This window comes from Zingiber officinale, chromosome 10A, assembly GCF_018446385.1.
Source record: "Zingiber officinale cultivar Zhangliang chromosome 10A, Zo_v1.1, whole genome shotgun sequence".
In the NCBI taxonomy this organism is placed as follows: Eukaryota; Viridiplantae; Streptophyta; class Magnoliopsida; order Zingiberales; family Zingiberaceae; genus Zingiber; species Zingiber officinale.
Genome location: NC_056004.1, coordinates 40,074,609 through 40,146,697, shown reverse-complemented (window position 1 = coordinate 40,146,697; position 72,089 = coordinate 40,074,609). Strand labels below are relative to the sequence as shown.

At 36.2% G+C, this 72,089-nt stretch overlaps 2 protein-coding genes across 2 annotated transcripts; one reads left to right on the top strand and one right to left on the bottom strand.

Annotated features, from left to right (window-relative positions):
- Positions 1 to 32,568: 32,568 nt before the first annotated feature.
- Positions 32,569 to 35,911, bottom strand: LOC122026912 (ankyrin repeat-containing protein At5g02620-like). Its single transcript, XM_042585647.1, has 3 exons — positions 34,953 to 35,911; positions 34,040 to 34,449; positions 32,569 to 33,788 (listed from the first exon to the last, which is right to left on the bottom strand). Exons 1-3 carry the CDS (start codon positions 35,359 to 35,361, stop codon positions 32,913 to 32,915), a joined length of 1,695 nt encoding a protein of 564 aa, XP_042441581.1. The 5' UTR covers positions 35,362 to 35,911; the 3' UTR covers positions 32,569 to 32,912.
- Positions 35,912 to 64,325: 28,414 nt separating this feature from the next.
- LOC122027409 (polygalacturonase-like) lies at positions 64,326 to 66,033 on the top strand. The gene is made up of 4 exons (XM_042586358.1): positions 64,326 to 64,941; positions 65,027 to 65,316; positions 65,393 to 65,621; positions 65,698 to 66,033. The coding sequence occupies exons 1-4, from the start codon at positions 64,474 to 64,476 to the stop codon at positions 65,914 to 65,916; spliced, it is 1,206 nt and encodes a 401-aa protein (XP_042442292.1). The 5' UTR covers positions 64,326 to 64,473; the 3' UTR covers positions 65,917 to 66,033.
- Positions 66,034 to 72,089: the final 6,056 nt, after the last annotated feature.

The following is a 72,089-nucleotide window of genomic DNA, read 5'->3' as shown; positions in this document are numbered from 1 at the left end:
CCAATCTTTGCGGGGTTTGCACTCCAAAGTTAGAATCTTTTTTGGAGGAGGCTTCTCGCCGTTCGGATGTCGCTCCCATTCCCGCAGCAGCAGCAGCAGTTTCAGCCGCCGCCGCCGCCGCCGCCGCCGCCGCCGCCGGTGGTGTACTCGGTTCCGTACCGATCCCACGGCAGCGGCTCTGTCGGGCCGGTGATCGCGGTCCTTGCGGTGATCGCTGTGCTGGGCGTGATCGCCGGGCTCGTCGGCCGCCTCTGCTCCGGCCGGACCGTGATGGGCTACGGGCACTACGACCTGGAGGGGTGGTTCGAGCGGAAGTGCGCCTCCTGCATCGACGGGAGGCTGGCGGCGTCGGCGCCGCCTCCCAGACCGAGCGCTAACGGAACCGACGCACAGCCACCGCCGGCCGAGGCACCACAGCAAGTGAAACAGACAGAGCGGCGGGCGGACGCGTCGACGGAGGCGACGGAGGCGACGGAGTCGTGAACTGTGCGACATCTACTGGAGCACTCTTTTGCCAGCACCGACCTTTTTTTTTTTTAATTTCTTTTCCTATTGTTGGCTCCTTTTCTCTACTGTTTTTTTTCTTGGCTGCCTTGATATATCACGGTGGAAAATGAAAAAATTAAAGCGATTTAAGGTTAAGGTTTTCGATGGATCTTGAATGGCCATCTATTTCCTGAAATTTGCGGTTAAACCCTTCCACTTACGCTAATTGCCAATGAGGATGAGGATGAGGATGAGGATGAGGAAACTTAAAGGCCTACAACAAAAATGAAAACGCGTGGCAAAGTCGTTGAATTAGATCTCAAAGGTCGGACCCTTGTTTTTGATTTCATGGAAAGGGAGAAGGAATAGAACACTGCCAAGTATGTCATCTACATGAAGAAACTTCCAAACATAATCGCTCAAATTCCAATGTTTATGCGATCTAACAAAGCATCAATATTCCTCATCCTCAATTATCTCCATATTACTCCTCCTCAGCCCAGAGCTACGGTGAGATGTGGGATGAGTTTTTTAAATCTATTTCAGAAGAGCTGAGTATCTATCTGTATTATATAAAAAAAAAATCTTCAGATGTGACGAATGAATTTCTTTAGTATCTTAAGATTTTGTCTGTTTTTGGTTCTTTCGTTTTGTTTTTTTTGTTTTTCTTTTCCATTTTACCACCGTTTATAAGAGGCGCAACGAATGTGATTGAAAACTAGCTAATATATCCTAAGGAGTAAGGACTTTACCAGGTACTCTCTGTGTAAACTTTAAATATTTTTTTATTTGAAACTCTCTCTATATATAAATAGTCACTAATTAGCAACTTAGTAATGAAAGAGTTTACTCTCAAATTAGTAATAAATAATATTTTATGGTAAAATTCATTGCCAATTAACAATGAAATTAGATATTTTTGTTACCAATTCTGAATTTCAAAATTCGTTGCCAAATTCTATATCCATTGCAAATTTTACAATGAAAATGATATTCGTTGCAAACTCTTTATGAATTTAGAATTCATCCCAAGCTTGGAACATATATGGAATTGATGCAACCAATTCTGTGAGGAATATGAATTCGCCATAAATTGATAAAAAAATAAAACTAAAAATAAAAATAAATGTGTCCCAATTCTATGGCACATTTATTTAGTTTTTTATTTTACCAATCTTTGATGAATCCATGGATTTATCAATAATTCTGTGCCGAATCTATGAATTCGTTGCCAAATCTACGATGAATCCATAGATTCGTTGCATATTATTTTTTTTTTTAAAAAAAATAAATATGTCTGAAATGACAGATGGACCTAGAGAGCTCAGAATTAAATGAAATTAGTTTCTATATGTTTGTATAAATCTCCTGATTATATTAATGTCCTCAAATATCAATTTAACTCAATATATTGACTGTTGTGATTTTTTGACATCAAAATTACTTTAACATGTTGAATCAATAACTCTTTTTAGTATTTTTACTAAGTCATCAGTCGAATCTACAATGAATCCTATGATTCATTGTAGAATTGGCGATGAATCCACGGATTCAACACAAATTGGAAAAAAAAAAAATTTTAAAAAAAAATTGTCTGAAACCCATAGATGGACTTATAGAGTTGGGAATGATTTGAAGTCAGCTCCTATGTGTTCGTGTAAATCTCCTAATTATATAAATGATCTCAAACATTAATTTGATATAATATATTGAGAGTAGCAATTTTTTGAACACGAATATATTTGAAAAATCTACTTTATATTAAAAAATCACTGATCTCAATATATTGTGTCAAATTGATATTTAAGATCATTTATGTAATCAGGAGAACTAGACAAATACATAAAAACTGGTTTCATATCATTCCAAGTTATCTAGGTCCATCAACAAATTCTAGAAACATTTATTTTTAAATATTGACCAATTTATGACAAATCCATATATTTATCATAGAATTGGCGACAAATCCATAAATTCATCATCAATTTGGAAAAAAAATAAAAATAAAATAAATGTGTCCTATATGTTTGTTTCTACAAATCTCTTGATTATATAAATGCCATCAAACATCAATTTGACCTAATACATTAAAATCAATAATTTTTTTAACACGAATTAGATTTTCATGATACATTCATGTTTAAAAAATCATTTCTCTTAATATATTGTATCAAATTGATATTTAAGGGTATTTATATAATCAGGACAACTAGACGAATACATAGGAACTAGTTTCATATCATTCTGAGCTCTCTAAGTCCATTTTCCATTTTGGACACATTTATTTTTTATTTAAATTTTTTTTCCAATCTACAATGAATTCATGGATTTGTTGTAGATTGGTCAATATTTAAAAAATAAAAACAAATGTCTTTAAAATTGTTTAATAGACGTAGAGAACTTGGAATGATATAAAATTAGTTCTTATATGTTTGTCTAGTTCTCTGGATTGTATACAAGCCATTAAACATCAATCTGCTCAATATATTGAGCGTAGTGATTTTTTGACATCAAGATGACTCTAACATGTTGAGTCAATAACTCTTTTTAGTATTTTTACTAAGTCATTAGTTGATTAAAGTTCATCTAATTGACTTAACTATGAAAAAAATATATTATGTCAAATTAATGTTTAAGGGTATTTATAAAATCAAGAGAATTACACGAATACTTAGGAACTAGTTTTATGCCATTTCAAGCTTTCAAGGCCCATCAATAAGTTTCAGAGACATATTTTTTTAAGACCAATCTGTGATGAATCCATGAATTCGTCGTAGATTGGGAAAAAAATAAAAATAAATAAATGTAATCGAAATCGACAGATGGACCTAAAGAGCTCGGAATGATATAAATCAGTTCATATGTATTCGTATAAATTTCATAATTATATAAATACTCTTAAAAAATCAATTTTACTAAATATATTGAGATCAATGATTTTTTTTAACATGAATATGTCTGAAAAATCTAATTCATGTTCAAAAAATCATTGCTATTAATATATTAAATTAAACTAATATTTGAGGGCATTTATATAATCAGGTGATTTATATGAACACATAGAACTAATTTTATATCATTCCGAGCTTTCTAAGTCCATCTACAAGTTTCAAATATATTTTTTTTTCAAATTTGTGACGAATCTTAAGATTCATTGTAGATTTGGCATCGAATCCATGGATTCGTTGCCAAATCTATAACAAATTTGGCGACAAAAATATTTGCATCACCAAAAATCCTAAAAAAAAAAAAAAATCTAAACTCGCACAATTCCCCTACCCTATCCCTTTTTTTTCTTCGGCGACAGCGATTCCTCTCCTACGATGATAATCTCTGACTAGTAAACTCCCTCTCTCTCCCCTTATCATTTTCTCTCCTCTCTGATGGGCAGTCGACCTTGGATGGCCGCAAGCGGTCACTGTTGGCCCTGGCTGGCTAGCTATGAGCTACCTCGGCTAGCCTTGGCTGGCGATCTCCAATTGGTAAGCTCCCTCACTCTCCCCTTATCCTTTTCTCTCCTCTCCGATGAGCAGTCGACCTTGGTTGGTCGTGGCCAGCCATTGCTAGCCTTGGCTGGCTATGGGTAGCTATGGCCAGCCGGTTGGCCTTGGCTGGCAGTCGGCGACCACAACTGGCCTGGGCTGGCCGCGGGTGGCCATGGCTGGCCTTGGCTAGCTGCTGCTAGCCACGGCTAGCCTTGGTTGTCCTTCCCTAGTCACCATAGGCCTTGGCTATCCTTGGCCAACAGTGGCCAACCTTAGCTGGCCACAGTTGGCCTTGGCTGGCTTTCGCTGGTTGTTGCTGGCCTTGGCCAACCTTGACTGTCTCTATTTGTTATTATAATATTATTTGTGCAGGTATTTGGAGAGACACTCATCTTTGTTGACCTTTGTTAGGTATACCTACTCCCATTACTTTAATAATGATAACATTAATGTACTATCTCATGTTATTAATTTTATTTGTTATATTTTCTCTCCATTTGTATGTGAACTAAGTACATATGAACCATTATTGTAATATCTAGTTTTTATATGTAGTAATTTTTATTAATATTGTATTAAATTGAAAATAGGCAAAATGTATCATAAAAGAAGTTGGATGTATAAAAAGAATTTACCTGACCGTCAGGATTTAACTTATGAGTTTATAACTGGGTTGAACCAATTATTGAATTTTGCATATAGTAATGTTGAGTATTTGGATGACAATAAGATAAGGTGTCTGTGTAGAAAGTGTCACATTGAGAAATTTTTACACTGCGATAAAGTTTCAAAACATCTTTATAGATTTGACTTTACCTTGAATTACTATAATTGGATATGTCATGGTGAATTGTTCATATCTATTAAGGATTATGGATGAAACATATAAGTCTCAATTAGTGGGGATCAAAGTTATTATAATCACTTAAATTCATATCAGAGGATGGTAATTGATGTAGCTAGTTAGAATTTCAATCCCAAAACACATGGTGTAAGTTCTGTTGGGGTTGTAAGGTAGCAAACATAGTCCTACACTGAAAACACATGAGAAAGATTATGGGTTTATAAGAAAAAAATATCTCCATTGGCATGAAACCTTTTGGGTAGAGCCCAAGAGCAAAACCATGAGGGCTTAGGCCTAAAGTGGTTAATATCATGTCATTGTGGAGATATCTAAATTCTTTTCGATCATTTCAATTGGTTTTAGAGCGAGGTTGCTCTTCACCGGACTAATCGTTGGAAGAAGCACAAACCAGAGCCATGATCCAAGATCGAACCATGTGGGTGAAACCTTAAACAAAGTAGGGAGCCCCTAAGCAAGTCAAGGTGACTCGATGCTCAAGGGGAGGCCCTGAGCAAGTCAAGAGTGATCCGATACTTGAGGGGGACCCTATGGTCCTTTTTTAAGAGGGGGATTATTGGGGTTGTAAGGTTACAAATATAGTCCCACATTGAAAACACATGGGAAAGATCATGGGTTTATAAGAAAAAGATATTTCCATTGGCATAAGACATTTTGGATAGAGCCCAAGAGAAAAATTATGAGGGCTTAGACCTAAAGTGGATAATATTATGTCATTATGGAGATATCTAAATTCTTTTCGATTCTTTCAAGTTCTATTTATCCTTCAACAGTTGAACAAATATTTACTACCTATACAACACCGTTGAAGGAGGTAGAAGTACCAGGTGTTGAAACATATATTCAATTTCAAGAATTACTGAGTGCTAAAAATGAACCATTATGGGCTAGTTGTGACAGTCACATTAAATTATCTCTCACCACAAGACTATTGAATGTCAATGTAGAGCATAATGTGTCACAAGATTATTTTAACGATTTTATTCAAGTTATTGGAGAGGCATTATCGCATGATCACATATTACCCAATGATTTTTATAGTATAAAAGAACTTGTGAAAGAATTAGGTCTTCCAGTGGAAAGAATTAATGTTTACAAAGATGGTTGTATAATATATTGGGGAGATGATGAAGATGTAGGTGTTTGTAAATTATGTAATCAAGGTAGGTATAAGAGCACCAAAAGGAATCAACATCGACGTAAATCATACTTTCAGTTGTTTTATTTGCCTTTAACTTCTAGATTATAAAGGCTTTATGCATCAAAAACAACTGCTGAATATATGATTAGACATGCAAATCATCAAACATAATAGGGGATAATGTGTTATCTATCATATGCAGAGGCATGAAAAAATTTTGATAGAACATATTTGGAATTTTCAAAGGAGATTTGAAATATTAGATTAGGTCCCTGTGCTGATGGATTCCATTTGGAAAATCAAGAAGAAATTATTCTTGCTGGCCAGTTATCTTAACTCCTTATAATCTTTCAACTGAAATGTGCATGAAAACACCTTATTCATTGGTTATGCCTAACCCATAAAATTTGAAGAAGTTAATAGATGTTTATATGTAACCACTGATTGCAGAGCTAAAACAATTATGGGATGAAGGTTTTCCTACATACAATGTTCATACTAATCAAATATTTGTAATGAAGGTTACTTTTCTTTATACCATAAATGGCTTTCCGACTTATGATATGCTATCGTATTGGAGTACTGCTGGGATCTTAGGGTACCCAATATGTATGGAGAGATCAAAATCAATCAGATTGAAATATGGGAAGAAGCCAAGTTATTTTGATTGTCATAAATAATTTTTACCATTAAATCATAATTTCAGAAAAATAAAGATGAATCACTAAGAATAGAATCGAAAGAACATCTCTATCATTGAGATTTACAGGAAAATAGATTTGGTTGAAAGTGTTTAACTTTCCAACTATTATGGAAGAGCCACATGGTGTAACATATGAATATGGAAGTACATATAAATGGACTAAATAGAGTATATTTTGGGATTTACCATACTGATTTAATCATTTGATTCATCATAATCTCACTGTAATACATATTGAGAAAAATATTTTTGATAATCTAATAAATACAGTGATGGATATCAACATAAAAACCAAAGACAATTTGAATATAAGAAAATATATGTGACTCCTTTGTAAAAGATCCACTTTTGATGTCGATGAAAGTAGTAGGGGACCAAAGCCAAAGACACTTTATACATTGAATAAGGATTAGAGACGTATTGTTTGTGAATGGTTGAAATCATTAAAGTTTTTAGATGGTTGTGTCTCTAATCTTGGAAGATATATCGATATGAAGGAATACAAATTAATTGGTTTAAAAAGTCATGATTGTCATATAATCATGCAAAGGATCATTCCTATTGCTGAAGGAACTTTTACCAAATTTTATATGAAGTGTCACTACAGACTCAATCTTTTTTCTACATGATATTTGCTCGATAGTTTTGACACATTCAAACATGAAGATGTTAGAGAGAAACATTTCAATCATTTTGTATAATTTGAAAATGATATTTTCACCCTTATTTTTTTATTCCATCAAATATCTTTTGGTTCATTTCCATATGAGGCCAAAGTTGGTGGAACTATCCATTTTTTATAGATGTATCCATTTAAAAGGTAAAATGTTCATCTTCTATACTTTGACAATCTGAATGTATAAAAATTGACTAATTTTATTATATATTAATATCTAATATAATTTATTTTATTACCATCAGATTACTATATCATTTGAAGAAAAAAATATAAAAAATAAAGCACAAGTTGAAGCCTCTATTATTAATGCATACATTATGGAGGAAGTAACAACTTTTACATCATACTATTTTGAGTCTCATGTTCATAGCAAAAGGCAAAGAGTGTGAGGAAATAATGAGGGTCCTATTGATCTCAATTTTTAACTACCTTGGTCGACCAAGTGGACCATGTAAGAAGAGATGTTTAACTAGTCAAGAATGGCGGGTAGCCCAGACATATATTTTACTGAATTGTTCAGAAATATCATCATATTACAAGTTAGTATATATTTTTTATTTTTTATTTTTTATTTTTTATTTCTTATATTGTAAATTATTTGTGTTATAATTTTTTTATGTATGATTTTCTAAGACTTATATTCTAAATTGTCAACATAAGAGTTTGATCACTTATGCGAAAAAGAATTTGAACTATAGTTCAAATCATATGTAAGTACACAATCTAAATTTGGTTTACACATATGTAGACTTTTAAAAATTAGTGTATTTGAACATGATTTGTTAATCCATCTATCATGGGATCCAAAAACATTAGTACACACTTGACCAACATATCTCATAAATAGATATAATTTTCATACTCAAAAATATAGAATGGGAAAGACTATAATGAATAATGGGTTTTGTGTTTAGTCATCTAATGATGAAGGTGCAAGTAATAATTTTAATAGTTTGTTGGATGAAATTATAGAGGTAGAATATGCTGACTAAAAAATGTAAGTTATTCAATTCATGTGTCGCTGGTTTAATCCTATCAGAGGGATGAAGGTGCATCCATGGTATAATTTAGTTGAAATAAATCATAAGAAATTGCATAAGAGATATGAACCATTTGTTGGCACAGCGTCTGTAGAAAAAATAAAACCTTTCTCTATTTTTCCAACTCAGATTAGTAGCACTATCACAATAATAGTAAACTCAAATGAATAACTAAGATAATTAAAAGAGGTTAATAGATTTAACTTGATTACAACCTAGGTGGTTATTAATCTAAAGCAGTTGCAAAGCTCCACTAGAAATTTCTCCTTCGTGTAGGTGGAGAAGCCTCTTAAAATCTATGAAAAGCTCAGAAAAGACTAGGAAATTGATTACAACAGTTGTTGTTCTATTTCCTAGCTCTAGGGATCTTTTTTATATCTCTTAAAAATCCTATCCGTAGCTTGAGGGCACCTCCAAGGTGGATAGAGGGCGCCTTAACTAAGGCAGCAGCGGATAAGGCTTTATCCGTTGCCAACAGTTACTTTAGCTAGGTCGAGGGCACCCTCCATACTCATGGAGGGCGCCTTCCATGCTTATGGAGGGCACCCTCCATGCTTATAGAGGGCGCCCTCTGCCTGAAGGTGGTGGAGGCGCTAGTGCGCCTCAGAGGCACCTTCAACCTCTGTTAAGGGCACCTCCGGTAGGCTTATCGGCTCCTTTCGCTCTCCTGCTGCTCCGATCGCCTGGGTGATTGCGGCCAACCAAAATAGGGCTCACCCAAACCTAATTCCTGGCCTTCTCCTCGAGCAGGCTTCCGCTTCGGCTTCTCATCCCTCGAACGTCATGTATGTTCTTCTCATCCACCGGTGTACTCTTTCGCAGCCCTTTCATGCCTCGAACGCACCAAGCCCGTCGACTCTCTCACATGTCATCCTTCTCGTTAGTCGCATCTTCCGCTCAACTTCCTATGCTCCTAAGATCCTACACACTTAGACACAGGGATCAAAACCAAACAGGACCTAACATAACTTGGTTGATTATATCAAAACAACCACGGGGTCCAACAATCTCCCCCTTCTTTATGTGTATTAAACCAAGTTCAAGTTAGGGTAATAACAAACAAGTAGTGATAAAAGAATTTGCAGCTAAAATATTTTAAGTATAAAGTTTGCAATAAAAGAAATTGCAACACTAAGTATGAAATAAACTGATTTATCAAAATTTAGACTTATAAAATAGAGTTAGCAAAAATTCAGAATTTTAATAAAATCCTAACTCCCCCTACTCCTCCTAAACTTGTACTTATTTCTTCCCCTTTGATCACATTAAAAAGAGGGAAAAAATTGGAAATTTTTGAAATTAAGTTTTAGGAAAAAAAACTTGATTTAATAGAACAAGTAAAAGAAATTTCAAACAATTACTAAGTTTGTGAAGATTTTCAAATAATTGAATTTTTTTTAAAACATTATCTTAATTAATTTTATAAGCTTATCAGTTTGTCAATTAAATATTCAATTTAGTAATTGGCTTCCAAGCTATGGCAAGGCACTAGACCTTCTTGGTTATTAGATCATCAACCACTTCTAGACAAAACTTTTTAAATAATTTAAACATTTAATTTTTCTGAAAGCCTTAAAAATTTTTAATCTAAATAAGATTTTGGAACCCAATATAGGTTCCTTTCTACTGGGTTAATTAAGAATTTGGGGGGGTATATATCTTCTAAGTGTTGGTTAGTCCTAAGAAAAGCGTACCGGTTCCACTGTACAAAAATTTTTATACAAGTGTCGAACCTTTCCTTAAATAACCTATTGTGTTCTTTAGAAGTTAAATTAGGAATTGCAGACGGAACTTAACATCATTGATTCCAAATTTAACTTATCTGTTCTTAATGGTTTAGATTTGAATCGCAAGCGGAACTTAACACTATTGATTCAAATCTACCTAAGTTATTAATTTCATAAATATTAATTTCCAAAATTGGCTTCCAGGACTGCATGGCGAGGCACATGACCTTCTTAGATATGGGAGCAACAACCACCGCCTAGGCAAAGCCTTTTAAGGAAAGCTAATATTTATTTCCTTAAATAACTCTAGGTTAACCAAAAATAACAATCGAATCACAAATTCGAAAAAGAAGAAAACACAAACTCGAAAAAACTATTTCGAAAACTCTAGAATCATATGCCTCTTGTGTTTGGTATTTCCATAAATAACTATACAAAGAAAACTAGGATGATGCGGAAAACAATTACTAGTTATACCTTTCTTTGTAAGCAAAATAACCTCTTGATCTTCTACCGTATTCCTCTTCTTATCTCGGGCGTTGTGTGGGCAACGATCTTCCGAGACAAGAACCACCAAGCTCCTTCTTCTCCAAGCTAGATTCGGCCACCATTAATTCTCCATGAGAAGTAAAGGTCCGGCCACCACCACCAAGCTCCAAGGGATGCTAGAAACGAAGTCTTCTTTCTCTCCTTCTTCTCCTAGCTAGAACCGGCCACCATGGAAAGCTCTTGTGTTGATGCCGCCGGCCACAAAGGAGGAAGAGAAAAGAAGGTCCTACTCAATACACTCTAAGTGTACTAGTGTAATTATATAGTTAAGATAAACTAATACCTAATTACAGTACGACCTTCCAATGGTTTGTTCATTTCCATTTTGGTCATGAGCTACTGTTTATAATTTATAAGGTGTTGATAACATGATCCTCTGTGTGACACCACACACCATATTATTTACAATATAAATTAATTGAACAACTACATTTATCATAAATGTAGATATTTGACCAATGTGATTCTTTTATTTCTAAATAAATGTTTATACAAAAACTAGGCTTTTAGTATACACTCTAACACTAAGAATTCTTTTAAGTTGTCCTTGGTGATGTCTAATATACCAATTTAATCTACTATACTTTTCATACTTTGATTTTTGACAACTGTTCAATTTCAAGCATGCATGGTCATTCAAGATTTTGATTTGAATTTTTAAATTATCATTTTGTGATTTTAAATTATCTAACTGTCTTTTTAAATCAACGTTCTCTTTTTCTAATTTTACTAAATCTTTCGAAAGTGCTTTAATGAACTGAAAAGAATGCTCGGGTGAAAGAGGACACACCTCACTTATCTTAAGTTCTGATGCTCCTCCTTCATCATTGCTTTCTTCCAATGATCCTCCCCCTTCATCTATGCTCATCTCTGAGCTGGTCTCATCTTCTTCTTGATGGATTGTCTTTAGGGCTAGTCCGGCGTATGCTTCGATTTCAGATTTGGAGGATGACGACTCGTCCCACGTGGCTTTGAGATTATGTTTGAGCTGAGCTGGCTTCTTATTCTTTTCCTTGTATTTGTTCTTCAGTTTCGGGCAGTCATCTTTGATGTGCCCTTCTTCGTTGCAATTGTAGTATCGGACAGTCCTTCTATTTCAAAGATGCTTTCTCGTCTACGATTTAAATTTATTAGATTTAATAAATTTATTGAACTTTCTTACCATAAGAGTCACTTCGACTTCATCGATGGATGCTTCGGAGTCTTGATCTTCCGTCTTTACTTTTAGGGCAACATTGAGAATTGTCTTTTCTATTTCTTTAGGAACTGCAATTCGAGATTCATGAAGTTCAAAAGTGGAAAATAAATTTTCTAGCGTACTTACCTCAAGATCCTTAGAGATGTAGTATGCATCTACTAAGGACGTCCATTCTGAAGTTCTCGGGAAGGCGTTGAGTGCATACCAGATTGAATCTCGGTTTGTTACTGATTCTCTAAAATTGTTTAACTGAGTAATTAGCTCCTTGATTCGTGCTTGGAGTTACGCTACCTTTTCTCCAATGTTCATCCTCAAGTTTGTTAGCTGAGTTCGGAGAATGTCTCTCCTTGCTAACTTTGCTTTCGAGGTGCCTTTGTGAAGTTCTAGAAACTTCTCCTAGAGATCTTTGGTGGAGTCATAGCTGTCGATTCGATTGACCTCCTGGGGCGGAAGGACGTTGAGCAGATGGAATTCTGCTTTACCGTTCGCCACAAAGTCGGCTTGTTCCTTCTTCGTCCACTGATATTCTTCTTTGTCTTTTGGAACTATAAATCCATATTTCATTATTAATAGAATTTTAAAATCTGTTTTGAAGAATACCTCCATCCGACATTTCCATTGTGCGAAGTTTCCCTCGAACTTTGGTGGGTGAATGCTTGTACCTACCATCGTCTTGATCTTGATGCTTCAGTCGGCGGTTAATTCTTCTGAGGCGGTTGGGCTCTGACACCACTTATTGACGCAGCGGAGTCACTAAGAGGGTGCGACGTCTGTAGAAAAAATAAAATCTTTCTCTATTTTTCCAACTCAGATTAGTAGCACTATCACAATAATAAAAAACTCAAATGAACGACTAAGACAATTAAAAGAGGCTAACAAATTTAACTTGGTTACAACCTAGGTGGTTGTTAATCTAAGGCGGTTACAAAGCTCCACTAGAAATTTTTCCTTTGTGTAGGCAGAGAAGCCTCTTACAATCTATGAAAAGCTCATAAAAGACTAGGAAATTGATTACAGCAGTTGTTATTCTAATTCCTAGCTCCAGGGATCTTTTTATAACTCCTAAAAATCCTATCCATAACTTGAGAGTGCCTCCAAGGTGGATGGAGGGCGCCTCTAGCAAGGCAGCAGCAGATAAGGCTTTATCCGCTGCCAATGGTCACTTTGGCCAGGTCGAGGGAGCCCTCCATGCTTATGGAGGGCGCCCTCCGCCTCAAGGTGGTGGATGCGCTGGCGCGCCTCGAAGGTGCCTTCAACCTCTGTTGAGGGCGCCTCCAACAAGCTTAATCAGCTCCTTTCACTTTCCTGCTGCTTCGATCGCCTGGATGATTACGGCCAACCGAAATAGGACTCACTCGAACCCAATTTCTAGCCTTTTTCTCGAGCAGGCTTCCTCTCTGGCTTCTCGTCTCTTGAACATTGCGTACATTCTTCTCGTCTATCTGTGTACTCTTTCGCAGCCCTTTAGTCCCTTGGACACACCGAGCCCATTAGCTCTCTTCCGTGTCGTCCTTCTCGTTAGCCATGTCTTCCGCTCGATTTCCTATGCTCCTAAGCTCTTGCACACTTAGACACAGGGATCAAAACCAAACAAGACCTAACCTAACTTGGTTGATCACATCAAAACAACCATGAGGTGCAACATGATTTGTGTTGGCACAATAAGATATTCAAGTATTATATGCTTTATATCCTAGTTTGAAATGTGACAAAATTAATTGGTGGGTTGTTTGTAAAATGAAAGCACGGAAAAAAAAATTTGAGAAACGTTGGGAAGACATTGCATATCAAGAAGATAAAGTTTCGAATACATTTCAGACCAAGGAATATATTATTCAAACGTTATAAGATCCCAACGGAGTAGTGATAAACATGGATGCAAGTCAAATTCATGAGAATGATAATGATGATAAGGAGGAGGAGCAGGCGGAGGAGGAGGAGGAGGATGACGACGAGGATGAGGATGAGAATGATAATGATAATGAGGACTTTGATTTTTGATGATAGGTAAGTTTTGTTATCTTAATATAATAAAAATTATGATGTTTTATTTTCATATATGGTATGCTTTTTTTATAAGTAAACTTAGTTTTAATCTACAAATTTACAAAACTCATAGCTCAATTAGTTGTCTAGATATTATCTCATTCTTAAATTTATATATTTTATTTGTTAATGCTATGTATTTTTTTCTATAGGCCATTTGAGGTGATATCTTGTCCGGTCATAAACTTGATCCAACATAAGGGTATCTGTGTGTGTGATAACCATGATTTTGGCTATATTATATTGATTCATAATGCATGTTTTTAATGATATTTTCATAGCTTAAAGTCATATTTACTCTACATTTCATAATTTCATTTTATCTTGGACCTAATTATAAATTAGCCTAATTTCATGGTATTTGATGCTAATATTTGTTTATTATTTTGTAGGCATCAAAAGGGTCATGGACCCGATCAGATCAGACCTCATTTGGGCTCAAATCAAGGGCTTAACGAGGCGATCAAGCCTTGGAGCATTCTGGACCGTCCATTGAAGATCAAGTAGATCTGAGCCATCCGTTGAAGATCCGGCTCATCCAACCTAATGAGGAGTAGATCTGGACCATAGATGAAGATCGGTACTGTTGGATCAGATTTTAGGCTATTTTCCACCGTTGATCAAGATCCGATGATTCTGAGCCGTCCGATCAGATTGAAGATGATTTAAAACCCCGAGAAGCTACAGTACAGTCGGGCGTGTTCGCGATTTTGCTACAGTGTTCGTCCTTCTTCTTCTTGCGGCGCCGTTGCTCCCATTCCTCGATCCAGATCCGTGAGCTAGATTTCTTCGACGACGACGATCATCAGCTGCCGGCGTTCATCTTCCGGTGATCAGAGAGCTTGAGGGAGGTCTCCCGATTGCGATTTGGGATTTGCTTCATCGCCGCATACCCGATAGAGGAGGTCTCCCGATCGGCGTTATTCGCATCCACCAGAGCTGAAGAGAGGTTTCTCAGATGCTTCTGATCCTGTTCCGATTGCCATGCCGCAGCAAACCTGGGTCAATTTGGCCGGTTGATCTGGTTTGCGACTTCACAAATCCTGAGCTCTGTTCTTCGGCTGATGGGATTACCAGATGAATGTGAGCTCGAATGGAGGTTTCCAAGAGCTATGAGCATCCCCTGGTAATAGATGGTAGCTTGTTTGATTGTTGTTGAATGCTTAAGGGGTTCCGAGAGCATTTCTGTTTGTGTTACAGCAGATTGGAGGAGTTTGAGCTTGGATCCGGATTAAGGAATGTTTAGGGTTTTAGTTTCCTTAACTTTGTCTTTGAATTGTCCATGAATTTGCTCAGATCATCAGATCTGATTTTGTTCCTTTCCATTTCATTTTGTTTGAATCTCAATTGCAATTCTATTACTGTTTTCTTACTTGCAATCCAATTCCTTTAGATTTCTGTAATTTTAAACCCATGTTCAGTTTCAAAATTAGTTTTCAATTAGTTTTGGTTTCGAATTAGAGTTCTGATTTACATTAGTTATTTAATTTTGGTTATTTAGTTAGCTAACATTGTGTTCAAAATTGAATCTATGGTTGATGAGATGAGGATAAACTTGTGAATGCTTAACTCGAGATTTTTGGTTGTGGTCATCTGTTCAATGCATCTGTGATTGAGAATTTGAGCTTAATGATTGAATTTAGTGTGAATGAGGATTGGATGATACTTCGGTTTTACAAGTTTGGTTGAAATCTTGAGTATACTTATTACTTGTTATCTTTGCTCTATGCACCGGAATAGTTATGATTGAGAAGGAATTCAAATGTTGAATGCTAACTTTAGCTTGTTGATTGTTACCTAAATTGTATGTTGAAGATCATGTGAAGTGATTGGATAAATTGTTAATGGAAGAATTCGATTTAATGATACTAAATTGATCCTAATGTTTTGAGATGAAGTGGAAAATGTTTGGATAAGAAACACATTTCTTTGAGTCATTTTAAATTGTTCTAGTGTACTTTTGGGGTTTAGTTGTATTCAAGTTAAATTAGATTTTTTATTGGAACCAATTCTAGAATTTACACACTTTTACTAGTTAGTCCTTGGAAAAATACGACTTGGGACTCCTTACTACACGCATTTTCTTTAGCTTAAATGGGTTCCAATCTTTATTAATTTGGAGCGCCTTGTGACATGCAAAAAGGCCGACACCAAATTTTGGCGCCGTTGCCGGGGAGCAACTAACTAGTAGTGTGTGTTTATTTTAGATTGATGTATTGATTGATTTTATTTGTTAGCATGTTGATTGATTTGATTGCTTATTTCTCTTTTGTATTTTCATGTTGGGTTGTTCTTGAATTATTAATTGCTTTTACTGTTCATGTTTTCATAAGATTGAAACTTTATGCTCTAGAATCTTCTAACATTGATTTGTAGTGTTGTTTTGAAAGAACAGGAGATTTCTTTAGCATGAATCCATATTTTCAGAATTTTGAAGGTGGAATGGAGAGTTATCAGTGTTTTCAGCCTGAGTATCAGTTTTACCCAAATTTGGATCAACAAAATAGGTATGAATCATTTTCTAATGGTTTTAATGCTAATTGGGTGGATAATTCATGTTTCAGGTATGAAAGTGCACAAGGACCATTGGTTGAGCCATATCCTACCTACCAGAGTTCATATGGATTTCAAGAAGTTTCAACAAATTTTATGCCACAATCTTTTCAACAAAATGACCCTCAGATGGATGAGTCAACATGGAAACTCAGGGAGATGATGCAACAAATGATCGAATATCAAGAGCAACAATTTTCAAGGATTCAGAACATACAGATTCAATTAGATCAGATTACATCATCTATTAATCAGCCGCAAGCACAAAACTCCAGTGGAGAGATGGAAAGTAGCGATTCTGTCAGGCCTGACCCTACTTCCATTAATTCACATGATTTTTCTAATATTTTTTGTGATGATTATGTGATTATGCAAATTTCTGATCCTAATGATTTTGTTGTTGAAGATGTTGTTAGTGATTCAGGTTCTGAACATATTTTTGAAAATGATCTAAGTGTAGGGGATTGCTTACTGGAAGCATTACCTCAAGAATCACCAAGAGTTGAAGATGTAAGTGTAGGGACTTGCGCTATGGAGCCAAGCACCCAAGAATCACTACATGAGGATGTACATTCACCAGAATAAGAGCTTGAGCCATATCATGATGAAAAGGAGGTAACAATCACCACTCTAGGTACCTTTCAACATGAAAAGGTGAGTTTTTCTTATGATTTATCAGAAAATTTCATTGAGGTACCAATTGTTGACTTTATTAGATGTGATTCATTTCTTGATACATATTTTACCCACACTAATATTCTCCTATCTTCTTTTTACCTCACATGCGTGTGGGAGACGTTTTCTTTGATTGATGTTGTAGGAGAACATAAGCTTCCGGAGTGGATGCTTGAACTGAACCGCCTCCGTCCTCCAGAAAAAGCTTTGAAAGGAAAAATGAAGAATAAAAAGGAATTGAGTGGAACCAAAAGTACTCCACTACCGGCATGGATTATTCTTCTCAATCTTCTTCGACCACCGGAATGAAGGGGAGTTGGTTTAATTTAGCTTTCTTTTGCATTTTTAAATTCATGCTTTGTGTTTAGTTTTTTCTCTAATAAATTCTTTATACGTTCTTTAGTTCCATACTTTGCATTTTACTTTCATACTTTGCATTTTGTTAGTGCATAGCATTTTCAATTTGAATAAAAGTCTTCATGGGAATTTTCTAAGTAATATTTCTAAGATGGTAAAAGTTTCTTAAATTTGATCATCAACTTTAGGTCATGTGACAAGAGTGGATGCTTTTCTTACATGATATCGGTTAATATGGTGGAGGATTCTATTTTGATCAATTGAGCTTGATTGCAATAAAATACCTAGAGAGGACCACTTTAAGCCTAAATGCTATTTTCTCTTTGTGTGATATGCACTCACAACAATTGAACTCTAGAACTTGCTTAATTTCTTTTCAAAGTCACAATAGCATATGTATGCATGGAAATAAAGGATATTGTCATTCTTGTTCCATCATATTTTCCATTTCTTTCTCCACAATTTTCTTGAAACATTTTCATTTCATCTAGTATTCAAACCCTTGATAATCTTTGCTTGTCATTCTTTTATTGAGAGTTTTGGTTGACTATCTTGATGAGTTAGATTGTTTGATGATGGACAAAGTTGCAAGTGTGGGGGAGGATTGAACATATGTTATGAGTTCATGGAGGTTTCTACTTAATTGATGCCCAAATTCATTGATCCCTGAATTGAAGCTAGTATTATTCTGAATTAGGATGCTATTGAGGCAAAAGAATTGCTAATTTGATAGTTTGACAAATTGAGGATGCTTTGACATGAGCTAGTGTTGATGCTAGATCAGAGAATGGAATGCAAGTGATACAACAAATATGAAATATAGTTTCAGAAATGAAACTGTGCTTACAGATTTGTACAGGACAGATTGGGTGCCAAATGTACATGTTCTGTCTAGTCAGCAACAATATGAATTTCAAATTCTATCCATTCAGTGACAGATATAATTCTCTTTCAAAGTGAGTCCTGGAAGATTCGAGCTGGGATTGCATTAACTTTTGCATCCTGAAATTTAAGTCTAAGAGTCTTTGAAATTTAAAAAAAAATGGTGAAATAGATAAGAGCAATTGGAGTTAAAAATCTAAGCTAAAGTCTTTACACCTGAGCTTAATTACATTGAATTTCAGAGATTATAATTCAAGCATGCAACTATGATGGATGTTAAGTTTGGAAAATTGTTTAGCTCCACTCCAGTGCTGCAATCAGATATCTTATAAGGGAAATTTTTGTTAAGCTGAATTCACCATGATACAAGCTGAAATTTCCTGAATTTGCAGATTTTGGCAATAGTGATCTTTATCTTTGTGTGTAGCTGCTGCTGGATTGCTACAAATTCTGTTTGTAGATTCCTAAGGGAAAACCAAAAAAAAAAAAATTGATACATCAGATGTGTAACAAATTCATCTGCAGTTCTTTGGTGTTTGTGAACTGCATGTGATTTCCAAGGAATATAAGTACTGGATTTGATTTTTGTTGAATTTTGTTACAACGGATTTTTCCAGGTTGAAGACTTGATTAATGAAGCAGAAGTTGCAGAATATGAGAAAGAAGCAGCAGGGATACAGATTTACAGAAATGGAGTGAAAAAGTTGAAGCTGAACAAATTGAGCTTTTAGAATCAAGCAGAAGTAAATGTGAACAATGCTGAATTGAGGAAGCTGTAATTATAGATCTTTGGAGAATTGAAAGGAAGAAGTTTGGAATAAAAAGAAAAAAAACAGTAGCATTCTGGATGCACAGTTGTAGATATTGAAAATTCGCATAGTCTGGAGCTTGAAATTGATTTACAGGAATCAGAAAAAAAAAAAAGGGGGTTGTGAAGAATTGCATAATTTGAGTGGCACACAAAGAGATATAAATTTCAAAAGTGTTCCTGAAATTCAGTCCAAGGAGTTGATATCTGTTGATGCTAAAAATCTGTTGTGCTGCTAGTTACCAGAAAAACCACAGAAAACAGAGAGAAAGAAAAAATCTGCAGAATGAAGACAAGAAAACAGTGGAGACATTGTATCAAGTTTTTGGATACATGATGAGTTTCATATTTGCATTGTTTTGAGTTCCGAAATGTTTCAATGCTAAAGGATATCTTTCTTTAAGCTTCGGAAGAAAACGACATGGGAGCATTTCACAATATACTGTGAACAGAATTTGAAACTGTGAACTGTTTTGAGCAAGGTGAATGCATCTGTTGGTAATTTGATCTATTGGATAAAAATTCAGAATTTGACTCATAAGAACCTTTACACTCATGAAGTACTAGAAGATCGAATCATTTAATCTGAAAAGAAGGAAGGGAAGGATAGTATTTGATACTTCTACATTGTGCTAGCTGGAAATTGAATGAAGCTTTTCTGCATTTTGGAAAATGAGTTATAGCAAGCTTAAGTTGATTAAATTTAGAAATCTTTGGAGGATGGTTTGATAGGGATCTTAAGAAGTCAGATGTAAAGAAATTGGAATTTTTGGAGGGTAAATGATGATTAGTTGTTAAAGTTCAGAACCTGTATAGAAATTTCAGACAATCTGCAGTTGCTGTGCTATTTGGGTTTGTGTGAGCTAATCGCTGTTAAATTGAATTCCATCTATTGTTCTGGTCTTGTTAAATGCTAATCTAGTTTATATAAGTGTTTCCAAGATTTTTAGGCTGAGAATTTGATACATAACAGAAATATATGTTGAACCTGAACACTGGTAATATATTCTGCAGATTGTGTTTAGTTACTGAATTTATAGTTATTGAAGTTTATATTCGAGCAGAATTTCTGTCCATTTTAATAGATTGTGGGAAAGCTTTGCTGCATATCGAATACAAAGAGGAAATATAATCTTCGGGCAAAATAATTTCTGAAGTAAATTCTGAAACACAATCCAAAAATTGTGTGCCAACTAAGAACCTGCAGAATTGGATTCTGACTTCAAGAAGTCAGAATGGGGGCTAAGTTTTCTTGCTTGCTTACTATTGTCCATTCTTTTTATTTCTATCAAGATTCAAAACCTGGAATTCTGGGAATTACAGAATTCTGACCTTGGAATCATGTTTCTGAAACTTATGACTAGAATTCTGGATTTCTGAAAATGCTAGCTGGTGGCTGCAACAATGAGAAATATTATACAGTTTTGCTGTTTTCTGAATTTAATGCTGGATTTTGATTTCTGAATTTGGGAACTAAGGTATCAACAATGACAGTCTTGATACAAGTTTTGTACTAATTATTTGATCAGTTTTGTCTTCTGTTCTGATTTCTGTGCTGTTTGGAATAGAAGGAGTGAATCCTAAGTTGTAATGAATTTTAAGAGAGGTCTTGAATTGAAATAACTGAATTCTGAAACTGCAGCGATGATTCTGTAATTGATGAAGTGATTAAGAAATAGAATTTTCAGAGCTGATCGAAGCTGCAGAATTTGAAGAAAGCAGGATGCTAGGATGTGCATAGCAGAGTTGCAACAGAATTCAGAATTGACTTCTTGAAATCTTATTGTACACAAGTGCTATTATGTGCTGCAATTTCAGAAGTGGTTTCTGAATTTCTGTTCAAATCAAACGAAAGTCTGTTAATCTTAAGTTGGCTCATAGCAGGAAATGTTCAGATTGAACCAGATGATTCATTGTTGCTTCAAGCTGAAATTAGTTTGAAATCTGATTCTGAAATTGAATTCTAGCAATATGAAATTCAGAATTTAGCTTATCTTATAGAGTTCTTTGTTAATAAATTGGATACATGTGGTGTTTCATTGTCCGAGACGGCCAATGCTTTAAGTGTGGGGGAGGGAATTATTCTTCATGATTTAAGATTATTTTGAGCTTCCAAATGCTGGAATGGAAGTGTAAGAGCTGGAAAAAACAGTGAAAACAGGAAAAAAAACAGAGAAGAGGAAATGGCAAGACAAAAGAGTATCAAAGTTGGAGATTGAGTATCAAGATTCTTTGTTAGCCATCAATTTGAAGGAGAAGTTAGCTTGATGCTTTGAATTGATAAAAACAAATGGTATTCATCTCTTTTCACATCAAAATGGTCAACTCATCAAGTATATTCCTCCAATACTCTTATCTTCACATATTTTTCATTAAATTCTTTTCTTTTGCCATTTCATCCACTTAAATTGTTTTTTTTATTCCATTTTTAATTCTTGTTGATAAAAATCCTTTTGATTCATGTATGATATGTTTATAGTGGTGAAGAATTAGAAAATAAGCAAGCTTATGGTAGTGAAATGTTGTGAGTTGCATTGAGTGAGCTCCACTAAAATGTATTTTTGAGTGTGAGTGCTAGAATAGGTGAATACCTTGTGAGATTGCAACTTGCTTAATTTTTCAATTGGATTGAAACTACCATACCTACTGATTATTGTTTGAATTGTATTCATGATTGTTTGTGATCTTTTAGATGACCTTAGTTAAATTCTTTTTATCATCTTCTAGGTTTTGCTAGGGAATTGTGTGGAGATGTTTTTTAGTTTTCTTGACTTGAACGGGACGTCCAAGATTAAGTGTGGGGGATTTGATAACCATGATTTTGGCTATATTATATTGATTCATAATGCATGTTTTTAATGATATTTTCATAGCTTAAAGTCATATTTACTCTACATTTCATAATTTCATTTTATCTTGGACCTAATTATAAATTAGCCTAATTTCATGGTATTTGATGCTAATATTTGTTTATTATTTTGTAGGCATCAAAAGGGTCATGGACCCGATCAGATCAGACCTCATTTGGGCTCAAATCAAGGGCTTAACGAGGCGATCAAGCCTTGGAGCATTCTGGACCGTCCATTGAAGATCAAGTAGATCTGAGCCATCCGTTGAAGATCCGGCTCATCCAACCTAATGAGGAGTAGATCTGGACCATAGATGAAGATCGGTACTGTTGGATCAGATTTTAGGCTATTTTCCACCGTTGATCAAGATCCGATGATTCTGAGCCGTCCGATCAGATTGAAGATGATTTAAAAACCCCGAGAAGCTACAGTACCCAGTGGGCTCGGCGTGTTCGCGATTTTGCTACAGTGTTCGTCCTTCTTCTTCTTGCGGCGCCGTTGCTCCCATTCCTCGATCCAGATCCGTGAGCTAGATTTCTTCGACGACGACGATCATCAGCTGCCGGCGTTCATCTTCCGGTGATCAGAGAGCTTGAGGGAGGTCTCCCGATTGCGATTTGGGATTTGCTTCATCGCCGCATACCCGATAGAGGAGGTCTCCCGATCGGCGTTATTCGCATCCACCAGAGCTGAAGAGAGGTTTCTCAGATGCTTCTGATCCTGTTCCGATTGCCATGCCGCAGCAAACCTGGGTCAATTTGGCCGGTTGATCTGGTTTGCGACTTCACAAATCCTGAGCTCTGTTCTTCGGCTGATGGGATTACCAGATGAATGTGAGCTCGAATGGAGGTTTCCAAGAGCTATGAGCATCCCCTGGTAATAGATGGTAGCTTGTTTGATTGTTGTTGAATGCTTAAGGGGTTCCGAGAGCATTTCTGTTTGTGTTACAGCAGATTGGAGGAGTTTGAGCTTGGATCCGGATTAAGGAATGTTTAGGGTTTTAGTTTCCTTAACTTTGTCTTTGAATTGTCCATGAATTTGCTCAGATCATCAGATCTGATTTTGTTCCTTTCCATTTCATTTTGTTTGAATCTCAATTGCAATTCTATTACTGTTTTCTTACTTGCAATCCAATTCCTTTAGATTTCTGTAATTTTAAACCCATGTTCAGTTTCAAAATTAGTTTTCAATTAGTTTTGGTTTCGAATTAGAGTTCTGATTTACATTAGTTATTTAATTTTGGTTATTTAGTTAGCTAACATTGTGTTCAAAATTGAATCTATGGTTGATGAGATGAGGATAAACTTGTGAATGCTTAACTCGAGATTTTTGGTTGTGGTCATCTGTTCAATGCATCTGTGATTGAGAATTTGAGCTTAATGATTGAATTTAGTGTGAATGAGGATTGGATGATACTTCGGTTTTACAAGTTTGGTTGAAATCTTGAGTATACTTATTACTTGTTATCTTTGCTCTATGCACCGGAATAGTTATGATTGAGAAGGAATTCAAATGTTGAATGCTAACTTTAGCTTGTTGATTGTTACCTAAATTGTATGTTGAAGATCATGTGAAGTGATTGGATAAATTGTTAATGGAAGAATTCGATTTAATGATACTAAATTGATCCTAATGTTTTGAGATGAAGTGGAAAATGTTTGGATAAGAAACACATTTCTTTGAGTCATTTTAAATTGTTCTAGTGTACTTTTGGGGTTTAGTTGTATTCAAGTTAAATTAGATTTTTTATTGGAACCAATTCTAGAATTTACACACTTTTACTAGTTAGTCCTTGGAAAAATACGACTTGGGACTCCTTACTACACGCATTTTCTTTAGCTTAAATGGGTTCCAATCTTTATTAATTTGGAGCGCCTTGTGACATGCAAAAAGGCCGACACCAGTGTGCTCGACCGGGCACAGCCCGATCGAGCTTAATTAAAGGTACTCAGCCTTATAAAGCATTTAGCATACGAATGGTCAAACGAAAGCCGAACGAGTATAAGGGTGCCTGTGTGCACTCGATCGAACAGAGCTCGATCGAGCTTAAGGGTGCTCAGCTTTACAAAGCTTCTAGCATATGATCGGTCGAACGAAGGTCGAACAGGCATATGGGTGTTGTGTGCGCTCGACTAGGCAGAGCTCGATTGAGCTTAAATGTGCTCAACTTTACAAAACTTCTAGCATATGATCGGTTGGGATATATTCTTAACAGAAGGTATGCTGGATATATGACCGGCTTAACGATTGACCAGGATATATTCGACAAAAGGTATTCTTAATGTGCGATCTGTTTAACGACCAGCCAGGATATATTCAACAGAAGATATTTTTAATGTATGACCAACTTAACGACCTGCCAGGATATATTCTTAACAGAAGGTATGCTCAATATGCGACCGGCTTAACGATCGGTCAGGATATATTCAACAAAAGATATTCTTAGTGTGTGACCGGCTTAACGACCGACTGAGATATATTCAACAGAAGATATTCTTAATGTACGACCGATTTAACGGCCAACTAGGATATATTCAACGGAATGTATTCTTAATGTACGATCGGCTTAATGATCGGCCAAGATAAGTTCAACAGAGGGTATTCTCAATATACGATCGGCTTAATGATCAGTCGAAATATATTTAGCAAACAAGTAGTCGACAACCTAATGACAGTCTGGCAAACTTGTCAAGAAATATTCTCTCAAAGCTTCTTCATTAATTAGTTACAATGATACACTCCTTTGCATATGTCATGAGGGGTGCAAGTCATAAATGACAAAGAAGGTATATCTGGGGTAGAAAAAAGATTCCTCAAAAGATTATTGCACAAAATTCAAGTTGTACTTCTCTCATCTTCTAACAAATTCTAACAAACCGGGGACTACTTCACGATCGCGGAGGTTATGTGAAGTAGCATAAAAAGAGGAATCCTCTCAGCTGGCAAGGTACGCAAACACAAGCACTTGCATCTAAAACTCTATTTTCCTGCATTTTCTGTTACTATTCTTCTTCCACTTTTCCAAGAGAGGAGACTGACTTGAGTGTCGGAGGGCCTAGCCAGGAATTCCTATCCCGGACTTAGGCCACTAACGCTTTGTTGGCTCGTCTCACTGTCCGTAGGATTATTGAGGAGTTCTCTTCAGATCTTGGAAAGCTCCTTATTCGTCGAACCATTACCTAACAGAGTCAGTGTGTCATCTCATCGCCTTCAGACAGGATCATGATATATATTTAATTGTAGATGAAATATTTGGGATGAGATGTTGATGACTTTGAAATTTTTGAACGGATGCATAAAAGAAGGCAAGGTACTAGAGAATTTGTAGACAACAAATCGGCTCGAGTTAGTGTGAGTAAATTTAATCAAATTTATATTTATTTGTTCTTATATCTTATTAACAATGCTAAAGTGAGTATATTACACCGTGAAAATGAGTATCCCCTACAATGCTAATGGAAATACTCTATTGGTGGCTGCTTTTTTGTTCAATTTAAAATGTTTATGCATTTGGCCTTCATTTTATTTATTACACAGATTATTCCTTAATGGGATGATACTATTCTTGAACTATTAGCATAAATATTTTGACAATAGAGTTTAACTTGTACAAAAAAGCTGATTACTTTAGTCATGTTGTTAAATTATTGATGTGGGCAGTTAGACAAGAATATTATTGAATTTGGAATTTGATTATACTAATATTAATTGCAAAGTAGTATTGATTTTATTGATTTTATTGATTTATTTTTGTATTTATTAGCCTAACATAATTTATTTTAATATTGATAGGAAAAATACAAAGAGAAATAAAATGATGGTGATCAATCTGCTGAACATTCATTTGATTTCAATTCATGGTGTGATGTGGTGGGTCTCCCCTCGAAGGGGAGGGTGTATGGATATGGATGCAGTCGTCATTTTGGAAGAGTATATAATGAAAATTCACTTATACCAACAAATAATCAGAGGTGTTCAAATGAGGAAAATAAAGAAACTATCAAAAGAAATCAAAGACATGCATGTATCTACCAAGAGAATGGAGCAAGAAATAATTGAGGTTAAGAAGCAATTAGAACTTGCTATCATAGAAAATAGACAGAGAGAAGAGAAGCTTATTGAGGAAAGTAGAAAAAAAGAAGAAAATCTAGAAGAGATGATTCGTAAAATGATTTAAGAGGTAGGATATACGAATCATATGTTTACAGGAGGATCTGGCTTCCGTGAACTTCGTTATAAATGATGTAAAAGTTAGATTAGTTATGGGATTTCACATTTATTTATGTACTTGTAATTTGATACTTTTGAGATTTGAAAATTTATTTAGTTTCTTATGATTTTATTAACTATCAATGATTCAATTTACATGGATGATATAAATGTTTATTTATATAAATGTTAATATTGTGATATCTTTTTTGATTGAGAAATATGTATATGTTATTGTTTTTCACAAAATGATATGTGAATGTAAAATATAAGAATTTGATTATAATATACATTTAGTAATAAAATTAGAAATTATACACAGAATTATATGAATTCATAAATGGAAATTTTTGTATATACGGATTTATAAATGGAATAAAACTATATTTTATATGCTAATTGAGATCGAATAATGACGGATAAAATTAGAGATGAAATTTGTAATTTAAACTAATGGCATTTGATCAAATTAAAAACGAATTCATAAACACGGTTTTATAATCCGTCTCTAAAATTAGAAACAGAAAATTTCTGTTTCACAATCAGAGACGATACTTTCAATAAAAGATTCTTGAGACGGAATTTTCCATCTCAAACTTTCATTTGAGACAGAAGAATGGGATTTGTTTTTTTTCCAGCGTAAAATGTCGATGTTGAGCATGATTATCAGCGTTTCTTCTTTGCTTTTTTTCTAATATAATTATTTTTAACTCTCAATATATATCCCTATCCCTATGATTAAACTTCCCAATTAGTGGTTCGGATTTTCCAATTGAATTATAGTATTCAATTAAATGAAAAATTAAAAATGGAAAAAATTTAGGTAGAATATAGTAATACGTTTAAGAGGTATAGTAATGTCCTCACGGCGTAACACAGATGGTGGGCGCATGACATCTCTATAATTTTTTTTAGCTCTATGTACCTAAGGTGACTTTCTAATTAGGTTATAGTGGTCAAGTTAACAAGTTTTAAGGTTTTATCTCTATGGTGTGGTTTACTTTATCTTGCGTCGTCTGATGCCTATGTACCTACATGCACCTCCCTCCATATATATGGGGTCGGTACTAGGGGACCAATAATATAGCGGATCTACATTTTAAGAGGTATAGTAATATATTTAAAATTTATATTTAAAAAAATATTAATTTTTAAAAATACAAAAAATAAAACACACCGTGTGGTCTTAATTTTTTTATTTTTTTTAATATAATTTTTTTTTAACTTTGTATCCTTGGATGACTTTTTAATTAGATTATAGTAAGTTAACAAGTTTTAAGATTTTATCTATATGATTTAGATTTCATATAGATTTTCTAATTAGATTATAGTATTTAGTTTTAAAAAATTTAAAATAAATTTTTTTTGATATTTATGGGTGTAGTAATGTATTTACTGAATATACTAATATTAATTTTAAAAATTTTAAAAGTTTATATGAGATTTTCTTACTTTGCACGGACGTGCGCCCGTATGAGTGGAGGGGCTCACATTAGGTATATGAGATACGGGGGAAGAAAAGCACATGAGCGATGGGGACGAAACATAGCAGAGAGATGAGGTCACAGTTCCAATGCAAACGAAATCCAAAGCTGGAAGAAGAAGGTGGAAGACAGATGGAATCTTGTTACTTTTTCTCATTTGTCTTTCTTTTGACCAGTTTTATTCTTTTCTTTTTTTTTTGTTTTTAAAGAAATTATTGATTTTATTACCACAATTTAATTCATGCCCTCCGAATGGTACTTGCTGCTGTTTGATATTAATTGATTGGTATGGCCTAAAGTTGTCCTTTGCATCATTATTCTCACCCGGAGATAATCCGTATTTATTTATTTTTTAATATATATAAATTGATCGATCATATCGGAATACCCATGTCATTACCACATTTAAAGCATCAAAATATAATATAAATAATATTTCATATATTTACATTTTAATCATATGTATTTTATAAATATGATATTAACACTTTCAAACATCTTTTTATTTATCATAGATAGGTAATGATCAATAAACTATGTAAGCTAATATCACCTTATTTTATCATGTTATCCCTCATTTTTATTTTCTTACCGTCACTTTACAAAAGGTGAAATTTATCATCCCAACGACTTCACATGATCGATCTTATAATTATCTGTGAGGAAATAAATCAAAAAATTATAATTAATTAATACAAAGAAAGATTTTTTTTAAATTTTATTTAAATTCGAACTCTTACCCTATTATAACAACTCTATCTTGTAATAACCAGCACTATTCAAATGTTTGTAATTTCATCTGTGATTCTAATCTCACTTTTAATGTCCTCTCATCCAAAGATATGGATATCACATTTTAAAAACAAGTGTTTCAAAATTCCATGTTCATTTTCATTTTGTAAACTCCTGGGCTATATTATTTATATTATAATCTAGCTTAATTTTTTATTAATATCTATATAAATTTTATTAAGTATTAATTTTTTAATAAAATAAATAAATAAATGATTTGAATAATACAAATATAAAATGAAAGTACTGATTTAAAATTGAATTATAGTCGAACAAGATAAATACGAAGATAAAGGGTATGTTAATTTAAATCAGAATTGATTTAAATTTGATTTCATACTACTGAACTAAATTTAATTAAATTAAATTAGTTTAATTAATCTAAAATGAGTTAGAAAATTTTTATATAAACATAATCAGTTCTCTTATTGTTTTTCCTCTTTCAGGTAGACAGCCTCACACGTAAGCTTCCAAATGCCGACTTCTTCTTTTTGATCTTTTTCTTCTTTTTTTTTCTTATTTTTATTCAAGAAAATTACATTTTCAATTCTATAATTTGTATCTTTTTAAATTTTAGTCCTGTTATGAATTAATTTACATTCTTAATCCTGTAACTTATAATATTTTCTAATTTCAGTTTTTTTTTTTCTAAAATTAAAATTTTACAACGAAAAATATCTAATTTATGATTGGAATATAAAAAGCACATGGGTCATAAAAAATCAAAATCCCCAAATTCAATTTACAACTCATCATTTTCCCTTGAAAATTTTCAATTTTAGAAAGAAAATGATTGAAATTGGAAAATATTACAAGTTACAGGACTAAAAATATAAATTGACTCATAACAAGACTAAAATTAAAAAAAATATAAATTACAGGACTAAAAACATAATTTTCTCTTTTTATTCCATCCTAACTATAACTTAATTATTTTTCCCTTCACCTTCCTCTATAATAGCTCTTTTTTTTCTTCTCTTCCTCAATAGCAACAACCCTCTTTCTTCCCCTTTATTATTTTTAATGGACTAATAGCATTCCTAATTCTTCTTCCTCTCTAATGACATTCCTAATTCTTCTCCCAGCTGTTCTTAGTTTCTTTTTTCTTTTTCTTTTTTTTTTTATCATCAGAGCTAGCTGAAATAGTAAGCAAGTAAGACTTTCCATCTATATATATAATTGTTTTGTTAAATAGTATAATATAAAATGATATTTTTCATTATATATATAATTTATTATATTTTTATAATAATATAATTCCCGGATCGGATAACAAGCATATGCCTTCACAATATTAAAATCTAAACTATTGATCTACCTTACTAGGAGGTGAGCTTTTGATATATTTGCCCATGCAAGGACGGAGTCACGTTCTTAGCTACCCGGGTTATAGTCCAAGTAGCCAATAACAATGAGAAAGAAAATTATAAGCGAAGAAAAGAGAAAAAAAATGAAGAAAATGGACGGCTAACCCGGGGTGTTGATGTCAACGTCGACCGCTAGCCCGAAACAATGACGTTGACAATTTTTACGTCAACACTTGTGACCCACATCTTAAGATCAGCCCAAGTAATTCACCCAAGCTGGCTCCACAATTGTGCCCTTGCAATGTCAATTATCACGTTTCAAATTGTAACTATTTGCTTGATTCCAAAAAAATCTCCTACATTAACTATCCTCTTAGATATCATACCTAAGTGACATATTTATTATAATAGAATAGTGATAAATTTTTAATAGATATATATATATGCTCGGAGAAAAAACTCCTCCCATCATCTAGTCATTTGATGATTGTTGACTCCGTGATTTATCTTTTTTCACATAATCTGAAGACGAATTGTAAAGAACGTCTGAGATGAATGTAATCATCTTTGGTTACAATATATATATCCATTATATCCATTAAGATGCATTTTAAGGGCATTTGTTCAATTTAATTAATTTAATAATGTCGATTGTCAAGCTCCTTAGTATTTTTCAAATTTATTCTTATGGTCAATAAAAAAAATTTTCATCAAACAAAAATAGATAGATATCCTTCAATACTACTAGTATTTTTTTTTAATCTTTTTTTTTTAATTTAAGAATCACTGCCCTTCTTATTTTTTATTCTCAACCCACATTTTTTTACAAAAAACATCTTTTGAGTTTCTCTTGAAATAACTCATTCTTTTACTAAAATTTAATTAAGCACTAAAAGAATAAAACATTTTTTAATTATTTAAAACTCTTAATAAATTTCTAAAAAATTATATAATATATAATAAAATTTAATAAATAAATATAGCAAATAAACAATTTAAACAATGACTTATAATAGAGTTAAATATTAGATTTATATACCAATAAATGATTATACGATTTAATTTATATTTTTACATTAAAATAAAATTATAATTCTAAGAAGACAATTACTCTTTTTATCCAAACGAGCTGAGGTCCATAGAATCTAAATGTGGGCCCAAATAAGTCGAATATAGGAGCACATAATAATGACCCGATCCGCTATAAATTTAATCCCGGTTCGGCCCAATATAATGTGGCTCATATTTGATATATATTTGAGGAAAACATTATTTTGCCATCTATTTTTATATATTTTTGATAGACATAGAATATAAAATGTGAATCATAACTTTTAGAGCAAAAAGTTACCGCTCAATTCAAGTGATCTCGATTTTATGGTAATATATTGACAACTAAGCTAATATGATATTTTATTCTAATATAGTGACAATCAGTATCATCAACTCTACGGTAAGATACAGAAAGTAAATCACAGAGAATACTTTACCTAATGTAATGGTCTTTGTATGAGAAAGTCAAACATCAAATAAAATATTTTACAATTAACTTTAAGATTTATTAAAATAAATATTTATATAAGTATCAACTACGCTGAGGCATGAAAAATGGGAACCATAGCTAGCTGATCATATATATATATATATATATATATATATATATATATATATATATATATATATATATATATATATATATATATATAATAAGTCAACTGGTCAGCAAAATGAGTTTTCGGTTTTGCAAAGAATTTGGTTTCATATGATTTATCAAACATTATTTCCCTGTTAGATTTAAGTATGTCAATCGGTCTATGAGAATGCAATGTCAGCACTAAGCATTCAACTATATATTTTACCTTTCTGCTCTTTCAAGTTCACACTGTTAGAAGTTTATCATTGTTAGATTGAACTCACATTGATTGTAGGTTTGCTACGGGATCTTACTGTTCTCATGCCATGATAAGATTCGATAAGATGGCAGATACCTATGGAAGTTTTTGTCGATCATCCGAGTAAATTGAAAAATATTAATGGTAAACTCTAAACCCTAATCTATCCAGATGACCCACTATTTATTGGAGGAAAAATCTTCTGCAATTCGCTATAGTTGAATCTTGACTTTGAGATTCTTAGGATCCATAAGTGAAGCTTTGGTAACCCGTTATTGACAATTATAGTAAAAATTAATTATGCTTATTCTAAGTGGTATTTACGGTTCATCCTTAGATTATGTGAAGAGAGATAAATTATAATTTCAACTTATGATCGATCATCAAATAATTAGAGGATTGAAGAATTGTTCTTTTTTGAGGGCATAATCCATTATTGATAATGGGCATAGAAGGTGCTGCATCGAACTCAAAATATTCCTCTATAGTACCACGGCATAGGCCTTTTTCATTGTAAGGCACACCACATGCCCTAAAAAAGCATCTTTTTGTCTTTTGGATGATAGTGTCACATGGTGAGAGGCTTTAAAGTTGGGAGATGGTGTCTAAGTTGATTGAATTGGCCTCGAGTGTTAGAGATGTTCAAGCATCTAATAAAATTAAGGCAAAGAGTTTGGAGGATTGCAATGATCGTTTGGAAGGAAAAAAAAAAAACTCGCAGAACAGATTCTTGCTGCTCATCAGATGTCTGGTGAGGGCATGTGGCGTGTCTTACAGAATGAGCCAAACCTGTCGCACATGTTGGCATTGGCAGTTCCATGGATAGGTGTAGAACGCAAAACACTGAACTTTGAGAGATTCTAGTGTCTTAGACAAGACACACATCTCCAATTTTCATCCTCTTTCAGAAATGGGGAATATCTGCAAGGTAGATACAAGTTACCTGCAAATTATCTATCTTAACAAGTTTGCGATATAGTGTAAATTCGACATGAGGAAGAATATATAAGATGAGCATGCATCAGTTCACAATGGTGACTGCAGGTAACTCTTTCACAATGGTGAAATGCTACTGACAAGTTCCCTTGGAAGAGCTGTGCCTGTGCCGTATATATAAAAGCTTAGTCAGGACTTTTGGTAATTCTTCGAGTGGGGGCATCGAAATATAGGATGATATATATATCCATCCTAAAGAGCATACATCTTCTTGAATTCACTATTCAGTAACTCTGAGTCGGAGCCAACTGACATAGACAAGGAGTGAGATCTACTCGTAGGGTTCCTTCTTATGTTTCTCATGTTCTTCTCTTCGATCCTGTGAATGATTACAAAGTAGATCATTGAGCCCAGGGTGGTTAGCATAATCGTAGCACCAATCGCCATGGTTGACCATGCCAACCACGAATCATGCTTTCCCACAACTACATATGTAAGAGAGATGAAGGCCACTGATATGAAGAGGCAAGCCAGCCACATCAATTTGTTCATCACGAAAACCATCGTCATCTTTGCATTCTGCTCGACGACAATCAAGGAAGTCTGGACAACTACCACAGCCAGTGAGATGAACAAAGCCAAAGAATCGAAGATCAAAAATATGATGAATGCTGCATTGTCCGCTATGTAGGCTTGTCCAGGAGTAAACCCCTCTTCAGCATCTGAAACAAAGGAGCCTGGCAATTGGAATATGGCTGCGAAGGCCACAGTGGCAATGAGGACAGCAACCACAGTGTTGGAATTGATGGCGTTATTGAGGCCTCCCAGGTGGAGCTTCTTAAGCCTCTTTTTGATCTTCTGCACCTTCTTTTCTGTTTGACGTGTTTGTTTGAGTTGAGATTGAACGTCGTGTTTTATGTCACTGACTGTTTGCTTCAGTTGCTTCGCAGCAGTTGCTGTATTTGCTGGTTCTTTTGCGATGACTGCACCAAATTCTCTCAGAATGGCAGCAATATCGGCCGCGATATCTTCATTTGCCAATTTTTCAGCAATGCTGAGGGCAGTTTCACCTGCTTTGTTCACTGCATTTACTTCAATTCCCTCAACTTGTAACAAGGTTCCAACAATCTGCAATTCCAAATAAAAAAAGTAATACGTTCCATTCGCAGTTAGAAATGGGTAAGATCACTGAAATGATTAAAAAAAAAAATCAACAAACATCCAAAAAATGGTGAGATAAAACTTCCACTATAAAGATGCTGAAACAGAAGAATTTGTTTTGAGATTGCATATACAAAAGCATAGACCAACAAGCATGTAAGACAATGCAACTGGTATATCAGAAAGCAGAAATTGAAGTATCACGTACTATCACTTGCCTTTGGGTAGCCCTTCCTTGTAGCAATGTGCAAAGGTCTATTTCCCTTGCTATCTTCCAAATTGACTATTGATTTATCAGGCTCCAGCAACGCCATTAACATTTCAACATTTTGGCCCTTCACAGCCATGTGAAATGCTGTCTGCCCCTTCTTATCAGTCCTCAAACCCATAGTTGGGTCTTTTTCTAGAATGGCCTTCACCACATCGACATGTCCCATTCTTGCTGCTGAATGTAAAGTTGTTTTCCCATTATTCCTCGCTATCTTAGCAAGGCTTGCGTCGGTCTCTAGCAGCAGATTAACAATGTCAACATGTCCTTGAGTTGCAGCAGTGTCCAAGGCTGTGGAATTTAGTGAATTTGTTGTCATAGCAAGAGCAGGGAAAGATTGCAAGAGATCCCTCAAAACTTCTGCAATAAGTTCACAAACAGTCAAAAAAAGGCAACAAACTAAGAAAAAGGTCCAACCAGCATTCAACTTAAAACAAACTGAAGTAAAGGAAAAGATCAACCCTTAAAGAAAATTTCAGGGAATAATGGAGGATCAAACTGAGGTTATAGTCCAACATTGCAACTTATATAGTGATCCTAGCAAACCATACTCTTCCTTTTTGCAAGTAACGCAAACAATTAAAACTTGAGTGCAGTTTTTTAATGCAAAAGTTAAACAAGAAACAAGGAAGAAAGTGAAATGTGTCCATATTATTTATTAAGTTATCAGACTCATAGTTGAGATAATGGTGGATTCTCCATAATTCAGCTTCAATCATCTCTTGCAGAAAGATAGTTTTGCCCAGACACAAAAAGAAAGGAAAAGAGGTTATCCTTACATCTCTTCAAAACTTCAAAAACGAAAAGAGAAAAAAAAAGAAAGACGAAGAAGAGAGAATTCATCAGTGATATCAGTAGCTTACCAAGATGCCCATGCTTAGCAGCAATATGAAATGAATCATAGTGGTTCTTGGCCTTGATGCCAGCTGATTGAATGTCTGAGACCTTCAATATCTCCCTAACAACCTCCACGTGACCCCTTTCTGCCGCGACATATAACGGTATCTCTCCATCCTGGTTCTGCTTGTTGATCAACTTCTTCAACTGCTCCTCACCGCACTCAGCCAGTATCTTTTGCACATGCAATGCGTTGCCAGCCCTGGCAGCGAGATGGAGCTCCAGATCCCCTCGCTTGCCGGGGCTTTCCTTGCTCTTCCTTTCTTTGAAGCTTTGTTGTCTATCTCCCAACCGAAAGCTCTTTTGCTTATCCATGCGAAAGCTCCGCAAGCTCTGCAGTTTCTCCAGTGCTCCGATCTTTGATTGTTTCTCCATTTCCAAAGCTAAATCACATAACAAAAAAAAGAAAGAATTCCGTCCTCCTCCTATCTCATCAGAACAGAATCCAGTCAACTCTTCTCGCAATCACCAAAGGGCAAACCCTAAGTCACCACAGTAGAAGCCCCAAATCAAACCAAATTCCTCTTTTTGTTCCAGATAGACAATCAGACAATCACAATACCAAAAACCTCCCAAACTTTCCAGAAACCACCAGGCTTCACTTGTTTTCAGATAAAGGAGATATCTTTACATTTAAAACCAGAACAACAACCAACACCTTTCATGGATTTCTAGCAGAAGAATCGCAGGATCCCCTCATCGCGATCGGAAACTTCACGCATCAGATGTTCGCTGCAGAGGAGAATCAAAACCCCTTCTTTCTTCCTTTTTCCGCCTCCGCGTTCCCAGAGAGTGAACCTTCCACGGCTAGAGAAACACCGAGGTGGTCGACCACCAATCTATTCGCCCTTGTGCTAAATGCGCAAAACATTGCTTCGAGCGCAATGATGGTTTGGTTGGTGTCCGTGCCCACACTCTGCTAGAGCATTAAAAGGAAAGCGGGATGGTTGGGTTCGCAGTGGGTGGAACCGCGGAAGTAGCAGAGCTCCAATTATGGCGGCTATTGCAGTCGCCATCGAAGAGGGCGCAAGACTCCAAAGAAAGCCAGTGAACGATAAAGATTCCCTAAATAACTCGTGTAATTTTTTTTTATTAAAAAAATATCTTAAAAAGTAATAGAAAGCAAAATAATAAAAATATTACAATTTTTAAAAAATTGCCACACAAATTATAAATAAAAATATAAAATATTTACAGAATATTTAAAACAATTATACCATAGTTTTTTATTAAAAAAAATTGTACATCAGGAGGATGAAAACAAAATCTTCGAGAAAATTTTCACAGGAAATTTTTCTCTTATTTACATACTTCAGAAAAAAAAACATAGGATGGATTATTTTCATAGTGTACTTTTTGGTTCTTTGAATTGTGAAAATTTTATTTCTATACTCGTCCCTAATTTAGTTTTGTATTGTTATAATTTACTGTAGTATAGAAAAATATTTTTTTATTTAATTATTTATAAATTAAATTATATTTGCTATTCTTATATAAACATATTTGTCGATAAAAGCTAACGAGAATAGGAATTGTGTGTGGAAAATTTAAAACTGATTTGATTTTAATTTTTAAAAAAGTTAAAAGTTTACCATATGATAAGGTAATTTCATATATTATATTTTTAGAAAAAAATGTAGCCCATAAATCAATAGTAAAGTAAAAAAAATGATATTAGGTTTAATTTCTTTCTATATATATATATATATATATATATATATAGAGAGAGAGAGAGAGAGTTGTGATACTCATCTAGAATTTTCATCTAGAAAATTCATCTAGATAGACACATAAAGATGGGACCCACCATTTCACTTTTTGTGGACCCCATCATTTATGTGATTATCTAGATGAATTTTCTAGATGAAAATTCTAGATGAATATCATTTCTCATATATATATATATATATATATATATATATATATAAACTTATTTGAATCGGTTAAAATTTTAATTTTGATTTGATTCAATTCATTTTCAAATAAATGGACAGTCTTATTTTAGGAGGATTTCCTATAACAAATATAAAATTAGAAGTCAATTCCACAAAATTATAAGCTATAAGGATCAAGATAAAAAAAATTCCCATTAATTTATCTTCATATTTCTCATAATTCTCTATGGTGAATTGATTGAACATTTAGTTCGAACAAGATTTTTTTTTAAAAAAAATTACTAAACTAAATTCACTTGTAATTTTAGAATTTGTCATTTGAATAATTCATTTCAATTTTAATATCATTCTATCACTTTCAAGTTATTATATTACTAGTTAATCATGCTCATAATATATATTTTTTTAAATACTCCTAAAATACCTCATCTTTTATAGTCAAGTATCATCAATTATATTCTTTTTATATCATCTCTTATCCATTAGTCAGCTATAATTTTTTAAATATAATAAAAAAAATATTAACAACAAAATATTATCATTTTTAGCTCATAATCAATGTTAAATTTATTAATTATTTACTAAAATTAGTGACAAATAAATTTGGTACCTTACATTTTATCTTCAAATAAACTAAACCCTATATATATAAATTAACAGGTGATAGTGTGAATACAATTATATGCTAAATTTAAAATTTTAAATAATTATACTAAATTAATATAATAACTCAAATAATACAAATAAAAATAAAATAGCTTAACAAACTTTCACGTATGAAATCATTTAAATGTGTCGCAAAAATAGACACTGTATACTCTGGAGTGGTAATCTCAAAATTAATGAGTTAAGATCGAATCTGGAATCATCAATTCATTTCTAAAGAAATTTCCACTCAGATAAATTAGAAAGACTTATATAAATGGTCCAGAAGCCCAGTATCACATGATTACATGTTCTCAGTGACGGATCCAGGAATTTAAGAATGGAGGGGCGATTTTTATACGGAACAAGGGGTGGTATCCTCCATCTCCACCAATGAAACCCCATAATCCTAAGGGTTCCACCGTCGGTAAGGGGGGGTGACTATCGACCCCCCCCTCCCCCCCCCCCCATTAGATCCGCCCATGCACGTCCTATTTAGAGAAAAAATCTCTATAACGCATCGTAGCTGAGAATTAAATTATGAATGTATGGGTTACAACATAGTACCCTTCTACTGCACCATAACCCCAAGGACAAATTGTAATCTTTCAAAAATAGGAGTGGATCTAGGTGAGAATTAGAGTGGGTTGAAGTCCTTGTCAAGATCCGTTAGAGAAAGAGGAGTCATAGAGGTTGCAGTGGGGCTGAATACTCTTAGCCTTCACCGAGCAAGGGAGTCCAGCCACGAGCGATGAGCCATGATCAATGTCTAAGGAAATGGGGGGAAAAAAAGAAGATAATGTCTTCACTATCTTCATCCTTTTTTTCATTATTTTGTAGAAAAGTTAGTGGATCCTTCCACTTACTCCTTACAAAAAAGGGTCATCTTAATATTATTAACTTTATAGCCGGCAGTTTTATTAAACCGCCATGAGGTCCACGGTCCAGATTAATATGTCATCAAGTGTTTATTAATACTTCAATAAGTAAGAATCTAATAGTAATTTTGTAATTTAGTATTTTTTTTATGATGTTGAATTAAATTTTTTATTATTAAATATATTTATTATGTTAAAAAAAATTTATTAACCCTTGCCAGAAATTTTCTTTGGATCCGCCCCCTTCAAGGACATAAATTGAAGTTGTCACCTACCATTATATTCTTATAATTAATGACAATTGATGAAAGGTAATTTCTAAAAAGGCAAATCTAACGTTTAGATTTGGAAAGAACACATTTATTTCTCATTTTATCTTCTTCCATCAATTATGATAGTGTTGGATTTCAAATAATAATAATAATAATAATAATAATAATAATTAATTAGATTGATAATATCGAGTCTAAGACAATCGATCTTGTTTCACGAAAAGTTTTCATTGGTCATCAAGATAAATTAGAAAGCACTTGCGACGAGCAGCCCAAAAACCCAGCATATCTTATTTGTAAGTCTCATTTAGAGAAAAATCTCGACAAATACGTTGTAGTTAGGAATTAAACTATGGGTGCCTGGGAGATAATTGACCGTCCTTACTGCTGCACCATAGTCCCGCGGTAAAATGATAAACCTAGCTTAGCCCTGGTGTGATCAGCCCGACCTTACGGAATTTTTCCACCGGTCACCAGAATAAATCGAAAAACGCTCGCCGCAAACGGCCTAGAAACTCAGCATCCTTTTAGTCGCGTTACCCATTTGTAAGGAAAATTCTCATAAATTCATCATAGCTGAAAATTAAACTATGAGTACTTGAGTGATAACATAAATATCCTACCGTTACACAATAATCTTGAGAGTTAAAAAAATAATAAATCTAATTAATCTTGGAGTGACCTGTCCGACACGACCCCAAGAAATTTTCCTACGAAATGAAAGTATCCATGCACCACCAACATTCTAAAACCAGTAAAGTTAAAAACAAAAAAAAAAACCAACATACTAACCCATACTTCCCAAAAATAATACCTAATCATTCAAACTATATTTTTCTCTCAAAAAATCTCAAAGCAGGAATCATAAAAATAGTTTTTATCATTATTATTTTTTCCCTGCAGAAGCAACAAGGCCTTCGGATGTGTAATGTAAGCCCAGTTTAGTCAAATGTTAATGCCTCCAACTTCCTCATTTTCCTCACCTACATCTATTCAAACTTAGCGAATTTAACGACTCAGTACGTCCTAATCATGATATCAAGTACTGTAGATATAGGCACATGCATCAATAAAAACATTTTTATTCAAATTACATTTAGCAAAAAAAAAAAAAACATGAAGATATCCATTTCCATAATTCATTAAATTCTCGAACATCATATATCATTAAAATCATCATATCATTTAACATAGCTTTCAGTGTTTATTATAAATCTTTTTAGGGAGAAGTTTGATCGTAAAAATGACTAGTTATCATCATTTATTATTTATTCTTTATTCGATTGATCAATCTATCAATTATGAAACTTGATGACGGGGCATTTGTAATTCTTATCACTATATCATAGCCTAATATAGAAATCCGATATTAGAATCTTTCTAAGACCTTGTCCTGTAAATAAGAACATTCTAGAACTTTGATCCTTACAATATTTCTATTAATCATTATTCGATCACAACCATTCATATCCTTCAATATATTTTTCATCCTTTTAAACACTTAAAAAAATAATTGACATTTTCAACATTTCCTTAAAACAAGCATGCATCTTAACTTTAGCATGTATTATTATAAATTCATAAAATTTTATAATCATAAAAAAAAATTAATCACTTTTATCATATGTTATGATTATTCAGGACACTACAAGACTTCTAAACTCTCCCAAGCATGAACCCGAGCCCCTTGACTTATTTTCGCCATTCAACTTGAAACTTAAACCGTAGTCTCGTCTTTTAATCCAAACCGATTCCAAACTTAATAGCTTTTTTCCCAATCCCAAACCATGACTCCACTAGATCCTTACTAACCATGCTAGCCCATGGCCCAACCCCTATGCTCAGAACCCTAACCACCTAACCCTCTGCACGAACAATCCACACCGCCCCTTCCATGCGATCCTTGCGGCTCAAGTTTCATCAAGACACCTGAGTCCAGCCTATGCCTAGCCTGATCCTAGCCCCCTTGACTCCCTCCTAGGACCTTATTGGACCCCCATATGCCTGCCACTAGCCTGCACATGGCCCACGACCAGCCCTCTACTCACTCATCTCTAGACTCCTAACCTTCCCTTAAACCGTGACCAAGCCCTGCTACACACCATGTGCGCTGCCCAACCAAACCACGCCCGAGATGCCCATAAAAACCCTAACCGAGGCACAACACTTTCCCTTCTGTTCCAGAACCTATTCCCACATCCAAGTCCTCTTAAAACCTCTTAGACATCATCCTAAAACAATCCTTATGGCTGCCCTTGCCCCTCGAAATCATCAAGCATCAAGATTCATCAAGAAACCTAAAAGTTTTTGATAAAAGCGTGATCCTCTATACTTATCAAGCATAATTGTAATAACTTACATATTATGATTTGAATGACACAAAAGAAAGTGCCTTTGCATTTAAAACGCACAAAAATGATCAATCCTTAGCGTGAGGAGACAAGGAGCATGAGCAAGGAGCCTTCGGCCGGACCTCCTCCCTCAAGAACCTCACATTTTTCCTGATGTGCTTTGGCGAGGAAGACCATGGCGGTTTTGGTCTAGTAATTTTTTTTTTTTTAGCAAATCCTTGGGAGGCTATAGCTTTGGCTTTAAATAATAGGTAGATATCTAGGCTCAATAATCATATTTTTAAATTCTGGGAATTTTGTAGTATTTATTTATTCATCATTCTAGAAATTAAAATGAATAAATTATCTAATTAAATTAATTTAGCGTTTAACTATTTACATGCAAGTGGTTTACATTTGGGGATCTTGGACATTATAATTCCTCCCTCCCTTAAATAAAATTTCGTCCTCGAAAATAGAACTTACCGAGTAACTCCGGGTAACGACTCCTCATGTCGGTCTCAATCTCCTAGGTAGCTTCTTCCAAATGATTTAGCCACATGACCTTGACCATATTGATGACTTTATTCCACAATCTTCTCTCCTGTCTACTCAAGATCTGAGTAGGCCTCTCTCCATAAGACAGATTTGGCGTAAGCGTCAGTGGTTCAAAATTCAGTACATGTGAAGGATTCGACATGTACTTATGGAGCATCAAAATATGGAAAATATTGTGCACTCCTACTAGATTAGGTAGCAAAGCCACTTGGTAGGTCAATGCTCCCACTCTTTCTAGGATCTTGAATGACCCAATGAATCTTGAACTGAGTTTGCCTTTCTGGCCAAATCTCATAACAACATGTTGAATTTTTTTTTAAAATTCAAAGCATTTTTTGTAGTGTTTTTAGTCTCACATTGCTAAGTGTAGAAGCTTGGAAGGGCTTATATAGGAAGCTCTTCCATCCTTGCTTAGCAATAATAAGAGGACCTACACGCATGCGCGGGCCAAGCCCAAATCGAGTGGATTTGGGGGGTTCGAGCCGGAAATCCATAAATCGGGCGTCACATGCGCGATTAACGCGCGCAGGGGGGGTGCAAATCCCCAGCCCGTGGGCCTTGCGCTCACGGGCGGCCCGGTCTGTTTTTGCTGGTTTGGTTCAGTCTGAACCAAACCAGTTTGGTTTCCGGTTCTGGTTCGGTCTAAACCAAAACCAAACCAAAGTTTGGTTCCGCGTGTGAGGAAGGGGCGCGGACTTCGGTTTTGGTCCGCGTGAGGAAGCGAAGCAGCGCTTCGGTTCTGTCCGCGTCGCGTGAGGATGCGAAACAACGCATCCAGCGCATCCGCGCGTGAGAAGAGGAAGCAGAAGCAAAGTGTGCGTCCCTTCCTCTGCACTGCTTCAAGTGTATAAATACACTTTCTCACTTCCTTCTCAACTCACTCCAGAAAGCAAAGCATTCCTTCTCCCTTGCTTTCTACTTCCTCTTCCTTCTTTCTGAGTTCTGAGGCTTGGTTCGCGATCTGAGGTTGAGTCCGAGTGCGGCGCTCGTTTTGGAGTGCACCTACGAGCGACGCGAGCGGTTGTTGGATCTTGGGAGGATTTTGCCGGAGAGCCTCTGCACCGTGGGCGGCAATCAATTCTCTAAAGACAGTCGGCACGTCCGACGCTTCGACCGGAGATACACAATTTCTTAACCCTTACTGTTATTAACGTTTATTGCATGCTCGTCATTTATTGGTGCAATTATAGATTACTGTATTAGCGTAATTAGTTCTATTACAATTTTAGAGAATTGATTGTAGCATCAATAAACATGATGAACGATAGGGTAACGGGGTCTGATGAGGCTAGTGCCCGACCCGAAAGATTTTTCGGGCAAAACTTCAGACGTTGGCAACAACGAATGAAATTTTGGCTTACTACGCTAGGGCTATTCTCCGTTATAGAAACAGACCCTCCTTCACCCAATGAAGAGGAACCTGCCCGTAGTGCTACCTTAGAGAGGTTTAAGCAAAGGGATTATCTCTGCCATGGGAGAATCCTATCTGCCCTCTTAGACGCACTATTTGATGTGTACTGTTCAACCGCTTCAGCTAAAGAGCTGTGGAAATCTTTGGATAAAAAATACAACTCTGAAGATTCTGGTTTAGAAAAGTACACTGTGGCAAAATTCCTAAACTTCAAAATGGTTGAAGGCAAATCTGTGATAGAGCAGACACATGAATTCCAAGTCCAAATTCATGGTCTTGCTGAAGGAGATATGCCATTACCTGAAAATTTTCAGGTCTTGTCAATCATCGAAAAATTGCCTCCGAGTTGGGAAGATTTTGGCATGACTCTTAAACATCGGAGAGGTAAAATCTCTCTCGAAGATTTGATAATTGCCTTAAATATCAAAGAAGAACATCGGAAGCAACATAAAAATGATGATACAAGAATGCCCATGGATTTTATTCCAAAGGCGAATGTAGTAGTCTCATCTGACAAGAAGAAATTCAAAAAACAGAAAATGAAAAACAAGATGAAACCCAACCCAAAGGTTCAAAAGAAAACTGGAGCCAAACCTAAGCCTTGCTGGGCATGTGGACAGGTTGGGCATTATGCCAAATTCTGCCCTAAGCGAAAGGACAAGGAGAAAAACCAAAGCAATACGTCCAAGGCACAAGTAAATGTCGTGACTGCTAGTGACGACACCAGCGATAGGTTTGTTACCTTCAAACCCGAACTAAACTTGATCTATCAACCCAATGAATGGTTAGTTGATACAGGTGCTAATGTACACTGTTGTGCTGATCGCTCAGCCTTCCTTACTTATCAGGTAATTGAAGGCACTTCCGTGACCATGGGGAACCATTCTGCAACCAGGGTGTTTGGGATAGGACAAGTTGACCTGAGGTTCACCTCTGGAAAAGTCCTGTCACTGCATGAGGTGCATCACGTTCCAGCGGTCCGTCGGAATTTGATTAGCGGATCAAAGTTAGTCCGTGCTGGTTATGAGTTGAACTTTAAATGTAATAAAGTTGTAATTTTACATTTAGGAACCTTTATTGGAAAAGGTTACCTTAATGAAGGTTTATTTAAACTCAATGTAGAAAATGCTACTTTAAATAAATCTTCTGATATTGGTTGTTTATATAACATTGAGTCTTATGATCTGTGGCATGATAGATTATGATATGTCAATTTTAATACCGTAAAAAGAATGATGAATCTTGACATGATCCCTAAGCATGCTATAAATGATAAGAAAAAATGTGAAATTTGTGTGCAATATAAACAACCTCGTAAACCCTTCAAATCAATTGATAGAAATTCTGATATTTTAGAATTGATTCATACTGACTGTTATGAGTTTAACGGTGTAATAACGAGAGATCATAAAAGGTATTTCATTACCTTCATTGATGATCACTCTCGTTATTATTATGTTTATTTGCTAAAAACAAGGATGAAGCTTTAGATAAATTTATGGTTTTTAAATCTGAAGCTGAGAATCAAACCGATAAAACTATTAAAAGGTTAAGGTCTGATAGGGGTGGAGAATTTACCTCGAACCTGTTTCAAAAATTTTGTCAAGATACATGTATAATCCATGAGGTAACTACTCCATATAGTCCTCAATCCAACGGTATAGTAGAACGAAAAAATTGAACCCTTGAAGATATGATTAATTCCATGTTAGGCAATTCTGGGTTACCCAACTTTATGTGGGGGGAGGCTCTATACACTGCATGCCATGTGCTAAATAGAGTCCCAATGAAGTCAAGGGATAAAATCTCATATGAGCTTTGGAAAGGCCGAAGGACAAGTTTGAAATATCTTAAAGTGTGGGGTTGCCTTACAAAGGTACTAGTACCTGAACACAGAAGGAAAAAACTTGGTCCAAAGACAGTAGATGGTATCTTCTTGGGTTATGCTCAAAATAGTATTGCATATAGGTTCCTGATTATTAAATCAGAAATTCCTGGAATAGATGCAAATACTATTGTAGAACTTTACAATGCTACATTTTTTGAGGATATATTTCCTATGAAGACGAGAACACATCAATCTAGTATTCCTACTAGAAATGAGCATTCTTCCGTAGAGGTCCCACTATCCGTAGTGGGTACACCTTCCTCAAGTCACTCTAGACTAGATGAATCTAGTGAGTATATAGAACCAAGAAGGAGCAAGAGGCAACGTGTGTCTACGGATTTAGGCCAGAACTTTATCACCTATAATATAGAAGGTGATCCTGTGACATATAAAGATGCTATGGCTTCTCCTGAAGCTAAACACTGGAAAGAGGCTATTAAAAGTGAAATGGACTCTATTATCTCTAATGCCACTTGGGAGTTGGTAGATTTACCTTCTGGGTATACCACTATAGGATGTAAATGGGTGTTTAAAAGAAAACTAAAACATGATGGGTCAGTAGATAAATTCAAAGCCCGCCTAGTTGCTAAGGGATTCAAACAGAAAGAAGGGATTGACTATTTTGACACTTATTCTCCTGTTACCAGAATTACTACAATCTGAGTGTTAATAGCATTGGCGTCCATATATCATCTTGAGGTCCATCAAATGGATGTCAAAACGACATTCCTTAATGGAGATCTTGAAGAAGAGATATATATGGATCAACCTGAGGGATATGTAGTTTCTGGAAATGAGAACAAAGTCTGTAGGTTAGTCAAATCTCTTTATGGTTTGAAGCAAGCCCCAAAGCATGCAGTGGCACGAAAAATTTGATAGAGCTATGTTATCATTTGGCCTTGAAATGAATGACTCTGATAAATGTGTGTATGCTAAAATGAAAGGTGATAATTGTATTATCTTATGTTTGTATGTAGATGATATTCTATTGTTTGGTTCTAACATTTCTATTATTAATGAGACTAAGACCCTCTTAAGTGGTAAGTTTGATATGAAGGATATGGGTTGTGCTGATATGATTTTAGGGCTGAAGTTGACTCGTTCAACTGATGGAATAGCAATTTCTCAATCACTCTATATTGAGACAGTATTAGAGAAATATGGCTATAGCCAAGTTAAAACTGTAGTCACACCCTATGATCCTTCAAAAACTCTCCACAAGAATAAGAGTGGTGTGGCAGTGTCTCAATTAAGATACTCACAAATAATAGGTAGTCTAATGTATTTAGCAAATTATTCTAGACCTGATATTTCTTTTGCTATATCGAAATTGAGCAGGTTTACCAGCTGTCCGGACAGAACACATTGGGATGCATTAGATAGAGTACTCAGATATCTGAAAGGCACTATATCCTTGGGCTTGTGGTATGGGAGATTCCCTGCAGTCCTGGAGGGATATAGTGATGCCAGTTGGATAGCTGACACTGCTGAGTGTAAAGGCGTTACTGGTTATGTCTTTACACTTGGAGGCGGTGCAGTTGCTTGGAGGTCTGTTAAATAGACGATTATAACCCGTTCTACATCTGAGGCAGAATTGTGTGCTTTGGATACCACAGTAACTGAAGCTGATTGGCTTAAGGGTCTTCTTTCTGAAATTCCCTTAATGATGAAGGCAATACCCTCTATTTCAGTGCACTGTGATAATCAAACAACAATAGCTCAGATTAGAAGCTCCAAGTATAACCAGAAACAGAAGAGACATGTACGAATAAGATTGAAGTCTATTCGTGAGCTAATGTCTCTTGGAGTGGTGTCATTGGACTTTGTAAGTTCAAAAGACAATATTGCTGATCCACTCACTAAAGGACTTGATTCTGAGAAAATCAAGAGATCCAGTAAGGGAATGGGACTGAGGCCTGTCCTGGTTTCATCTATAGCGGCAACCCAACCTATCTGATTGGAGATCCCAAAAAGTAGGTTCAATGTGGTACAAACAAGCTATAAGGGTGAAACGTAAGCATCAAATTAATTGAGATGTAATCTCATAGTCTCTTCCCTGGATAGATGCTTGACTGCTAGTAAGGATGAGCTTAGGAGCTCTTAATGAGTTCAAGGTCTTAATGATAGGATGCTTGCAGTACATCCTTGGAGAACTCACCTATGTAATTGTAACTGTGAGGCCGCAGTGTGGGGGGTCTAGGCAACTCTCCTTAGCACTTATGAAACAAGATTCGGTGGCATGGCCGTAATGCACCAACCCAAAAGGATTCAACCGTCGTCAGTGATGAGTTGTTACCAATTGATCTTCACATATAAAAGGTTTAAGATCAAAACTCTGTTCTCTTCAAACCTATGTGAATATGATTGGTGTACTTAGATGAAAATTCAAACCGGAAGGTATTTTCACTGAAAGCTCATTGCAACCAAGCCTCAGAACATATCTTTTCTTTTGACTAAAATGATTTGAATTTGTGGGGGATTGTTGAATTTTGTTTTAAAATTCAAAGCATTTTTATAGTGTTTTTAGTCCCACATTGCTAAGTGGAGAAGCTTGGAAGGGCTTATATAGGAAGCTCTTCCATCCTTGCTTAGCAATGATAAGAGGACCTACACGCATGCGCGGGCCAAGCCCAAATCGAGTGGATTTGGGGGGTTCGAGCCGGAAATCCATAAATCGGGCATCACGTGCGCGATTAATGCGCGCAGGGGGGGTGCAAATCCCCAGCCCGTGGGCCTTGCGCTCACGGGCGGCCCGGTCTGTTTTTGCTGGTTTGGTTCAGTCTAAACCAAACCAGTTTGGTTTCCGGTTCTGGTTCGGTCTAAACCAAAACCAAACCAGAGTTTGGTTCTGCGTGTGAGGAAGGGACGCGGACTTCGATTTTGGTCCGCGTGAGGAAGCGAAGCAGCGCTTCGGTTCTGTCCGCGTCGCGTGAGGATGCGAAACAACGCATCCAGCGCATCCGCGCATGAGAAGAGGAAGCAGAAGCAAAGTGTGCGTCCCTTCCTCTGCACTGCTTCAAGTGTATAAATACACTTCCTCACTTCCTTCTCAACTCACTCCAGAAAGCAAAGCATTCCTTCTCCCTTGCTTTCTACTTCCTCTTCCTTCTTTCTGAGTTCTGAGGCTTGGTTCGCGATCTGAAGTTGAGTCCGAGTGCGGCGCTCGTTTTGGAGTGCACCTACGAGCGACGCGAGCGGTTGTTGGATCTTGGGAGGATTTTGCCGGAGAGCCTCTGCACCGTGGGCGGCAATCAATTCTCTAAAGACAGTCGGCACGTCCGACGCTTCGACCGGAGATACACAATTTCTTAACCCTTACTGTTATTAACGTTTATTGCATGCTCGTCATTTATTGGTGCAATTATAGATTACTGTATTAGCGTAATTAGTTCTATTACAATTATTACACAACATTCATAAGTGCTATTTAAAAAAAAAACATAATCACCAACTACAAACTCGAGATTCCTTCTTCTTTTGTCAGCATAACTCTTTTGTCAGCTTTATACAAACTTCATCCTATCCCGGATCTTGAATATTAAATTTACTGTACGTTGAACAATTTCTGTACCTACAAAGAAGGCAGATGGAAGGAAGAGGTAAAGACATATTTGCCCTTGATACGCTCCTTGGGGCGCGAAGAAGAGGCAGGTGCCGAAGGAGGAGCAGGGGGTAGAAGAGACGTGGTCGCGGAATCCTCGAGCTGGTCTCCCGCCCTGGAGATGGTCTGCTCTGGGACAAAAATTGGGATAGGAGAAGTCGCAGCCTCTGTTATTGGAGAGGGGGTTACCCGGGCAGGGGTTTTCGCTTTGGCCTTGGAGGAAAGAGGAGGCCTTGATGGAGAAGATTGAACTGATGGAATGACCCATTTCCTTTTGTGTTGGAGGCACAGACGTTTCTCTGGAGGAGAGGGGGCCCTCTCCTCCGCGGTCACTTCGGTTCCAAGGGCCTCGGGGTCCTTGGACGGTTGAGAGGAGGCCTCCGTCAAGGTGCTGGCCTGCGGGGCATAAGGAACCTCATATTCCTCCAAAATCTCTGGGCCCAATTTCTTCAAAATGTCACTAGGCAGCTTAGAAGAATCAATGGTGTAGGTGTGAAACATGGCTGCTTTTGCAAAACAAAAAGAAAATACCTCAGTTAGCGAAAACCTAAAAGTGGGGGCATTGATCTTACCCAAAGGAGCGCCCAAAGGCGTCTGGATGGGGCTGAGCCCAAAAGTGTATAGCATGTTCTCTCATAGCAAAAAGGGGAGCCACAGTTGCACGCCCTTCAACTTTTCGGAAGTTGTGTGGCAGGGTGGTTGGTATTGGTGGTGGTGTAGCGCAAAGGGAGTGGGAAGAGTATAGCGTCACTCAGCTGGCCAGGATGCTGGCTCTGGCAATTAGACATAAAAAAATCTTGACTTCCAACCTTTGTTGGAAGAGGGCATCCCGTCAAAAAACTCATACCCCGACCCTAGACTGCACCATAAAAATGCCCAGCTCCGAGCGTTTGAGGGTGTAAAAATGGTAAAAAAGCTGCGGGGTCAAGGGTATTCGATACAGGTGACAAAGGATCACCATTCCACACAAGGCGCGAAAAGCGTTGGGGTGAATTGGGATAATGAAACGCCAAAGTATCGGCTTAGGGAAGAAAAAAAATGGATGGATAGGGAAGCGGAGTCCACCAAGGAGTTGGTCTTTAAAGAAAGTCACAAACCGGTCGGAGGGGAGGAAGGATGATCGTCAAGCCCTAGGGGATGAAGCTTGTAGGCCTCAGAAAGTTCCAAACTAGCCCGAATTGCCCTTAGATCACTATTATCCATATCGGAATGGGAGTATGCATACCATGACACCTCCATCTCACCGGCCATTACATGAAGGGGAGTTGAAGAAGGAAGAGTACTTACAGAGGACAAAGGAAATGGAGGAAGGAGAAGGCAAGCAAGCGAAAGCAAGAAGGAGAAGAAAACTCGAAGGAAGTCGAAGAGATTAGGGACGACGACGGGCAACCTTTAGGGTTTCTAAATCAAAACCCTTAGGGAGCATCGGAAAACGGGTTGGATAGCTGAAATGACATAGCGTACGTCAGCCATCAGATCGAGAAGGGGAAGCGATTTGGGGATGCTTGCAAAAAGTATGCATCATACATTATGACGAATTAATTTAGTGGGGTGCGTGTCATCTCCCTAGGAAAGGGCATTTATGATGGAAGTGACAGAGAAATCATAGAGGGGGATATGCGAACAGGAATGCCCTATCTTGTGAAAACCATACCTCGGGGATTGGAAATTCCATGCAACGATCTCGGGAAACCAAGAAGAAGATGACGGAAAGTGTCGCCCCAAATTCAATGCATTTATGCCTCCTTGAAATCAGAGAAAGGTTTAAATTTGACTAAAACTTTATGTATTGCCCTTTGTGGTCGTAGGAGCCTTAAGATAAGTCTTCAAGCATAATCCCCTCAAGTTACAGATGTTGCTCTTCAGATCACGTCCTGGTCAGTCTCCAGATCCATTCCTGGCCAGACCTCAATATCCACTCCTGGTCAGGTCTCTAGATCAAGTCATGGTCAGACCTCCAGATCCATTCCTGGTTAGACCTTTAGATCCACTCCTGGTCAGGTCTCCAAATCAAGTCCTGGTCAGGTCTCCTGATCCATTCCTGGTGATACCTCTAGATCCACTCTTGGTTAGGTCTCCAGATTAAGTCATGGTCAGACCTCCAGATCCATTCTCCATCAGACCTCCATATCCACTCCTGGTTAGGTCTCCAGATCAAGTCCTAGTTAGGTCTCTAGATCAAGTCCTGGGTAGGCCCCCGATCGCTTCCTGGTTAGGCTCTCGGTCGGGCTTCCAGACTCTCGCCCCAGCGTGAGTTATAAATGAGCATGCTCTCACTCCTCCAGACTCTCACCCCAGTGTGAGTTATAAGTGAACTTTCTCTCACGACCAATGACCTCTCGGTCAGGATTCCAGAATCTCGCCCCCTGTGAGTTATAAGTGAGTCTGCTCTCACGCCTCCAGACTCTCACCCCAGTGCGAGTTATAAGTGAGCTTGCTCTCACGACCAATAACCTCTTGGTCGGGATTTCAGACTCTCGCCCCAGTGCGAGTTATAAGTGAGCATGTTCTCACGCTTCCAGACTCTCGCCCCCCACGAGTTATAAGTGAGCATGCTCTTGTTGGTGCGGTTAGCACTAACGGTCTAACCCAGGTTTTGATGAATGATAAAATAGGTTAAGTTAGTTTTGTTGTTGATCTAATACTCTGACCGAGTGTGCAGGCGAAGTCCAGACAGGTCGACGGGCTGACCGAATGTCTGGCACGAAGACCAGCTAGGTCGACGGGCCGACCGGATAGCTGGAATGAAGTCCAAATGGGTCGAAGGGCTGACCGGACATTTGGCAAGAAGTCCAGCTAGGTCAACGGGCTGACCGAATAGCTGGCGCGAAGTCCAGATGGGTCGAAGGGCTGACCGGACGTCTGACAAGTAAGTAAAGATAAGTCATTGGAGTTGAGTGACTGGGAGGATGCATTCCTAGGAAGGGAACTTAAGCGCCGATCTGACTTAGAGCCATCTTGGAACTCTAAGTCGAGATCGTGACTAGATTCCGGTCTCGAAAAGACGGAATCTAAGTCATACTCTTTTTCTGTTAAACGATGAATTGTGTTAATAATCTGTTTTGCATGGTATAATTACCTCGGACTAACGTGTTTCTTGCAGGAAGGAGTCTGCTGGAAAACTTGGGACCGGGCGCCCAGGAGGTACCTAGGCGCCCAGAGGTCCGAGCGCCCGGGAGGTACCCGGGCACCCGGAGGCAAAATTTTATCCCCTTTACGTCAACGCCACATGGAGGCTCCTGATTGGGTCAGGTACGTCACACCGGGGCGCCCTGAAGGTTCCAAGCGCCCCCTAACCTCCTATATAAGGAGGGTCAAGACTGAAGCTCCAATACAACTCAGAATCAGTTCTTCAGTGCTCCTGTGACGTTGCTAAAAGCTCACCGACAAGTTCTTTTTCTTTCTGTCTTAGTTTTCATAATTGTCAGCTTTTTATTTACTAATAATTCCTATACTTTCGTTGTAATTCTAATTTTGGATTATTAGTGATTGCCCACAGAAAGCACCCTTGTGTGCGGGCCTTGGAGTAGGAGTCGACACAGGCTCCGAAACAAGTAAAAATTACTTGCGTCACTTCTCCTCTCTTTACTTTTTCCACTGCGTACTCGTACTCGAAATTTTTAATCGATATTCACCCCCCCTCTTATCGAAACTCACGATCCAACAAGTGGTATCAGAGCAGGTACCGCTCTGATTTGGTGCAACCACCAATCAGGCAAAGGGGGTGTTTTTTTTTTGAAAAATTAAATATCGTTGATCTTTAAAATAAAACCTTACGTCTTTCATTTTTTTCCCTCCAAAACTGTTTTTGAAAAATACATCATCATCTTCTCACCATTACTTAGTATTGACAAAATATTACATTTTCAAAATTTTGAAATAATATGTTTTTAAATATTTTTATTAATATTTTATTATTTTTCTCGAATTTAGTGCAATACTATATTTTTTTCCAGCACTGCTAATCCAAGAGCAAGTCTTGGCATCACTTTTTTAGTTTTTCATCTTCAGCATTCAATGACTCTTCAAGAAGGATGGAACCACCACCATACGATCAAGATTTCAACTACTGGAGACGATTAATGGAATGCTTCTTAGAAAGCTTAGATTTCGATTATGTGCTAATATTGAGAAAACCTTCTCAGGACTCGGAACTGAACAAAAATGTAAGTAAAATTATTTGTAATATTTTACCTAATAATGTTTTATGCAAACTAGAAAAGTACAAGAATGCATATGAGCTTTGGACACAATTGATCAAACTTCACGAGGAGTCATTGGAGTTGGACGATCAAGTCGAAATCAAATCCAAACTTGAGTCAAATTCAACAGAAAAACCTACTGAATTAGGGGTTGCGCTCAAGGTTAGTAATATTTACCAAAATACCCCTGCTAATAGTAGTTTAAAGAATATATATGTTAAGTTGGATATTTCTGAAAATATCTATGAAAATAGTGTAGCTGACAATACTTGCAAAAATACCCCTAGGATATTTTCTGATAAAATAAATCTAATTAATTTAGAAAATTTAGAAAATCTGAAAATAATTAATAACCCTAAAAATTCAAATTTAAACCTAAACAAATCTGAAAATTCAAATAATAATGATAAGGTCAATATTGATCTAGATAAAATTAATAAATTGTTTAGTAATCTAGACAATATCAATCTTGAAAATCATATCCAAACCCAAGATAATTTAATTAACAAAAAATTAAGTTTTAAAGATAAGACTTATCTAATAAATTCCACTAATCATATCAACTTAAAAGGTAAAGAAAATATAAAGATAAAATTAAACACTTTGATAAAATCAAAAATAAATTTAACAAACTTAAAATTAAATGTTAAAGATAACATATTAAACAAAGATAATTTAGAAAATTCAAAATTAACCGCTAATAAAAAGTTAAAAGATAAACCTTTAAAGAAATATAATTTAAACAATTTGATTAATTCAAATTTAAAAATTAATAAAAATTCAATCATTAATGATCATCTATTAAATAAAGACAATTCAATTAACTTAATAAAATTAAAATCGAAAGAAAATTCAGATATTAAATATACTCTTTTAAAGAAAGATAATTTGACCAATTTAATTAATTCAAAATTAAAAACTTAAATTTAAATTACAAATTAAACATTAAATTTTAATTGAAACTAACTTCAATTATACAAACATCTTAAAAGGAAAGCCTATAATTCAGGGGGAGGCTCCAGAATAGCTGGCACCTTCAAAAATAATCTATCCGTCAGGGTAACCAAGAGTAACCTACCCGACAGGGTAATTAAGACTAGTTTAAAAAGGGAAAAAGTTTAACTTGAAAAATGATACTCGTGAAGTTTTTGATGATAGTACGTCAGGGAAGCTTAGTCTATGCATGTCTAGGAAGATATGACTTCGACCTGGTGTATTTGGCTAAGTAGAACTGACCGAAGCTATCCTTTATGGATCCTAATCAGTTAGACCAAGGTTTTGTACTAAGTCCAGTGGATAGAACTATTTGGAAAACCTCGAAGGCATGGTTACTTTAATGATATCCAAGTGACTCACCATAGCCCAGAAGTTTATCCAGAGAATGTCTATTTGTTGAACCCAAAGCTAAACCTGAATCTAACATAAAGTTTAAATCAAACCCTAAATTTGAATCCAATTCATCTCACAAAATTATAGGATTCCCTGATTGAAAACATAGATCGGGTGAGATGACTAAGAACTCAATTAAAATTAAATTCAAATTAAATTAAATGCAAATTCAAATTAAATTAAATTAAAATTAAGTTAAATTAAAATAAATTAAATTAAAAATTAAATCAAATTAAATTAAAAATTAAATCTAATTAAAAGTATTTTACCTTTAAACTACTTTAAAATTAAAAACTAAAAATCTTTTTTTAAATTAAGTTTTAAAAAAAATTTAACTTAAAATTTAAAAATCTATTTAACATAAAATTTTAGAATACTTTTAACTTAAAATCTTATCAACTTAAAATTTTATTAACATAAATTTTCATTTTAAAAATTAACTTAGAATTTTATTTTAAAATTAATTTATTTTAAAATTCATTTTAAAAATTATTTAAAATTCATTTTTATTTTAAAATTCATTTTAAAAATTCTTTAAAATTTTTATTTTAAATTCATTTTAAAAATTCTTTTAAAAATCATTCTAAAAACTTTTAAAAATTATTTCAAAAATCATGTTAAAAACTTTTAAAAATCATTTTAAAAACTTTTAAAAATTCTTTTAAAAATTATTTATTTTTTTTTAAAAAAATTCTTTTAAAAATTATTTAAAAACACATCTAAAAAATCATTTTAAAACTTTTAAAAATTCTTTTAAAAATTATTTTAAAAAACATTCTAAAAACTTTTTAAAAATATTTAAAATTCTTTTAAAAATTATTTAAAAATCATTTTAAAACCTTTTATAAATTATTTAAAAATTCTTTTAAAAATTATTTTAAACTCTTTTAAAAATCATTTAAAAAACTCTCTTAAAAATTATTTTTTTTAAAAAAACTATTTTTAAAATTAAAAATCATTTTAATTTTTTTTTGAAAATTATTTTTTTTTAACTTTAATAAAATTTTAATAAATTATTTTTATAGATTATTTTAACTTTAAAAATTATTATCTAGACTTTAAACTTATTTTTAATCTTAAACATTATTTTAACCTTTAAATTATTTTTAAACTTAATTTAACTTAACTAAAAATTAAATTAAAACTTAATATTGAAATTACAACTAAAATTTAAAAATTTAACTTAAACTTAAAATTAAACTTAAATTAACCACTAAAATTAATTTAAATCTAAAATCAAAACTTAATTACATGTATGTTAATTTCCATTAAACATATTATAAAAATAATTTTAAAATCCTTTTAAACACGGTTTTAGAAATCTTATTAGAAATTATGACTATCACTTTCATTGACCAACTCAATCAATTAATACAAAATTTAAATTATTTTACTAAGTATTAAATTATTAAATCAAGTAAAAATTAATCAATAAATTATTGATAATAGTTAACTGTTATTGAATTAATAAAATTTTATCTTATTTAACCTTAAAATGAAGTTAAGCACCTGAATCTAAAATTAATTATTAATCATACTCAAATAAACAATTATACCAAGGATATAGAGATAATTATGTAACTAATATAAGTGTTACTAAATCCCCTAAAACACTTAGGTAGAAAAATGTATTAGGGCTTTGAAATTTAACACACTCAAACCTTAGCATTTTATTAAAGGGGAGTAATAAAATAAGAAGGATTAATAAATTAAGGGAGAGTACCAAATTAAAGGGGTATCAACTTCATGAGAAGGTTTATTTTTTTCCTTAAGTGTAATTTTTTTAATTTTCTCTTTAAAATCTCTTTAGAAAATTCTACCTCAATTTATTTTTTTAAAAAATATTTACTTTGAAAATATTATATTAAATATTCTTAGCAAATATTTTTAAAAGCTTTATTTTAATAATGTCAGGTTCAGAGCAACAATTATTTTCACATCAATTTTTTATTAAAAATATTTTTGAAATTAGGTTTTGGAAAATATTCTTCTAAAAATGTTTTAGAAATGTGTTTATGAAACCTAACCTTTGTAAAACTAAGTTTTATGTTTTTTAACCTAGTTTTGAAAATTATATGTTATAAACTTGGTTTGAAAACTGGTTTTGAAAATCGAATGTTACAAACTTAGTTTTGAAATTACAATTTTTCAAACTTAATGTTGAAAATTAATTTAAGAAAATAGAAACTTAGTTTTAAAAATTAGATTTCACAAACTTAACTTTGAAAAATTAGATTTTGAACATTGAATTTTACCTAGTTTTTGAAAATTTTACTTTTGTAAAATTATCTTTATAGAATTTATGTTTGAAAAATGTTTCAAGTTCAAGTTTATTTTAAAAAAAAATTGAAATATATAAACTTATGTTTGGAAGTTTGTTTTTTTTACTTTAAACTTATACTTGAAAAGTTAGCTTTTATAAATTTATGATTACAATAATTATTTTTTGAAAAATAATCTGCAAACCTACTACTAAGATATGTTGCTAAATTAGTTATCTTTCTAAGTTAGTCATTTTTCAAAACTTAGCTATTTAGGAAAAGTTATTAAAAATTACTGTTTCTAAGTTCTCCTTTTTATAACTTAGCTATTTGAAAAGGATAAGAGGTACTTTTTAAAGAAAATTTTCTAATTATTTAACTCCCCTATGTCGATCTGATTTGTGGTTGCATTCTTTTTTCAATGTTTTTATATTCATGATTATTTGATCCATGTTTATGTTTAATGAATGTCAAAGGGGGAGGATTAGGTGGTTAAGTTAGCTAAAACAAAATTGAAAATAAACACTAACTTAAAAACTTTAATGTTTGTTTTACTTGCATTTTACACTAACTTAACCAAGTTGTCATTCCATCAAAAAGGGGGAGATCGTTGGTGTGGTTAGCACTAACGGTCTAACCCAAGTTTTGATGAATGACAAAATAGGTTAAGTTAGTTTTGTTGTTGATCTAACACTCTGACCGAGTGTGCAGGCGAAGTCCAGACAGGTCGACGGGCTAACCGAATGTCTGGCAGGAAGACTAGCTAGGTCGACGGGCCGACCGGATAGCTGGCACGAAGTCCAAATGGGTCGAAGGGCTAACCGGACATTTAGCACGAAGTCCAGCTAGGTCGACGGGCTGACCGGATAGCTGGCGCGAAGTCCAGACGGGTCGAAGGGCTGACCGAACGTCTGGCAGGTAAGTAAAGGTAAGTCATTGGAGTTGAGTGACTGGGAGGACGCGTTCCCGGAAAGGGAACTTAAGCGCCGATCCAACTTAGAACCATCTCAGAACTCTAAGTCGAGATCGTGACTAGATTCTGGTCTCGAAAAGACGGAATTTAAGTCATACTCTTTTTCTGTTAAACGATGAATTGTGCTAATAATTTGTTTTGCAGGGTATAATTGCCTCGGACTAACGTGTTTCTTGTAGGAATGAGTCTGCTGGAAAACTTGGGTTCGGGCGCCCGGAGGCAAGATTTTATCCCCTTCGCGTCAACGCCACATGGAGGCTCCTGATTGGGTCAGCTACGTCACACCGGGGCACCCTGAAGGTTCCAAGCGCCCCCGAACCTCCTATATAAAGAGGGTCAAGGCTGAAGCTCCAATACAACTCAGAATCAGCTCTTTAGTGCTCTTGCGGCGCTGCTAAAAGCTCACCGACAAGTTCTTTTTCTTTCTGTCTTAGTTTTCATAATTGTCGGCTTTTTATTTACTAATAATTCCTGTACTTTCGTTGTAATTCTAATTTCGGATTATTAGTGATTGCCTACCGAAAGCACCCTTGTGTGCGGGCCTTGGAGTAGGAGTTGACACATGCTCCGAACCAAGTAAAAATTACTTGCGTCACTTCTCCTCTCTTTACTTTTTCCGCTGTGTACTCGTACTCGAAATTTTTAATCGATATTCACCCCCCCTCTCTATCGAAACTCACGATCCAACAGCTCTCACGCTTCCAGACTCTCACCCTAGTGTGAGTTATAAGTGAGTTTGCTCTCATGACCAACGACCTCTCAGTCAGGATTCCAGACTCTTACCCCAATGCAAGTTATAAGTGAGCATGCTCTCACGCTTCCAAACTCTCGCCTCCCCCCCCCAATAAGTGAGCTTGCTCTCACGACCAACGACCTCCTGGTCACGCTTCCAGACTCTCGCTCTCCGCGAGTTATAAGTGAGCTTACTCTCACGACCAACAACCTCCCGATCGGGATTCCAGACTCTCACCCCAGTACGAGTTATAAGTGAGCGTGCTCTCACGACCAATGACCTCTCGGTCGGGCTTCCAGACTCTCACCCTAGTACAAGTTATAAGTGAGCTTGCTCTCACGACCAACACCTTCTCGGTTGGGCTTCTAGACTCTCGCCCCAGAGTGAGTTATAAGTGAGCATTCTCTCACACCTCCAGACTCTCACCCAGCGCGAGTTATAAGTGTGCTTACTCTCACACCCCCAGACTCTTGCCCCAGCGTAAGTTATAAAATGTTAGACTCTCGCCTGCGCATCCTTGCACAAGTTATAAACAAACACACTACCGCGCTTTGTATCTCCTGGGTCTGCCCCTTACACCCTCATCCCAGACAGGTTATTAGCAAACAAAGAAGTGCCAGGAAAGTAAGGGAAAAAGGAAAAAGAAACAAAGATTGAAGGTCGACCAGAGTTGCATTCATGAAGTATCTAATGAAGTACAGGGGACACTATGGTGAAAGGAGCATCATTTAAGGATGTTATAGTGGAACAAGTAAATCAAAGCCTGAGTTTAGTCAATCGGACCTGAGCCTCCTTCGACTATACTTGGGGGGAGGCTTATGATACGGTGCATAATGGTGGGGTCCGATAAGGTTGGGCAGTCAAAAGTCAGGGGGACGTGACAGTCAGAAGTCAAGGGGGCGTGGCAGTCAGAAGTCAAGAGGACGTGGTAGTCAGAAGTCAAGGGGACGCGATAGTCAGAAGTCAAGAGGACGTTGACAGTCAGAAGCTAAGGGGACATGGTAGTCAACAGGTATGGAAAGAGGAAGTAAGATCGGAGGACGACGTCAGCAACATGATTCCCGGACGGGTTCTCACAGACTAGGGCTCCAGATCTGAGACACCTTGGTCTAAGACCTGGTAGGTAGTCGGGGTGATACCTGACCTGGATCTGACTGGTCGGGCCCACACAACCTTGTTGTATCTAGGCCTAGTGCTGTCAGTAAGCTAACTCTCAGGCAGCCAACTCCCGATTGGCTCTTAAACGAGCTCTCCACAGCTCCAGGCCCCCCCCAAACGATTTAGGCTAGGTGGTATACCCGATTGATCATCCCGAGCTACCTTATTCATACCCGGTCGGGACAGAAGGCACTACGTGACAACAAGGTCAGTGAATCGTAACCGTCTGTCAGAGAATAACTGCTGCGGGTCAAGGAATATTTTAACGATCTGCAATCATCTGTGAATGGAATCTTCCTTCAGCCTACAGGAGGATGTCACGTGTCTTCCATCACCCGACAAGTCCTGACACCTGACATTCTCTGACATTAGTCAGGCTCCAGAAGGTATGCACTGTCATATAAAAAGGGAGATCCTTTCCCTTACGCAAGTACACTCTCTCGCACATTCGCACTTGTTTTCTACTTTCTTTCTCCTTCGTACACTATTCTTTTAGGGGAAAAGTATTTGACTTGAGCATCGGAGGGCTTGCTCCGGGGATTTTTTCTCTGGTTTTTTGACTCAAACTCCTGTGTGCTTGTCTGAGTGTGCCCAGAGCTCAGGTACCACCAGCTTAGTCATCGTCGCCTGTCGGCACTAATTAGGAGTCCATTTTTGGAAACGCATACGAGAAAGGCGTCTCAGTCGCCCCTCCATCAACACCAGCAACAGCTCACCCGACCTTCATCTAACTCATATTTCGGACAGGATCAGATACAAATAGAGGCTAGGCTCGTGCGCCACTTGGTTGATCTCCCTCCTACTCTGGATCATCCAATGGAATCTTTTACATATCATTCGTCAGGTATACCTAGCGTAAATTTACTTTCCATAAAATTTTAATTATGCGATTATATTTGGCATGTTGTATCCTTATATGCATGTGATGTGTGTGATGTAATAATTAGAAATTATTATTATTTTTATTTTTTATTATGCATATTTATGAAATGTGTTCTAGCACGTACTCGCATCGGGCTACCTAACACTAGTAGCATATTCATATTATTGTTCAGTGAATATAATAACCTAAGATTAATAGTTAATTTGTGCTAAAATAATACTAAGTTATTAAATTTATGAAACTTATAACATGCTTTCTAAGCTATGAAATTAAGGTTTGAGGGCACGGTGAACTTAGGAGGCTCATATGAGTGCATTGGCCATGACTTAAGTTGACTCTAATATTTCTAAGGTCATTAGTGAGTTTTCGCTAAAATTCATTTATGATTGTATAATAACTAGATTTTAAATTTTTAGGTATAGTAGGAGTTAGGGGAATTTCAAGGACACATTCGTATTATCGTTGATTGAATATGATAGCCTAAGTCTAATAATAAGTTTATGCTAAAATTATATAAAATTACCTAAATTTTAAAAACCTACAACATATAATTTAAATTGTGGAATTAAGGTTTGAGAGCATTATGAAATTCATAAGGCTTTTACGAGTGCATTGGTCTTAATTTGAATTGATTTCATGTTTTAGCTAAAACTCATTAATGATTATATACTGTTAAAATTTTAAAATTTGGAGTATAGGTAAAGTTAGGAGAGTTCAAGGAATTGGTATTATTGAGTGAATATGATATGCCAAAATCTAATAGTGAATTTGTATCAAATTTACTTAAAATTGTATAAATGGTAGAAACTCACAATATCCTATTTAGGATGTAAAACTCAAGTTAGAGGCTCCTAAGAGTACATTGGTCTTTATGTTAGTTGATTCAAATGTGGCTAAGATCATTAGTGATTCTTAGACAAAACTCAGACTTAGACTTATCAAATTGAATGTAATCATGTTCTCTAATCTTCATTTTACCTCGTATTTAAGAGAGATAAATAATATTTTTTAAAGATAGATATGCTATCTTAACCGTCCCTTTGGTGTTGATCTTACAGACATAGAGAGAGATAAATATAGATACACATATATTAGACATCAATAATGCTTTTAAATGTAGATCCGTTATATTAATAACCCTCCTAGTGTCGACCTCAATCAAAAATGCTTTTAAAACCCTATAAAATGTGGTCTATTTTTAAAAATTTTAATTGTGCTTTGGTGGCGTAAGCAGTTCGGATAAGCATGTATACAGATGGAGTGATATTTTAGGAAAAAATTAATAATTGTGTAGATTTTTTATACTAAATTAGTCATCGGCATACGCGTTGTATGTGTAATATAATGTATGAATATTTATAAATTAGTACCCTAGACTCATAAATTGGACTTGGTAAGGGCATGTCAAATCTATGCAGTAGTGTAATGTAAGGGCGGCCCTTGAGAACTCAAGGGCAAGCTATTATAACAAATTCTCCCTCATAAAAAAAATAAATTTAATATCACATTTGATTTTAGTAAAAAAAAAAAATTGAGAAAAATATACTTTATAATATTACCGATTCAGGGTATTTATATAACCTTCTCTGTTCATGATGTTACCAATCTTAAAATGTGGAATTAAAGAAAATCATAACCGTACATTTTTTTATATAAAATAATAAAAAAAAATTACTAATAACTCTTAAAATCATTTTCAATATAAAAAAATAATATTAATATTATGAAAGGATTTTTTTTTTTTAAGTAAAACAGTGAGATATACTAACCTTGCTCTTGGGACCGATGCCTCTTATGTAGTCCCACGACCTTCTATACGTTGTTGCCTTTGAAGGATATAAACCAACTTCACTGTCATCATCCCCAATTCTCCATCCCATATATGAGATGGCTTCCTTTCCATCTCTTTCTCTACTCGATAGAAATTTGAAAAATTATTCTTTTAGATAGGAAAAAATGGATTTAAATTAAAAAGAGCACTTTTTATTTTTATTATTATAAAAGACATATTTCTATTAAAAAAATATCAAAAGCAACTATTAATTAAAACTGCTTAAATATTAATAAAACTATTCTAATTTAATTTTAAATAGACAAATATTATTATAATAAATTTAATTAAAACTGCTACAATAGGAACAATTTTGACCAATATTTTTGATAAAGCTATTACAGTATTTATCAAAATTATTCTGAGCTTCCAATGACATGACGAGAGATATATGTTTACTAAAGAGGAAGGAGGCTGGGGCCTGAAGAACCTCAAAAGCTGGAATGCCCCATTGCTTACCAAGGTGCTATCGAACATTCATTGCGAAAAGAATTTATTATGTATTCGATGGATACAAAGGAAAAAAAAATGACGATTGTTGGCGAATGATCTAATTCTTACATCTTACATGATTGATGTGACTTATATGGTTGCCATATGGAAAACCATTCACCCTATTCTTTTAGGTGTGATTATTGCAACAAGATATGGGAATATTTCAAGTTGTGGATGGAGATTTTAAGACGAATGACAACTCTCAAGAGTGCCTGCAAATGGATGCACAAGGAGGCTTGAAGGGAGATCTTTCGAAGCACATCGTATATATACCGATGGAGCAATATATATAAAAGATCTTTCGAAGGACATCGTACATATACCGATGGAGCATGTAGTTTATATGATTAAAATTATATATAACCTTTTTAATTTTTTACCCAAAAATTATTTTTTCCCTGAAACAATTAAGGCATAAATAATTTATGCCTCATCACCGCTGGCCACCCGCCCCGCCGCCGGCCGTCTGACCACTACCGAACTATGGGAAAGCGATCGCGTCCGGATTCCGGCGGCTGCCGCCTACCCATCGTTCTCGCCGAACCGAAGCAGCTCATCGCGCCCGCCGGCCATCTGCCCACCGCCGACGGCCTCCGACGGCCTGGACCCACCCACACCATAGCCCAGGAGGTGAACCCGTCATGGATAGCGTCCGGAATCCGGCCGCGATCGCGCTAGATTAGGTTCCTTCTCTCAGCTCGATTCCAGTCGCGATCTAGCGCTATCGCGGCCGTGTTGGGCAGGCGACCGTATTCTGGCGCCATCGAGTCCAGATTCCGGCGCCATCGCGTCAGGATTCCGGCGCCATCGCGTCCGAATTCTGGGGCGATCGCGTCAGGATTCCGCCGCCATCTCATCTGGATTCCGGCCGCACGATCGCATCTGGATTTCGGCGCGCGATCGTGTCTGGATTCCGGCCGCCTGCCTCCAGCCACGATCGGAGGCAGTGGTTAGTGGCGACCGACAGGTGGGTGGCCAGTGGCGACGAGGCGCGCGAGAACGAAGAAGAAGAAAAAAAATACGAAAGAGAAAATATTGTATTAAAAAAAATAGATTAATATGACATGGCTGTGGGTCGCGGACGAGTCCGCATGCTCATGTCCGTATTTTAACAAATATATATATATATATATATATATATATATATATATATATATATATATATATATATATATATTCACCCATTATTTTTATTGAATATAATTAAAAATAAGAAGTAGATTATATATGTTTAATCTATTTTTTAATTATATATATATTTTATATGATGTTAATATATATATATTTTTAATGATCATAATTGATTGAAATAAATAAAATTATTAATATATGTGATTCTCTAATACGTATGAGTATTACTATAAGATGAATATCGGTATGAAAATAAGAATGAAATTTGAAAATCCGATGGAGGATAAATACGGAAATAAGAATGAATATAATATTTGAGGATGAAGATCGAAGAATATGAAATTTACATCCATTATTATCCCTATCCGTCACCTTGCTTGCAAATTATCACAAACTTTCCATTTGTGAAGATCAATCGATCCATCAAACAAATTCCATCCTCCTCCGTCCAGGGCTTCTGTAAAGTTCTTTATTTTTCAATATTAACGGTATCATCGTTCTTTATTACCATGTATTATGAAATTTTTATGTAGTTTTGAAAATCTTTTACTGGCAAATTAATATTTATAGTGAATTTGAAAATCTGATCTTGCACAGAAATCGGAGGCGTGCTCCATGAAATTCAGTTGTATATTTTTTAACTGTTGAAAATCTCAAATCGCCGCCGCTTTCTTCTCCGCGTTCCACTCCATTCAAAGACTTTTATCAGGAAGTTCATTTCGCCTCTAAACTTTCTGAGACAAGACACATACCGGTTAACTAATTTAAAGTCAAACGCAAGCTTTTTTCACTGCACTAAACCTGCAAGAACTCTGACTCGCAACGTGCTTTTCTTCTGCAACAAGTTCATAATCTGAGTTCAGTTATCATAAATCTCGGCAGAGTTTGCTTCACTTTTCACCTAAAACCTCACATGGTTTGATCTTATAAATACCGATCGTACCACCTGAGACATGCTCAAAACCAGATCCATAGCCTTAGTTTTCATAGCTGAACTCAACGCGATGAGCTCCACCATTACCATTCTTCTCCTCCTCGCACTCGTCCTCTGTTCTCCTGCTGACGCCGCGTTCAACATCGCCGACTACGGCGCCAAGTCCGATGGCCGGACGGACTCCTCCCAGGCTTTGCTCAGCGCGTGGCAGGCCGCCTGCGGCTCGACCGGCGCGGCCACTGTGTACGTGCCGTCGGGTTCATTCTTGGTCCGGCGAGCCGAATTCAGCGGCCCTTGCAAGAGCAACAAGATCAAGTTTCAGATTGACGGCACCCTCGTCGCGCCGTCTGGCTACGGCAACGCCGGCGAGTGGCTCTTGTTCGACCACGTGGAGGGCGTGACGGTGTACGGCGGCACCATCGACGGCCGCGGGTCGTCCCTGTGGGCGTGCAAGGCCGCTGGCCACGGCTGCCCCGCCGGCGCCTACGTAAGCTCGATCGCCCACCACGTTTCTCAAAGATTCTTAATTTGTAATTCATCGACTTGTGTGGCTGATTGAGATGCGGGCGCAGTCGCTGGTGTTTAGGAACTCGAGGGGCATCACGATCAGCGGAGTGACTTCGGTGAACAGCGAGCTGTACCACATGGTGATCGACAACTGCGATGGCGCAACGATCCAGGGCGTGAGGATAACGGCGCCGGGAAACAGCCCCAACACCGACGGCATCCACGTGCAGATGTCGAGCCACGTGACCATCACCGGAGCCGGCATCAGAACCGGCGACGACTGCATCTCCATCGGGCCCGGCAGCACCAACCTCTGGATCGAACAGGTCAACTGCGGCCCCGGCCACGGCATAAGGCAAGCAAAATTCAATCAATTACGAAACATATGAAGCAGAGTAAGCGCTAACGATGGATTGGTGCCCGGCCCGCAGTATCGGGAGTTTGGGGAAGGGGTACGATGAGGCCGGAGTGGAGAACGTGACGGTGAAGACGGCGTTGTTCACCGGAACACAGAACGGGCTGAGGATAAAGACGTGGGGGCGGCCGAGCGAGGCGTTCGTCAAGGGGGTGGTGTTCGAGCACGCGGTGATGCAGAATGTGCAGAACCCGATCATCATCGACCAGAACTACTGCAACGGCAACAGAGGATGCCCCCACCAGGTAAATTAACTGATTCATCAATTCTTTTTTTACCATTTTTTTTTTCTTTACGCAAAAATTGTGTATATATATGCAGAGTTCGGGGGTGAAGATCAGCGAGGTGACGTACAGCGACATCCATGGGTCGTCGGCGACGCAAGTGGCGGTGAAGTTGTTGTGCAGCCCGAGCAACCCGTGCACCGGAATCGGGTTGCAGGACATCAAGCTCACGTATGGGAATATGCCGGCGGAGTCTTCGTGCGAGCACGCCGACGGTTCTGCTTCCGGCTACGTGGTGCCGCCGAGTTGCCTTTGAGAATTAAACGGCGATACGTAGATAGTACTACTGAAATGCGTACTAAGGTTGGAGGAGATAGTTGATAGATGTATGGTTTCAAGCTTTTTCGTGCATGATTCAGTAATTTCTATGGCATCGATCGTCTTCCCAGCTATATCCCGTGCTTTAACTCCGGCGATCTCCTCCTTTTCCTCATCAAGACACATCCTGATAACTGGAAGGAGTCCCAAGATCTCCCAGTTCTTATAAATTGGGCAAAATCTGGCTTAATGAACTATGCAATCTAACTTTGTTAAGGCTTAGTCCTAGTTGAATTGAATTGCTCTCAAGGGGCAATTGATCTATCAACGTTAAGAGTTATCCACGATTTATCTTAATAGTCTAGAAAATTTTTATATTAAATTGGCCATTTTTAAAATTAATCAACCATATCCCGTGACCAAAAAAAAACAACTAGTTGAACTGAACTTACGAAGGGATATGGCAATGGGAAGCTTCATCGGTTCTTACCATAGAAGTGAAGTTTCCTTAGTTGAATTATTTTCGTGTTGTCTTGCAATCGATTTGTAATTGCTAGATTAATGCTTGAAATGTAGTATTACTTTTTTTAGTTGACATTAGGTATTTAATTTATGTTGATAAATTTTGAGGATCATTAATTTAATCCTACGGAAGTTTTCCATCAGACTATTAGGATAAATCGGGCACTCACAGCAGGCAATTCATTAACCTAGCATTTCTTAGGTCAACCGCCTACATAAAGAAAATTTATCCGTTAATTTATAGAAGTTGATATTCAATCCTTAGACGTTTGAGAAACTAAAAAGGTATCCTGCCACTGCACCATTATCTCAGGGGCAAATATGGTGTTGCTGAGATTTGAACCCTAGTCTTTTGAAGGAAAACCTACACTAAAAAAACTTGTCATTAGTGCGGAATTAGTGACGGAATTATATTTCCGTCTCTATATTAGCAACAAAATTATATTCTCATCGCTAATTAGCAATGACATTATGGTTATGTTGCTAATATAATGACGAAATTATAATTCCGTCGCTAATTAGCTATGACATTATAGTTTCGTCACTAATATAACGACGGAATTATAATTCCATCGCTAATTAGAGAAAAAAATATAATTTCATCGCTACAATGGTCGTTAATAATAAAAGAACATAGTATTGGTGAAATTTGTAGTGACGGAAACATAATATTTATCGCTAAATAGTGATGGTAGAGATGAAAAAAAAATCTTTTGCTATTTTGGGAATCAAAATTAGGGATAAGCCTTGATCTCACATTATTCTTTGATCTCACGTTCCTCGATTTCTCGTGTTCTCTCCGATCTTCGCCATCCTCCCGTCTTCGATCTCCGACATCCTCTCCGATCTCTAGTGTCCTCTCCGCTACAATGGTTGACAGGATATATCAAATGTCATTAACGACTCTCTCAACCACGAATGAGAGACAATGGTTGTTAGGATATAATAACGTAACGATAAGCAAAAAAAAATGAATAATTACATCCAATATAATACTCTATAACCATATATCGATCTAACCTCACTAGCATATAAGTATGAGCCTAAATAACAAATAAAAGTGTAGTAGGATACATGATATCTTACACTATAGTTGATCTAACTAACAATAAGAATAAGTTCAAATCATTAATCAAGGGTCTAGTAAGATACTCAACATCCTACACTTACCTAATCAACTTAGGTAAATAATCAATTTATGAAATCAGTAATTACCACTAACAACCCAACTAATCACTCTATAACTTATTATAAGTGAATAAGCAATTTAACAGATTAATCAACTCATTATTCAAATTAATAAATCTATTAACAAGCTAATCTATTAATTAATCAACCTATCTTTAAATTAAACGTTAATCTTAAATAATCAAATACCATTTTAATTAATCAACCAAATTTTGATTAATTAACTAACCACCTATTAAATAGATTAATCTAATTAACCCATGTAATCAAATTCAAGCTTAATTTAATAAATTTACCCCAATCTGTGTTGGCAGCTTCAACTCCAACGGAGGCTGCACGATGGCCCGATGGCCGGCGATGGCACCATGTCGGGAATAGTCATAGGCGGGTGGTGGTGACTGTAACAGTGGTGGCAGGGCAACGGCAACCGCGGTTCACTGGCTTCTAGTGGTGGCAGTGAGCATGAAACCGTGCGGACTGCTTGGAGAGAGCGACGATCAATGACGATGTCGGGGAAGGAGAGGGAAGAGCCCACATCGGCAAAGAGAGGTGGTAGCCGCAGACGAGGAAGAATGCTCACAGGACTGTGTCGGTAATCGCACGGATACAGTGACTGTCATACGGATGAGAGGAACAGGAGGGGGAAAAGCGGCACTGTGTGTTAGTCAGAGCCCTAGAGTCAATTATTTGATGATTGTATTATGGACTTGTTGTATCATATTCTTATATAAATAAAAACATTTGTTTTGGTTATTATGCTTACTTGTATTGGTGCCAAATAAACTAAGTATAATAGCGTCCTTGAGTAGAGGATTCTTACCTATATCAATCGATTGGTTGAATCGATAGTGAGATGATATAGGGAACACTACTTTTAATCATTCCTAGTCGAGTATTAACATTCAGGGACAATGTTAATGCGACGAGACTAGTATGTAGGTCAACTCGATGACTTGATCTCACAAGTCATGGATATAGAGATATCAAGTTGACACATGAGTATACATTGGAGAATGTATATTAAATGACCCGCCATGAGAAAGTATCATGGATCGTTATATGAGTGTCATATACTTTCTCATGTGACTATTAGTATGACTACTAGTCCTTGGACCTGAAGTCACCATGGATCCCTACATAAGGAGTTATATACTTTGGTTTCGTCAAACGTCACCCGTAACTGGGTGGACTATAAAGGCGATTACTGGGTATGTAACGAATTATGCAGAGGGATGTGAGTGATGTAGATGAGATTTATCCCTTCCATTTGATGGGAGTGACATCGATATTCTTGATAGAGTGAGACCACGAAGTGCATGACCATGCCCAAATGAGTCAATATGAGATATTGAGCTCATTTGATTTAGTGAGTCTACTTGAAGTTCAAGATTTAGATTGATTAAAGGATGACACGGTCTATGCCTCATATTGATCAATCTAGATGTCTAGGATAGAAGGACACTTGTCATATATTGTGAGGAGTCACAATTAGTAGTCACAAGGTGATGTTGGATCTCAACATTCTTGTAACTTGGGTAGTAATGATGTGTTGCTTGATACCGCTCATTACTTATGCTCCTAAATGAGTTTAGGGGCATTGCCAACATTACAAGAACCTATAGGGTCACACACTAAGGACAATTAGATGGAGATTAGGTTCATATGATGAACCAAGAGGATTAGATTCATGTGATGAATCAAATTGGATTAAGAGTAATCCTAATTGGGCTAATTGAGTTGGACTCAAGTTGATTCATGTGTTCAATGAGTCTAATTTAGATTATGACTCATTGAATCAATTTAATTAAATGAATTAGATTCATTATATTAAATTGGTTTGAATCAAATGGTTAGATTAGATCAACCATGAGAGAGATTATGTCAAGTTTGACTTAACTTGAGAGGAAGAGGAAAAGACAAGTTTGACTTGACTTTATGCCACATCATTTGTGAGTTGACATTAAGTGGCCAATGATGATGTGCCACATCATCATAGTTAGCACATGTGTGTGCCACCTAATGGAGGTTACAAATCCTCTCTTTAATGGCCACATTTAATGGAAAGGAGTTACAACTCCAAGAGGTGGCCGACCACTTTTGTGTGGAATGAAAATTCATTTTTCATTCAAGGGCATTCACTTCATCTTCTTCCTTGCTCTCCCTCTCCTCTCTTGGCCGAACCTTACCAAGGTGCTAGTACACCTTTGTGTTAGGTTTTCTCCACCTATTTGTTCGTGTGGATACTTCTAGAGGGTTGTGCACTTGACAACATCGAGATCCGACATCATTTGGAAGAGCGGGATACGCGAAGGGCTTCGCATCAAGGGTAATTCCTTCTCCTAGTTTAGAACTAGCATAAAACTCGTACTCGTAATGTTTTTCGAAAGTTTTACTTCGCACGGATCCGATGGCATGGGGGTTTCGGGGTTTCTGCGACTCGGAAAAGCGGTTTTCGCGGCCCGAAAAATCCAATAGTGGTATCAGAGCCACGTGCGAAGTCTTATACGAGTTTAGTTTACATTTTTATGAAAAATGTAGGTTCTGTAATTTTCTATAAATTTAGGATTTTTATAGTTTTTATGGGTATTTTTCTCGTAGAAGCGAAGCACAAGTGTTTCGACACTTTAGGCTTCGACTACCGAGAAGATTTTTCCGAAACGGCAAGGTTCACCCCAAATCCTTTTGGGACAGCGGGCTTAGGCGTTGTAGGATCGCTAAGGAACACTCGCGATGGTTAGATCGCGGGTAGGGGCGCTGCCCCTGGCCCCGCAAGGGGATTCGTTCCGCGATTGCGCCCGAAAACCCGCTAAACGGAACCGCCGGGAATTTTACTCATAAAAATTGTAAAATTATTGTAAAAATTACAGAAAATTATAGAAAATACATAATTTAGAATTATGTATTATTTTGTGATAGTTATGGCCCAAAAAGATCCAATCTGATTAGAAATGTGTTGTAATTCATAATACGGCCTGCGTGCCGTCATGTGATGTGCGTGTTATATATTCGATTCGCGACCTGCCCGTCGTGCCTTTCTCTATTTTTATATTCTTGTTGTAAATTAGTTTAGACTCGAATGTAACTTGAGTTTCAAAATTATAATGTACAAAATTGGAGCAGTGGAAGGTCCACTCGAGACAGAGTTATGAGGAGGGCGCGAGTAACACAAGGTGGTCAAAGGGAGGAGCTTGAGAAGCTATTGACCTTAGGTTGACCATCCGATCTTCTCATTGGCTTGAGAAGATCGTAGTAGGGCCATGACTAATCACAAATAATTTAATTAATTACTTGTGTGTATGTGATGCATAATTAGTAATTAATTAGTGCCTAACAATTAGATTAGATCTAAATCGTGTAGAAGATGCACCCTCTCGATTAGATTAGATCTCAATCGTGTCAACTCAAATGTCTACCGTGCTGTGATACCTATCACTACCTCGATCACATGTGTTGTTAAATCTGCCAAAGCAGAGCAACACATATTATCTTGGTAGGGTACGGAGGGACAATCTTGGTCCCGCTTATCAACGCATGGGCGAGTACAAACTCAATTAGATTGAGTATTCCTAGTTAACTCGATTGGATCAAGTACAACTATAGACATTCTTCCAACAGTTGAAAAGATAGGACATAAATCACATTTATATTAATTCTTGGGCGTATTAGCCAAAGCTAACTCAAGTTTTAATATAACTGTGGGTAATGATCCTATAAACAAGAGTTGCATAGAGATGTAATTGGTAAATCGTTATCTACCGATCATACTAAGTCTTGGGCGTATTAGCCAAAGCTAACTCAAGGGTTAGTATGATGTGGATCTTCTCCCACATGAATTATAGAATTCAGTGGGAGCATCATTTAGTTAAAGACCTAATTAAATGATTTAAAAGAATATGATATTTATTTTCTGTATTTTTCTGTTGTAGATAACCATGACGTCGAATACGAACTCTTTCTCCCTGCGTTCTGTCCTTGAGAAGGACAAGCTCAACGGAGCAAATTTTCTGGACTAGTACAGGAACTTGAGAATAGTTCTCACCCAAGAACGTAAACTGTACGTTCTGGAGTAGCCCATTCCGGAGGCTCCTCCTGCCAATGTCACGCGAGCACACAAAGATGCTTACAAGAAGCATCAATGCTCGCGACCATGAACTCTGAGCTTCAGAAGCAACATGAGTTGATGGGTGCTTTCGATATGGTTGAACATCTTCGCCAACTGTATCAAGGACAAGCGAGGCACGAGAGATTCGAGATCTCTAAGGCACTATTTCAGTGAAAGATGTCAGATGGGGCTCCCGTAAGCTCATATGTACTCAAAATGATTGGGTATATAGAAAACCTACAAAGGTTGGGATTCCCGCTTGGCCAAGAGCTGGCCACTGACTTGATCTTGCAATCCTTGTCGGATAGCTATAGTCAATTCGTTCTAAACTACAACATGAACGAAATTGACAAGCCATT

Coding starts and splice junctions, on each gene's coding strand:
- LOC122026912 (XM_042585647.1), bottom strand. CDS start 35,361: ATGGAGAAACAATCAAAGATCGGAGCACTGGAGAAACTGCAGAGCTTG. Junction 34,450..34,952: donor TGCTAAGCATGGGCATCTTG/GTAAGCTACTGA, acceptor AACTTATTGCAG/AAGTTTTGAGGGATCTCTTG. Junction 33,789..34,039: donor CAAGGAAGGGCTACCCAAAG/GCAAGTGATAGT, acceptor TTGGAATTGCAG/ATTGTTGGAACCTTGTTACA.
- LOC122027409 (XM_042586358.1), top strand. CDS start 64,474: ATGCTCAAAACCAGATCCATAGCCTTAGTTTTCATAGCTGAACTCAAC. Junction 64,942..65,026: donor GCTGCCCCGCCGGCGCCTAC/GTAAGCTCGATC, acceptor ATGCGGGCGCAG/TCGCTGGTGTTTAGGAACTC. Junction 65,622..65,697: donor ACAGAGGATGCCCCCACCAG/GTAAATTAACTG, acceptor ATATATATGCAG/AGTTCGGGGGTGAAGATCAG.